We start from the raw sequence: 72,089 nt of genomic DNA, 5'->3' as shown, positions 1-72,089 counted from the left end.
CCTAGATAGATCTTGCGTGATCGTAGGAATTTTTTTTGAAATTGCATGCTACATTCCCCAATAGGTCTTGTCCATCACATCATTCTACTAATGACATGGTCCCGTTATAAAATGACAACTCATGTCTATGGTTACAAAACCTTAACCATCTTTGATCGATGAGCTAGTCTAGTAGAGGCTCACTAGGGACACGGTGTTTGTTTATGTATTCACACATGTATTAAGATTTCCGATCAATACAATTCTAGCATGAATAATAAACCTTTATCATGAATAAGGACATATAAAATAAAAACTTTATTGTTGCCTCTCGGGAATATTTCCTTCAGTTTGTAGTGTGGATTTGCACCTGTCTGCTACCTCTTTTAGCACTGCGTTGGTTTTCCCCGAAGAGGAAGGGGTGATGCAGCAAAGTAGCGTAAGTATTTCCCTTAGTTTTTGAGAACCAAGGTATCAATCCAGTAGGAGGCTACGCGCGAGTCCCTTGCACCTGCACAAAACAAATAAATCCTCACAACCAATGCAAATAGGGTTGTCAATCCCTATAGGGCCACTTACGAGAGTGAGATCTGTTAGATATGATAAGATAATATTTTTGGTATTTTTATGATAAAGATGCAAAGTAAAATAAAGGCAAAGTAAATAGCAAAGTAAATAACTAAGTAGTAAGAGATTGATATGATAAAGATAGACCCGGGGGCCATAGGTTTCACTAGTGGCTTCTCTCGAGAGCATAAGTATTCTACGGTGGGTGAACAAATTACTGTTGATCAATTGACAGAATTGAGCATAGTTATGAGAATATCTAGGTATGATCATGTATATAGGCATCACATCTGAGACAAATAGACCGACTCTTGCCTGCATCTACTACTATTACTCCACTCATCGACCGCTATCCAGCATGCATCTAGAGTATTAAGTTAAAAACAGAGTAACGCCTTAAGCAAGATGACATGATGTAGAGGGATACACTCATGCAATATGAAGAAAACCCCATCTTGTTATCCTCGATGGCAACAATACAATACGTGCCTTGCTGCCCTTACTGTCACCGGGAAAGGACACCGCAATATTGAACCCAAAGCTAAGCACTTCTCCCATTGCAAGAAAGATCAATCTAGTAGGCCAAACCAAACTGATAATTCGAAGAGACTTGCAAAGATAACCAATCATACATAAAAGAATTCAGAAAAGATTCAAATATTATTCATAGATAGACTTGATCATAAACCCATAATTCATCGGTCTCAACAAACACACCGCAAAAAGAAGATTACATCAAATAGATATCCACAAGAGAGGGGGAGAACATTGTATTGAGATCCAAAAAGAGAGAAGAAGCCATCTAGCTACTAACTATGGACCCGTAGGTCTGAGGTAAACTACTCACACTTCATCGGAGGGGCTATGATGTTGATGTAGAAGCCCTCCGTGATCGATGCCCCCCTCCGTCGGAGCTCCGAAACAGGCCCCAAGATGGGATCTCATGGATACAGAAATTTACGATGGTGGAATTAGGGTTTTGGCTCTGTTTCTGATCATTTGGGGGTACGTGGGTATATATAGGAGGAAGAAGTACGTCGGTGGAGCAACAGGGGGCCCACGAGGGTGGAGGGCGCGCCTGGGGGGGTAGGCGTGCCCCTACCTCGTGGCCTCCTGTTACGTGTCTTGACGTAGGGTCCAAGTCTCCTGAGTTGTATTCAATGAGAAAATCATGTTCCCGAAGGTTTCATTCCGTTTGGAGTCTGTTTTATATTCCTTTTCTTCGAAACCCTAAAACAAGCAAAAAACAGCAATTCTGGGCTGGGCCTCCGGTTAATAGGTTAGTCCCAAAAATAATATAAAAGTGGATAATAAAGCCCAATAATGTCCAAAACAGTAGATAATATAGCATGGAGCAATCAAAAATTATAGATACGTTGGAGACGTATCAAGCATCCCCAAGCTTAATTCTTGCTCGTCCTCGAGTAGGTAAATGATAAAAACAGAATTTTTGATGTGGAGTGCTAGTTGGCATAATTTTAATGTAATTCTTCTTAATTGTGGTATGAATATTCAGATCCGAAAGATTCAAGACAAAAGTTCATATTGACATAAAAATGATAATACTTCAAGCATACTAACTAGGAAATTATGTCTTCTCAAAATAACATGGCCAAAGAAAGTTCATCCCTACAAAATCATATGGTTTAGTCATGTTTCATTTTCGTCACACAAGAATGCTATCATCATGCGCAACCCCGATGACAAGCCAAGCAATTGTTTCATACTTTAGTAATCTCAAACCTATAAACTTTCACGCAATATATGAGCGCGAGCCATGGACATAGCACTATAGGTGGAATAGAATATAATGAGAGGGGTTATGTGGAGAAGACAAAAAAGGAGGAAGTCTCACATCAACGAGGCTAATCAATGGGCTATGGAGATGCCCACCGATTGATGTTAATGCAAGGAGTAGGGATTGCCATGCAACGGATGTACTAGAGCTATAAATGTATGAAAGCTCAACAAAAGAAACTAGTGGGTGTGCATCCAACTTGCTTGCTCACGAAGACCTAGGGCACTTGAGGAGGCCCATTGTTGGAATATACAAGCCAAGTTCTATAATTAAAAATTCCCACTAGTATATGAAAGTGATAACATGAGAGACTCTCTACTATAAAGATCATGGTGCTACTTTGAAGCACAAGTGTGGCAAAGGATAGTAACATTGTACCTTCTCTCTTTTTCTCTCAATTTTTTCTTTTCTGTTTTTTTGGGCCTTTTCTCTTTTTTTATGGCCTTTCTCTTTTTTTGGGCCTTCTCTTTTTTATGGCCTTTCTTTTTTTTATATTCCTCACTTGGGACAATGCTCTAGAAAATGATGATCATCACACTTCTATTTATTTACAACTCGATACTAGAACAAAGATGACTCGATATGAATGCCTCCGGCGGTGTGCCGGGATATGCAATGGACCAAGAGTGACATGTATGAAAGAATTATGAATGGTGGCTTTGCCACAAATACTATGTCAACTACATGACCATGCTAAGCAATATGACAATGATGAATGTATCATGATGAACAGAATGATGGAAAGTTGCATGGCAATATATCTCGGAATGGCTATGGAAATGCCATAATAGGTAGGTATGGTGGCTGTTTTGAGGAAGATATAAGGAGGTTTATGTGTGAAAGAGTGTATCATATCACGGGGTCTGGATGCACCGGCGAAGTTTGCGCCAACTCTCAATGTGAGAAAGGGCAATGCACGGTACCGAAGAGGCTAGCAAGGATGGAAGGGTGAGAGTGCGTATAATCCATGGACTCAACATTAGTCATAAAGAACTCACATACTTATTGCAAAAATCTACAAGTCATCAAAAGCCTCGGTACTACGCGCATGCTCCTAGGGGGATAGATTGGTAGGAAAAGACCATCGCTCGTCCCCGACCGCCACTCATAAGGAAGACAATCAAATAACACCTCATATTTCAAATTTGTTGCATAATGTTTACCATACGTGCATGCTACGGGAATTGCAAACCTCAACACAAGTATTTCTCAATTTCACAACTACTCAACTAGCACGACTTTGATATTATTACCTCCATGTCTCAAAACAATCATCAAGCATCAAACTTCTCTTAGTATTCAACACACTCATAAGAAAGTTTTATTATTAATCTTGCATACCAAGAATATTAGGATTTTAAGCAAATTATAATGCTATTAAGACTCTCAAAATAATCTAAGTGAAGCATGAGAGAACAATAGTTTCTATAAAACAAATCCACCACCGTGCTCTAAAAGATATAAGTGAAGCACTAGAGCAAAATTATATAACTCAAAAGATATAAGCGAAGCACATAGATTATTCTAACAAATTTCAAATCATGTATGGCTCTATCAAAAGGTGTGTACAGCAAGGATGATTGTGGTAAACTAACAAGCAAAGACTCAAATAATACAAGACGCTCCAAGCAAAACACATATCATGTGGCGAATAAAAATATAGCTCCAAGTAAAGTTACCGATAGAAGTAGACAAAAGAGGGGATGCCTTCCGGGGCATCCCCAAGCTTTGGCTTTTAGGTGTCCTTAGATTATCTTGGGGGTGCCATGGGCATCCCCAAGCTTAGACTCTTGCCACTCCTTTTTCCATAATCCATCAAATCTTTACCCAAAACTTGAAAACTTCACAACACAAAACTTAAAGTAGAAAATCTCGTGAGCTCCGTTAGCGAAAGAAAACAAAAGACCACTTCAAGGTACTGTAATGAACTCATTCTTTATTTATATGGGTGTTATACCTACTTTATTCCAACTTCTCTATGGTTTATAAACTATTTTACTAGCCATAGATTCATCAAAATAAGCAAACAACACACACAAAACAGAATCTGTCAAAAACAGAATAGTCTGTAGTAATCTGTAGCTAGCGCAAGATCTGGAACCCCAAAAATTCTAAAATAAATTTCTGGACGTGAGGACTTTATCTATTAATCATATGAAAAAAGAATTAAATAAATATCACTTTCCAAATAAAAATGACAGCAGTTCTCGTGAGCACTAAAGTTTCTGTTTTTTACAGCAAGTTCAACAAGACTTTCCCCAAGTCTTCCCAACGGTTCTACTTGGCACAAACACTAATTAAACACAAAAAACACAACCAAAACGGAGGCTAGATAATTTATTTATTACTAAACAGGAGAAAAAAGAAAGAAATAAAAATAAAATTGGGTTGCCTCCCAACAAGCGCTATCGTTTAACGCCCCTAGCTAGGCATAACAAGCAAGAATAGATCCAGGTATTGCCATCTTTGGTAGGCAATCCATAAGTGGCTCTCATAATAGATTCATAAGGTAATTTAATTTTCTTTCTAGGAAAGTGTTCCATGCCTTTCCTTAATGGAAATTTAAATCTAATATTTCCTTCCTTCATATCAATAATTGCACCAATCGTTCTAAGGAAAGGTCTACCAAGAATAATAGGACATGAAAGATTGCAATCTATGTCAAGAACAATAAAATCTACAGGCACATAATTCCTATCTGCAAAAATAAGAACATCATTAATTCTTCCCATAGGTTTCTTAATAATGGAATTTGCAAGGTGCAAGTTTAGAGAGCAATCATCAAAATCAGGGAAACCTAACAAATCACACAAAGTCTTTGGAATCGTGGAAACACTAGCACCCAAATCACATAAAGCATAGCATTCATGATCTTTAATTTTAATTTTAATAGTTGTTTACCACTCATCATAAAGTTTTCTAGGGATAGAAACTTCCAAATCAAGTTTTTCTTCATAAGATTGCATCAAGGCATCAACGATATGTTTAGTAAACGCTTTATTTTGACTATAAGCGTGAGGAGAATTTAGCATGGATTGCAACAAGGAAATACAATCAATCAAAGAGAAATTTTCATAGTTAAATTCCTTTAAATCCATAATAGTGGGTTTACCAACATCTAGGGTTTTAATTTCTTCAATCCCACTTTTATCAAATTTAGCATCAAGATCAAAAGATTCGGAATTCTTGGAACACCTTCTAGGTAAGGGTGGATCATATTCAGTCCCATCATTATCAAGATTCATATTGCAAAACAAAGATTTAATAGGGGACACATCAATAACTTTTAGATCTTCATCATTATTTTCATAGGAACTAGAAGAACACGCTTTTATAAAGGCATCTTTCTTAGCACGCATCCTAGCAGTTCTTTCTTTGCACTCATCAATGGAAATTCTCATGGCTTTGAGAAACTCATTGATATCATGCTTAGGTGGAATAGATCTAAGTTTCAAAGAATCAACATCAAGAGCAATTCTATCAACGTTCCTAGCCAAATCATCAATCTTAAGCAATTTTCCTTCAATCATAGCATTAAAATTCTTTTGCGAAGTAATAAATTCTTTAATATTAGATTCAAAATCAGAGGGCATCTTATTATAATTTCCATAAGAATTGTTGTAGGAATTACCATAATTATTAGAGGGATTACTAGGATAAGGCCTAGGGTTGAAATTTCCTCTATACGCGTTATTACCAAAATTGATCCTACCAACAAAATTCACATCCATAGATTCATTATTATTCTCAATCAAAGTAGACAAGGGCATATCATTAGGATCAGAAGAAAAAATCTTATTAGCAAATAATTTCATAAGTTCATCCATCTTTCCACTCAAAACATTAATTTCTTCTATCGCATGCACCTTTTTATTAGTAGATCTTTTAGTATGCCATTGAGAATAATTAACCATAATATTATCTAGGAATTCAGTAGCTTCTCCTAAAGTGATTTTCATAAAAGTGCCTCCCGCGGCCGAATCTAAAAGATTTCTAGAAGCAAAATTCAATCCGGCATAAAAATTTTGTATAATCATCCATAAATTTAAACCATGAGTAGGGGAATTACGTATCATTAATTTCATTCTCTCCCAAGCTTGTGCAACATGTTCATGATCAAGTTGCTTAAAGTTCATAATATCGTTTCTAAGAGAGATGACCTTAGCAGGAGGAAAATACTTAGAGATAAAAGCATCTTTGCACTTATTCCATTAATCAATACTATTTTTAGGCAAAGACGAAAACCAAGCTTTAGCACGATCTCTAAGCGAAAAAGGAAATAGCTTCAATTTAACAATATCATTATCCACATCTTTCTTCTTTTGCATGTCACACAAATCAACGAAGTTATTTAGATGGGTAGCGGCATCTTCACTAGGGAGGCCGGAGAACGGATCTTTCATAACAAGATTCAGCAAAGCAGCATTAATTTCACAAGATTCGGCATCGGTAAGAGGAGAAATCGGAGTGCTAATAAAATCATTGTTGTTGGTATTGGTGAAGTCACACGACTTAGTATTATCTTGAGCCATCGTGACAAGCAAGCAAACTAACACACAAGCAAACAAAAAGCAAGCGGGCAAAAAGAGGCAAATAGAGGGAGGATAGATAGAGAGGGCAAATAAAACGGCAAGGGTGAAGTGGGGGAGAGGAAAACGAGAGGCAAATGGCAAATAATGTAATGCGGGAGATAAGGGTATGTGATGGGTACTTGGTATGTTGACTTTTGCGTAGACCTCCCCGGCAATGGCGCCAGAAATCCTTCTTGCTACCTCTTTTAGCACTGCGTTGGTTTACCCCGAAGAGGAAGGGGTGATGCAGCAAAGTAGCGTAAGTATTTCCCTCAGGTTTTGAGAACCAAGGTATCAATCCAGTAGGAGGCAACGCGCGAGTCCCTCGCACCTGCACAAAACAAATAAATCCTCGCAACCAACGCAAATAGGGGTTGTCAATCCCTATAGGGCCACTTTACAAGAGTGGGATCTGTTAGATACGATAAGATAATATTTTTGGTATTTTTATGATAAAGATGCAAAGTAAAATAAAGGCAAAGTAAATAGCAAAGTAAATAACTAAGTAGTAAGAGATTGATATGATAAAGATAGACCCGGGGGCCATAGGTTTCACTAGTGGCTTCTCTCGAGAGCATAAGTATTCTACGGTGGGTGAACAAATTACTGTTGAGCAATTGACAGAATTGAGCATAGTTATGAGAATATCTAGGTATGATCATGTATATAGGCATCACGTCCGAGACCAGTAGACCGACTCCTGCCTGCATCTACTACTATTACTCCACTCATCGACCGCTATCCAGCATGCATCTAGAGTATTAAGTTAAAAACAGAGTAACGCCTTAAGCAAGATGACATGATGTAAAGGGATAGACTCATGCAATATGAAGAAAACCCCATCTTGTTATCCTCAATGGAAACAATACAATACGTGCCTTGCTGCCCTTACTGTCACCGGGAAAGGACACCGCAAGATTGAACCCAAAGCTAAGCACTTCTCCCATTGCAAGAAAGATCAATCTAGTAGGCCAAACCAAACTGATAATTCGAAGAGACTTGCAAAGATAACCAATCATACATAAAAGAATTCAGAGGAGACTCAAATATTATTCATAGATAGACTAGATCATAAACCCACAATTCATCGGTCTCAACAAACACACTGCAAAAAAAGATTACATCGAATAGATCTCCACAAGAGAGGGGGAGAACATTGTATTGAGATCCACAAAAGAGAGAAGAAGCCATCTAGCTACTAACTATGGACCCGTAGGTCTGAGGTAAACTACTCACACTTCATCGGAGGGGCTATGGTGTTGATGTAGAAGCCCTCCGTGATCGATGCCCCCCTCCAGCGGAGCTCCGGAACAGGCCCCAAGATGGAATATCGTGGATACAGAAAGTTACGGCAGTGGAATTAGGGTTTTGGCTCCGTTTCTGATCGTTTGGGGGTACGTGGGTATATATAGGAGGAAGAAGTACGTCGGTGGAGCAACAGGGGGCCCACGAGGGTGGAGGGCGCGCCTGGGGGGGTAGGCGCGCCCCCCTACCTTGTGGCCTCCTGTTACGTGTCTTGACGTAGGGTCCAAGTCTCCTGAGTTGTATTCGATGAGAAAATCACGTTCCCGAAGGTTTCATTCCGTTTGGACTCCGTTTGATATTCCTTTTCTTCGAAACCCTAAAACAGACAAAAGACAGCAATTCTGGGTTGGGCCTCCGGTTAGTAGGTTAGTCCCAAAAATAATATAAAAGTGGATAATAAAGCCCAATAATGTCCAAAACAGCAGATAATATAGCATGGAGCAATCAAAAATTATAGATACGTTGGAGACGTATCACTGTCCGCCGTTGAACTCCGATGAATTATGTTTCTTTTGCCCGACGATGAAATGTTGATCTGTTGAACTACGTGTTGATCTAATGTTTACATAGCGTTGCATGAGTTGCATAGTTTTGAGGTTTTGGATATGAAGGACGCAGCTATGGAAGGCAACATATGAGGCGTGCCCGTGTAATGCCCGCGAACGTTTGAGAGGCTGAATTGGCCTAGTATGACTGTAGATGCTCTAAGTCTCACCTCTCGAGTTTTTTATAAGGGCATCTCCAATATACTCCTTCCATTTATAAATGTAAGACCTTCTAGAGATTTCAATAGGGACTACATACGATGCAAAAAAATGAGTTGACACTCTAAAATACACCTATATACATCCTTATGTAGTCCATATTGAAATCTCTAAAAAGACTTATATTTAGAAACGGGGAGTAGTTGCAAAATTGTGTTGGTGTATTTTGACACATAATTTTTTGATGATGTGAAATATAATAAATGAAGAGAGAGGGGAGGATTGTATGTAGTCCCTCCGTTCCCATATGTAGTGCGTATTAGTTTTTTTGTTAGAATTCCACAATATGGTGCGCCTGAGCTGCTTTGGAAAGACATTACCTGAACTGTTCATGAGAGGTGCAGCCACATCCACATGCATATGTACAGAGTGTGTTCATGCGGGGTTACTATGGTCCAAAAGTACAGCTCCATGCCATGCCTTAGTTTTGGAGCTACAGACCATGTGCACTATATGTTAAACCAGAGGGAGTACATGAACCAACAACCTTTGCACAAACTCCAAAGTAAAACCAAGAGAGCAATCATATAAATGCTCTCATATTTCATTGGGCACTTCACATACAAATATTGAAGTAGTTGTATGATGTGTTATTGATTCATGAGGCAATAACTATTTTTACCACAGTAGTGAAGATGCCCTAAAGCGACAATGGGTGACTTCTAAATTTACCTTGTTCTTGTTTTTTTATGCACCGCCATGCCTGGCCCTCTCTTGCCTTCATGCCTTGACAAACAAGCATGCATGGAACCTAGCCCTATCTATCAGCCTAGGTAAGAGCAACTCTAAGAGAATCACTATAGTGGTTTGATCGGCATAATAATCGTCAATCTGACGATTTTGGCCGAAGATTCCACTCTAACAGAGTTGTCATCCATCTTCGAGTTTCTATAATTTATCGACCACACTTCTATTGGGAAACGTACTAGAAAACAAAAAATTCACCCTACGAACACTTAGGAACAATATGAATATGCATATAAGGTTCGGATCAACGATCATTACCGACTTCGGCATGCAGCAAAAGTAGACGAGTTGGTGTAGATCGTACTTGGAGTCCCTCGAACCATTGATGGCGACCCCGCGAACCGCTCCCGAACAGAAGACCGAAAACACGGCATCTCCACTTGCTTGCAAGTGTACGGTCTTCACGACCCGGCAGCGCATCGCCATCCAAAGCTAATCATCGTCAAAGAATTAGAGGGAGGAGATTAGAACCACACGTGGCTTCTAATTATGAGGATTCGAGGAACTAGATCAATCTCTAATTAGTCAACTAGGACCAACTAGAACTAGAAAAACTAGAGGAGGCTCCAAAACTTATGTGTAGAAAAAGGGCCAACACCTCATGTATATATATAGGTTAGAGGGGAGAGGGGCTGCCAAGGGGAGGGGAGGACTCTCGTCCCCTTGCGTCGGCCAAGTGGGGAAGGAGGAGCCCCCCTACTAGGATTCGACCTCCCCTAGAGGGAAAGGGGGTGTCTTTATGGCCCGTTTATATTTTAATTTATATAAAGGCCTTCTAATAATTACTAGACCCTTTTATATATAATTCAACATCACCGAAAATATTTTTTACCTATATATTAATTATCGAGAATACCCGGTATTGCCCGATAATCTCCGAAACCCTTTCGTTGTCCCCGAAACGCTTCCCGTTCCTCTCAGAAATATTTCGAATTTTAGTGAAACAATTCCATAAATAAATCCTCGATACTCTCATCCTACTAACACTCAGCAAATCTTGATTACTTTAAGCTTGTGACCCCTGATGACCCACAAGTATAGGGGATCTATCGTAGTCCTTTCGATAAGTAAGAGTGTCGAACCCAACGAGGAGCAGAAGGAAATGATAAGCGGTTTCCAGCAAGGTATTCTCTGCAAGTACTGAAACAAGTGGTAACATATAGTTTTGTGATAGGATAATTTGTAACGAGCAACAAGTAACAAAAGTAAATAAGGTGCAGCAAGGTGGCCCAATCCTTTTTGTAGCAAAGGACAAGCCTGGACAATTTCTTATATAGAGAAAAGCGCTCCCGAGGACACATGGGAATATCATCAAGCTAGTTTTCATCACGTTCATATGATTCACGTTCGATACTTGGATAATCTGATATGTGTGTGGACCAGTGCTTGGGTACTGTCCTTACTTGGACAAGCATCCCACTTATGATTAACCTCTATTGCAAGCATCCGCAACTACAACAAAAGTATTAAGGTAAACCTAACCATAGCATGAAACATATGGATCCAAATCAGCCCCTTACGAAGCAACGCATAAACTAGGGTTTAAGCTTCTGTCACTCTAGCAACCCATCATTCACTTATTACTCCCCAATGCCTTCCTCTAGGCCCAAATAATGGTGAAGTGTCATGTAGTCGACGTTCACATAACACCACTAGAGGAGAGACAACATACATCTCATCAAAATATCGAACGAATACCAAATTTACATGACTACTAATAGCAAGACTTCTCCCATGTCCTCAGGAACAAAAGTAACTACTCAAAAAGCATATGCATGTTCATAATCAGAGGGGTATTAATATGCATATAGGATCTGAACATATGATTCTTCCACCAATTAAACCAACTAGCATCAACTACAAGGAGTAATTAACACTACTAGCAACCTACTAGCACCAATCCCGGACTTGGAGATAAGAATTGGATACAAGAGATGAACTAGGGTTTTGAGAGGAGATGGTGCTGATGAAGATGTTGATAGAGATTGCCCTCTCCCGATAAGAGGAGCGTTGGTGATGACGATGGCGATGATTTCCCCCTCCGGGAGGGAAGTTTCCCCGGCAGAACAGCTCTACCGAAGCCCTAGATTGGATCCGCCAAGGTTCCGCCTCGTGGCGGCGGAGTTTCGTCCGAGAAGATGGCTTCTTATTTTTTCCATCGAAAGACGTCATATAGCAGAAGATGTCCACCGGAGGGCCACCAAGGGGCCCACGAGGTAGGGGGCGCGCCCAGGGGGGTAGGGCGCGGCCCCCACCCTCGTGGGCAAGGTGTGGCCCCCTGGTGAATCTCTTCCGCTGAGTATTTTTTATATATTCTAAAAACGTCTTCCGTGAAGTTTCAGGACTTTTAGAGCTGTGCAGAATAGGTCTCTAATATTTGCTCCTTTTCCATCCCAGAATCCCAGCTGTCGGCATTCTCCCTCTTCATGTAAACCTTGTAAAATAAGAGAGAATAGGCATAAGTATTGTGACATAATGTGTAATAACAGCCCATAATGCAATAAATATCGGTATAAAAGCATGATGCAAAATGGACGTATCAACTCCCCCAAGCTTAGACCTCGCTTGTCCTCAAGCGAAAAGCCGAAATCGAAAAATATGTCCACATGTTTAGAGATAGAGGTGTCGATAAAAATAAAATATGGACATGAGGGCATCATGATCATTCTTAGAACAACAACTTATATAATTCTTGTCATATGATTTCTTATGCTCGAGTAATAATCCAATCACAATTTCAAGTATGAATCGTAAACTTCATTGAAAACTAACAAACTGTAATCTCAGTCATTGGAGCAATTGCAATTTATCATAACATAGGAAAGAGTCAACATAAGAGCTTTTCAGCAAGTCCACATACTCAACTATCATATAGTCTTTCACAATTGCCGACAGTCACGCAATACTTATGGGTATGGAGTTTTAATCGAACACAGAGAAAGATAGGGGCTTATAGTTTTGCCTCCCAACGTTTTACCTCAAGGGTAATGTCAACGGTAATAGTTCATGAAAACTCACATCCAATTAGCCATATATACCAGGATCTTTCCAACATACTGTGCTTGCCAAAGGATAAAATATAAAAAGGAAGGGTGAAGATCACCATGACTCTTATGCAATGTAGGAGATAAAAGTAAAAGATAAGCCCTTCGCAGAGGGAATCAGAGGTTGTCATGCGCTTTTATGGTTGGATGCACAAAATCTTAATGCGAAAGAACGTCACTTTATATTGCCACTTGTGATATGGACCTTTATTATGTAGTCTGTCGCTTTTATTTCTTCCATATCACACGATCGTATAAAGTTTATTTTCTCCCACACTAATAAGTCATACATATTTAGAGAACAATTTTTTATTGCTTGCACCGATGACAACTTACTTAGAGGATCTTACTCAATCCATAAGTAGGTATGGTGGACTCTCATGGCAAAACTAGTTTAAGGGTATTTGGAAGCACAAGTAGTATCTCTACTTGGTGCGATGAATTTGGCTAGCATGAGGGGGAAAGGCAAGCTCAACCATGTTGGAAGATCCATGATAATATAATTTATCTCAGATGTAAGAAAACATAACCCATTATGTTGTCTTCCTTGTCCAACATCAACTCTTTAGCATGTCATATTTTAATGAGTGCTCACAATCATAAAAGATGTCCAACATAGTATATCTATATGTGAAGACCTCTCTTTCTTTATTACTTCCTATTAATTGCAACGATGACCAAAACTATGTTTGTCAACCCTCAACAACTTTTATTCATCATACTTTTTCTATGTGAGCTCATTACTCTCCATAAGACTCACATGATCTCTTTGCTTCTTTTTATTTCTTTCTCTTTTCTTTTATTCCCTTAGGATCATGGCAAAATAATCAAGCCCTTGACTCAACACTAATATTTATTATATAGCTCATGGACTCGATTACATAGAAGAATTATAAAGCAAAACTCACGACTAGATCATACTAAGAACTTTTATTCTACTAGATCAAGATATTACCAAAAGTATCGAACTAAGAAAAACGGTAAAGATAAAAGTGATGGTGATACGATACCGGGGCACTCCCCCAAGCTTGGCAGTTGCCAAGGGGAGTGCCCATACCCAGGTGATTATGTCTCTCTTTTCGTGGGTGGTGATGTGATGTTCTTGGCGATGATGCCCCTCAGGATACGGTTCTCCTCCTCGAGCTTATTGACTTGCTGCTTTAGGTCCATTATTTCCTTTCGGAGTTTTCCTATAACAGCCAAAGCTCCTTGCACCCAAGGGTGCTGCATAGCTGCGGGAGAACCAGTGACACTCTTTTTCATATTCTCGTAAGAAAGAAATCTAACATTGGAAGGGATAACCGAGTTTGGAATAGCCGAGCTCTGTAGTTCTCCCATTGTGATCCAGCTGGGAAGCGGGAAGTGACTTCTTGATCCTCTTCCATGGCATCTATCCTCTTAAATTTAGCCTCCATCTCTTCCTCCGTTGCTGGCCCAAAGAGGTCAGCATTGTTGTTTGTCATTGATCTCGGTGCCGGGTGAGACACCCGGCTCTCCCCGACTGACTCTTGCGAAGACATCTTGCGCTAATCTGCAGTAGCAACAGCTCGAAACACAAAACATAGGATAATTGCGTGATACGGGAGTGAAAACCTCCGGGAGATTATATAATGAATTTTACCGACCAAACTACATGTCGTGTACGAAAACGGAGTCCGGAGAGCACACGAGGTGCCCACGAGGTAGGGGGCGCGCCCAGGGGGTAGGGTGCACCCTCCACCCTCGTGGGGCCCTTGTGTCCTTCCCGGACTGCTTCTTATTTTTCTATTTTTCTAAATATTCCAAAACGAAGAAATATTGCCTTAAAAACTGTTTTGGAGTCGGTTTACTTACCGTACCACATACCTATTCCTTTTCGGAGTCTGAAACATTCTGAAAAGTGCCCCTTATGTATTCCTCTGGGGTTACGGTTTCAATAACATTGGTTTCAACATTTATAGGATTACCTGGGATATAATGTTTGATTCTTTGACCGTTCACCACCTTCGGATTTGTGCCTTCGAAGTTGTTGATTTTTATGGCACCGGAACGATAGATCTCCTCGATAACGTAAGGACCTTCCCATTTAGAGAGAAGTTTTCCTGCAAAAAGTCTTAAACAAGAGTTGTATAGCAATACATAATCACCTACATTAAACTCACGCTTTTGTATTCTTTTGTCATGCCATCTTTTAACTTTTTCTTTAAACAATTTGGCATTTTCATAGGCTTGGGTTCTCCATTCATCAAGTGAGCTAATATCAAATAGCCTCTTCTCACTGGCAAGTTTAAAATCATAATTGAGTTCTTTAATGGCCCAATATGCCTTGTGTTCTAGTTCGAGAGGTAAGTGGCATGCTTTTCCATAATAATATGCAGTTCTATAGGCCCATAATGCATCATGAAGTTTCTTGGACCAATTCTTTCTAGATCTATTAACAGTCTTTTGCAAAATTAATTTGAGCTCTCTATTACTCAATTCTACTTGACCACTAGATTGTGGGTGATAAGGAAATGCGATTCTATGATTAACATCATATTTAGCAAGCATTTTATGGAAAGCACCATGAATAAAAATGTGAACCACCATCAGCCATTAAATATCTAGGGACTCCAAACCTTGGAAAAATAACTTCTTTAAGCATTTTAATAGAAGTGTTATGATCAGCACTACTAGTTGGAATAGCTTCTACCCACTTAGTAACGTAATCAACAGCAACTAAAATATGTTTATATCCATTAGAGGAAGGAAAGGGTCCCATATAGTCAAAGCCCCAAACATCAAATGGTTCAATAACAAGTGAATAATTCATAGGCATTTCCTGATGTCTACTAATATTACCAATTCTTTGACATTCATCATAAGATAAGACAAACTTACGGGCATCCTTGCAGAGAGTAGGCCAATAAAAACCAAATTGCAATACCTTATGTGCAGTTCTATCTCCAGCATGGTGTCCTCCATAAGCTTCGGAGTGACACTTGCATAGGATCTGTTCCTGTTCATGCTCAGGCACACAATGTATAATAACACCATCTACTCCTTCTTTATAAAGATGTGGGTCATCCCAAAAGTAATGCCTCAAATCATAGAAGAACTTTCTCTTTTGTTGGTATGTGAAACTAGGTGGTATAAACTTAGCAACAATGTAAGTAGCATAATCAGCATACCATGGAGCAGTATGAGAAGCATTTATGACATTTAATTTCTCATCAGGAAAGCTATCATCAATAGGTAGTGGGTCATCAAGCACATTTTCTAACCTAGACAAGTTGTCTGCAACGGGGTTCTCAGCTCCCTTTCTATCAACAATATGTAAGTCAAATTCTTGTAGCAAGAGAACCCATCTAATAAGTCTAGGTTTAGCATCTTTCTTTTCCATAAGATATTTAATAGAAGCATGATCAGTGTGAATAGTTACTTTAGAATCAACAATATAAGGTCTGAACTTATCACAAGCAAATACAACTGCTAAGAATTCTTTTTCAGTAGTAGCATAATTTCTTTGAGCATTGTCTAGAGTTTTACTAGCATATTGAATAACATTTAATTTTCTTATCAACTCTTTGCCCTAGAACAGCACCTACAGCATAATCACTAGCATCACACATAATTTCAAAGGGTAAATTCCAATCAGGTGGTTGAACAATAGGTGCAGAGATCAATGCTTTCTTAAGTATTTCAAATCCTTCTACACAATCATCATCAAAGACAAATGGTATATCTTTTTGTAATAAATTAGTCAGAGGCCGGGAAATTTTTGAGAAGTCCTTAATGAACCTCCTATAAGATCCGGCATGGCCAAGGAAACTTCTTATACCTTTGATGTCCTTGGGACATCGCATCTTCTCAATAGCATCAACTTTGGCTTTATCAACCTCAATACCTCTTTCAGAAACTTTGTGCCCCAAGACAATACCTTCATTAACCATAAAGTGGCACTTTTCCCAATTCAAGACAAGATTAGTTTCTTCACATCTCTGCAAAACTCGATCAAGATTGCTCAAGCAATCATCAAAAGAAGATCCATACACGGAGAAATCGTCCATGAAAACCTCACAAATCTTTTCACAAAAGTCAGAGAATATAGCCATCATGCAACTTTGAAAGGTAGCAGGTGCATTACATAAACCAAGAGGCATACGTCTATAAGCAAAATTACCAAAAGGGCATGTAAAAGTAGTCTTTGATTGATCTTTGGCTGACACGGGTATTTGAGAGAAACCAGAATAACCATCTAGAAAGCAAAAATGTGTATGTTTGGATAATCTTTCTAGCATTTGATCGATAAAAGGTAAGGGGTAATGATCCTTTTTAGTGGCCTTATTTAATTTACGGAAATCAATTACCATCCTATAACCTGTAATAATTCTTTGAGGGGTCAATTCATCTTTATCATTAGGAACGACAGTAATACCTCCCTTCTTAGGGACACAATGGGCGGGACTTACCCACTGACTATCAGCAACGGGATAGATTATACCTGCCTTAAGGAGCTTTAGTATTTCCTTTCTTACCACTTCTTTCATTTTAGGATTCAGCCGGCGTTGATGGTCACGAACTGGTTTAGCATCTTCTTCCAAATTAATTTTATGTTGACATAGAGTGGGACTAATGCCCTTAAGATCATCAAGAGTATACCCAATAGCAGCACGATGCTTCTTCAGAGTTTTCAATAATCTCTCTTCCTCATGCTCTGAAAGGTTAGCACTAATAATAATAGGATATATCGTTTTCTCATCAAGATAAGCATATTTAAGAGTATCAGGTAACGGTTTAAGCTTAAACACGGGATCACCCCTGGGTGGAGGAGGATCCCCTAGGATTTCAACAGGTAAATTGTTTTTCAGAATAGGTTCCTGTTTAAAGAATACTTCATCTATTTCCCTTATTTCATTCATAAACATATCATTCTCATGGTCTAGCAAAAAATGTTCTAGAGGATCACTAGGAGGTACGACAATAGAAGCAAGACCAATAGTTTCATCCTTACTAGGTAATTCTTCTTCACGGTGTTGTCTACTAAATTTAGAGAAATTAAATTCATGAGACATATCATCTAAACCGATATTAACAACGTCCCTTTTGCAATCTATGGTAACATTAACAGTGTTCAGGAAGGGTCTACCAAATATAATGGGACAAAAGCTATCTTGTGGAGAACCAAGAACAAGGAAATCAGCAGGATATTTAGTTTTCCCACACAAGACTTCAACATCTCTAACAATTCCCATTGGTGAAATAGTATCTCTATTGGCAAGTTTAATTGTGACATCAATACTTTCTATCTCAGCAGGTGCAATATCATGCATAATTTCTTTGTATAAGGAATAAGGTATTGCACTAGCACTAGCACCCATATCACATAAGCCATGATAACAATGATCTCCTATTTTAACAGAAATAACAGGCATGCCTACCACATGTCTGTTTTTATCTTTAGCACAAGGTTTAGCAATTCTAGCAGTTTCATCAAGGAAATGAATAACATGCCCATCAATATTATCAGACAAGAGATCTTTAACAATAGCAATATTAGGTTCAACTTTAACTTGCTCAGGAGGTGTATAAGTTTTAATATTGCTTTTACGAACCACAGTTGAAGCTTTAGCATGATCCTTTATCCTAATAGGGAAAGGTGGTTTCTCAACATAAGAAGTAGGTACAATAGGATCATTATAAGTGACAATCTTTTCTTCAACTTTAATAGGTGCAGCTACTTTTACTTCTATGGGAGGATGATATTTAAACCACTTCTCCTTGGGGAGATCAACATAAGTAGCAAAAGATTCATAGAAAGAAGCTACTATCTCAGAGTCAAGTCCATATTTAGTGCTAAATTTACGAAAAATATCGGTATCCATAAAATATTTAACACAATCAAAACTAGGTGTCATACCTGGCTCCTTACCTTTGTCGAGGTCCCAGTCTTCAGAGTTGCGTTTAATTCTTTCCAATAAATCCCATTTGAATTCAATAGTCTTCATCATAAAAGAGCCAGTACAAGAAGTATCAAGCATGGTGCGATTGTTATCAGAAAGCCGAGCATAAAAATTTTGAATAATCATTTCTCTTGAGAGCTCATGATTGGGGCATGAATATAACATTGATTTAAGCCTCCCCCAAGCTTGAGCGATGCTTTCTCCTTTGCGAGGCCAAAAATTATATATATAATTGCGATCACGATGAACAAGATGCATAGGATAAAACTTCTGATGAAATTCCAATTTCAATTGTTTGTAATTCCAAGACCCCATATCATCACATAGCCTATACCATGTCGATGCATCTCCCTTCAAAGATAAAGGGAAGACCTTCTTCTTAACAACATCTCCTGGTACACCTGCAAGCTTAAATAATCCACAAATTTCATCCACATATATTATATGCTCATCAGGATGTTTTGTTCCATCTCCTAAAAAGGGATTAGCTAGCAGTTTTTCTTTCATACCCGAAGGAATTTCAAAGCAAACATTTTCATTTTCAGTAGGTTCAGTAGGTTGAGGAGCAACTCTTTGCTCTACTGGTCGGGGTGAATATACCCCAAACAAGCCCCTTAGAGGATTACTTTCCATAGTAACAAGTGACAGTAAATTTCAGCACACTATATAAATTTTTCCTTACCAAATTCCACATACCAAAGGCGCTTCACTCCCCGGCAACAGCGCCAGAAAAGAGTCTTGATGACCCACAAGTATAGGGGATCTATCGTAGTCCTTTCGCTAAGTAAGAGTGTCGAACCCAACGAGGAGCAGAAGGAAATGATAAACGGTTTCCAGCAAGGTATTCTCTACAAGTACTGAAACAAGTGGTAACATATAGTTTTGTGATAGGATAATTTGTAACGAGCAACAAGTAACAAAAGTAAATAAGGTGCAGCAAGGTGGACCAATCCTTTTTGTAGCAAAGAACAAGCCTGGACAATTTCTTATATAGAGAAAAGCGCTCCCGAGGACACATGGGAATATCATCAAGCTAGTTTTCATCACGTTCATATGATTCACGTTCGATACTTGGATAATCTGATATGTGTGTGGACCAGTGCTTGGGTACTGTCCTTACTTGGACAAGCATCCCACTTATGATTAACCTCTATTGCAAGCATCCGCAACTACAACAAAAGTATTAAGGTAAACCTAACCATAGCATGAAACATATGGATCCAAATCAGCCCCTTACGAAGCAACGCATAAACTAGGGTTTAAGCTTCTGTCACTCTAGCAACCCATCATTCACTTATTACTCCCCAATGCCTTCCTCTAGGCCCAAATAATGGTGAAGTGTCATGTAGTCGACGTTCACATAACACCACTAGAGGAGAGACAACATACATCTCATCAAAATATCGAACGAATACCAAATTTACATGACTACTAATAGCAAGACTTCTCCCATGTCCTCAGGAACAAACGTAACTACTCAAAAAGCATATGCATGTTCATAATCAGAGGGGTATTAATATGCATATAGGATCTGAACATATGATTCTTCCACCAATTAAACCAACTAGCATCAACTACAAGGAGTAATTAACACTACTAGCAACCTACTAGCACCAATCCCGGACTTGGAGATAAGAATTGGATACAAGAGATGAAATAGGGTTTTGAGAGGAGATGGTGCTGATGAAGATGTTGATGGAGATTGCCCTCTCCCGATAAGAGGAGCGTTGGTGATGACGATGGCGATGATTTCCCCCTCCGGGAGGGAAGTTTCCCCGGCAGAACAGCTCTACCGAAGCCCTAGATTGGATCCGCCAAGGTTCCGCCTCGTGGCGGCGGAGTTTCCTCTGAGAAGATGGCTTCTTATTTTTTCCATCGAAAGACGTCATATAGCAGAAGATGTCCACCGGAGGGCCACCAAGGGGCCCACGAGGTAGGGGGCGCGCCCAGGGGGGTAGGGCGCGGCCCCCACCCTCGTGGGCAAGGTGTGGCCCCCTGGTGAATCTCTTCCGCTGAGTATTTTTTATATATTCTAAAAACGTCTTCCGTGAAGTTTCAGGACTTTTAGAGCTGTGCAGAATAGGTCTCTAATATTTGCTCCTTTTCCATCCCAGAATCCCAGCTGTCGGCATTCTCCCTCTTCATGTAAACCTTGTAAAATAAGAGAGAATAGGCATAAGTATTGTGACATAATGTGTAATAACAGCCCATAATGCAATAAATATCGGTATAAAAGCATGATGCAAAATGGACGTATCAACTCCCCCAAGCTTAGACCTCGCTTGTCCTCAAGCGAAAAGCCGAAATCGAAAAATATGTCCACATGTTTAGAGATAGAGGTGTCGATAAAAATAAAATATGGACATGAGGGCATCATGATCATTCTTAGAACAACAACTTATATAATTCTTGTCATATGATTTCTTATGCTCGAGTAATAATCCAATCACAATTTCAAGTATGAATCGTAAACTTCATTGAAAACTAACAAACTGTAATCTCAGTCATTGGAGCAATTGCAATTTATCATAACATAGGAAAGAGTCAACATAAGAGCTTTTCAGCAAGTCCACATACTCAACTATCATATAGTCTTTCACAATTGCCGACAGTCACGCAATACTTATGGGTATGGAGTTTTAATCGAACACAGAGAAAGATAGGGGCTTATAGTTTTGCCTCCCAACGTTTTACCTCAAGGGTAATGTCAACGGTAATAGTTCATGAAAACTCACATCCAATTAGCCATATATACCAGGATCTTTCCAACATACTGTGCTTGCCAAAGGATAAAATATAAAAAGGAAGGGTGAAGATCACCATGACTCTTATGCAATGTAGGAGATAAAAGTAAAAGATAAGCCCTTCGCAGAGGGAATCAGAGGTTGTCATGCGCTTTTATGGTTGGATGCACAAAATCTTAATGCGAAAGAACGTCACTTTATATTGCCACTTGTGATATGGACCTTTATTATGTAGTCTGTCGCTTTTATTTCTTCCATATCACACGATCGTATAAAGTTTATTTTCTCCCACACTAATAAGTCATACATATTTAGAGAACAATTTTTTATTGCTTGCACCGATGACAACTTACTTAGAGGATCTTACTCAATCCATAAGTAGGTATGGTGGACTCTCATGGCAAAACTAGTTTAAGGGTATTTGGAAGCACAAGTAGTATCTCTACTTGGTGCGATGAATTTGGCTAGCATGAGGGGGAAAGGCAAGCTCAACCATGTTGGAAGATCCATGATAATATAATTTATCTCAGATGTAAGAAAACATAACCCATTATGTTGTCTTCCTTGTCCAACATCAACTCTTTAGCATGTCATATTTTAATGAGTGCTCACAATCATAAAAGATGTCCAACATAGTATATCTGTATGTGAAGACCTCTCTTTCTTTATTACTTCCTATTAATTGCAACGATGACCAAAACTATGTTTGTCAACCCTCAACAACTTTTATTCATCATACTTTTTCTATGTGAGCTCATTACTCTCCATAAGACTCACATGATCTCTTTGCTTCTTTTTATTTCTTTCTCTTTTCTTTTATTCCCTTAGGATCATGGCAAAATAATCAAGCCCTTGACTCAACACTAATATTTATTATATAGCTCATGGACTCGATTACATAGAAGAATTATAAAGCAAAACTCACGACTAGATCATACTAAGAACTTTTATTCTACTAGATCAAGATATTACCAAAAGTATCGAACTAAGAAAAACGGTAAAGATAAAAGTGATGGTGATACGATACCGGGGCACTCCCCCAAGCTTGGCAGTTGCCAAGGGGAGTGCCCATACCCAGGTGATTATGTCTCTCTTTTCGTGGGTGGTGATGTGATGTTCTTGGCGATGATGCCCCTCAGGATACGGTTCTCCTCCTCGAGCTTATTGACTTGCTGCTTTAGGTCCATTATTTCCTTTCGGAGTTTTCCTATAACAGCCAAAGCTCCTTGCACCCAAGGGTGCTGCATAGCTGCGGGAGAACCAGTGACACTCTTTTTCATATTCTCGTAAGAAAGAAATCTAACATTGGAAGGGATAACCGAGTTTGGAATAGCCGAGCTCTGTAGTTCTCCCATTGTGATCCAGCTGGGAAGCGGGAAGTGACTTCTTGATCCTCTTCCATGGCATCTATCCTCTTAAATTTAGCCTCCATCTCTTCCTCCGTTGCTGGCCCAAAGAGGTCAGCATTGTTGTTTGTCATTGATCTCGGTGCCGGGTGAGACACCCGGCTCTCCCCGACTGACTCTTGCGAAGACATCTTGCGCTAATCTGCAGTAGCAACAGCTCGAAACACAAAACATAGGATAATTGCGTGATACGGGAGTGAAAACCTCCGGGAGATTATATAATGAATTTTACCGACCAAACTACATGTCGTGTACGAAAACGGAGTCCGGAGAGCACACGAGGTGCCCACGAGGTAGGGGGCGCGCCCAGGGGGTAGGGTGCACCCTCCACCCTCGTGGGGCCCTTGTGTCCTTCCCGGACTGCTTCTTATTTTTCTATTTTTCTAAATATTCCAAAACGAAGAAATATTGCCTTAAAAACTGTTTTGGAGTCGGTTTACTTACCGTACCACATACCTATTCCTTTTCGGAGTCTGAAACTATGGGGAACGTAGCAAATTCAAAATTTTCCTACGTCACCAAGATCTATCTATGGAGTCAGCAACGAGGGGAAGGAGAGTGCATCTACATACCCTTGTAGATCGCTAAGCGGAAGCGTTCAAGTGAACGGGGTTGATGGAGTCGTACTCGTCGTGATTCAAATCACCGATGATCAAGTGCCGAACGCACGGCACCTCCGCGTTCAACACACGTACAGCCCGGTGACGTCTCCCATGCCTTGATCCAGCAAGGAGAGAGGGAGAGGTTGATGGAGATCCAGCAGCACGACGGCGTGGTGGAAGTAGCGGGATTCCAACAGGGCTTCGCTAAGCGCTGCGGGAGGAGGTAGATGTGTCACGGGAGGGAGAGGGAGGCGCCAGGCCTTAGATTGGTTTGCTCCTCCTTTTTCCCCACTATATATAGGGCCAAGGGAGAGGGGGAGGTGCAGACCTTGCCCCTTCCTCCAAGGAAGGGTGCGGCCAAGGGTGGGGAGGAGTCCATCCTCCCCAAGGCACCTCAGAGGTGCCTCCCCCTTTTAGGACTCTCCTCTTTTTCCCATCTCTTGGCGCATGGGCCTCTTGGGGCTGGTGCCCTTGGCCCATATAGGCCAAGGCACACCCCCTACAGCCCATGTGGCCCCCCGGGGCAGGTGGCCCCACCCGGTGGACCCCCGGGACCCTTCCGGTGGTCCCGGTACAATACCGGTGACCCCGAAACTTGTCCCGATGGCCGAAATAGCACTTCCTATATATAATTCTTTACCTCCGGACCATTCTGGAACTCCTCGTGATGTCCGGGATCTCATCCGGGACTCCGAACAACATTCGGGTTACCGCATACTAATATCTCTACAACCCTAGCGTCACCGAACCTTAAGTGTGTAGACCCTACGGGTTCGGGAGACATGCAGACATGACCGAGACGTTCTCCTGTCAATAACCAACAGCGGGATCTGGATACCCATGATGGCTCCCACATGTTCCACGATGATCTCATCGGATGAACCACGATGTCAAGGACTTAATCAATCCCGTATACAATTCCCTTTGTCTATCGGTATGTTACTTGCCCGAGATTCGATCGTCGGTATCCAATACCTAGTTCAATCTCGTTACCGGCAAGTCTCTTTACTCGTTCCGTAACACATCATCCCGTGATCCCCGGGTACCGAGCTCGAATTCGCCCTATAGTGAGTCGTATTACAATTCACTGGCCGTCGTTTTACAACGTCGTGACTGGGAAAACCCTGGCGTTACCCAACTTAACCTTGGTCACATTGCGCATATGATGATGTCCTACCGAGTGGGCCCAGAGATACCTCTCCGCTTACACGGAGTGACAAATCCCAGTCTCGATTCGTGCCAACCCAACAGACACTTTCGGAGATACCTGTAATGCACCTTTATAGTCACCCAGTTACGTTGTGACGTTTGATACACCCAAAGCACTCCTACGGTATCCGGGAGTTGCACAATCTCATGGTCTAAGGAAATGATACTTGACATTAGAAAAGCTATAGCATATGAACTACACGATCTAGTGCTATGCTTAGGATTGGGTCTTGTCCATCACATGATTCTCCTAATGATGTGATCCCATTATCAACGACATCCAATGTCCATGGTCAGGAAACCGTAACCATCTATTGATCAACGAGCTAGTCAACTAGAGCTTACTAGGACATGGTGTTGTCTATGTATCACACACATGTATCTGAGTTTCCTATCAATACAATTATAGCATGATAATAAACGATATCATGAACAAGGAAAATATAATAATTAACCATTTATTATTGCCTCTAGGGCATATTTCCAACAGTCTCCCACTTGCACTAGAGTCAATAATCTAGTTCACATCGCCATGTGATTACCACTCACAGGTCACATCGCCATGTGACTAACACCCAAGAGTTTACTAGAGTCAGTAGTCTAGTTCACATCACTATGTGATTAACACTCAATGAGTTTTGGGTTTGATCATGTTGCTTGTGAGAGAAGGTTTTAGTCAACGGGTCTGAACCTTTCAGATCCGTGTGTGTTTTACAAATCTTCTATGTCATCTCCTAGATGTAGCACCACGCTCTATTTGGAGCTAATCCAAATAACTGTTCTACTGGAGCCTATTCTAAATTGTTGCTCATTATATGCATCCGGTATCTCTACTCAGAGCTATCCGGATAGGTGTTAAGCTTGCATCGACGTAACTCTTTACGACGAAACTCTTTACCACTCCATAACCGAGAAATTCCTTAGTCCACTAGTTTACTAGGAATAACTTTGACGCTGTCTTGTGATCCATCTTGGAATCACTCTTGTACCCCTTGACTGACTCATGGCAAGGCACACCTTCAGGTGCGGTACACAGCATAGCATACACTGTGAAGCCTATGTCTTAAGCATAGGGGACGACCCTTCCGTCCTTTCTCTCTATTCTGCCGCGGTCGAGCTTTAAGTCTAACTTCCATAACCTTACAACTAGGCAAGAACTCCTTCTTTGACTGATCCATCTTGAACACCTTCAAGATCACGTCAAGGTATGTGCATTTGAAAGTACATTAAGCGTTTTGATCTATCCTTATAGATCTTGATGCTCAATGCCAAGTAGCTTAATCCAGTTTTCCATTGAAAAACACTTTCCAAATACCCCTATATGCTTTCCAGAAATTCTACATCATTTCTGATCACAATGTGTCAACAACATATATCTCATCAGAATTCTATAGTGCTCCACTCACTTTCTTTTGGAAATAAGTTTCTATAAACTTTGTATACACCCAAAATATTTGATCATCTCATCAAAGCATACATTCCAACTCCGAGATGCTACTCCAGTCCTCAGAAGGATTGCTGGAGCTTTGCATACTTATTAGCATCTTTCAGGATTGACAAAACTTCCGTTGTATCAACATACAACCCTTTCCTCAAGAAAATCGTCGAGGAAACAATGTTTTGACATCCTATCTGCAATTTTCATAAATAATGGCAGTAATCGCTAATATAATTCCAACAGACTTCTTAGCATCGCTACGAGTGAGAAAGTCTCACCGTAGTCAACTCCTTGAACTTGTCGGAAACTCTTAACGACAGTCGAGCTTTCTTAATGGTGCATTTTACATCATTGTCCGTCTTCCTTTAAAATCCATCTACTCTAACAGCTTACGACCATCAAGTTAGTTCTTCCAAAGTCTACACTTGTTTCATATATGGATCCTCTCTCGGATTATATGGCCTCGCCATTTATCGGATCCAGGCCACCATCGCTTCTCCATAGCTCGTAGGTCATTGTTGTCTAGCAACATGACTTCCAAGACAGGATTACGTACCATTCTGAGTAGTACGCATCCTTGTCATCCACGAGTTTGGGTAGTGACTTGATCTGAAGTTTCATGATCACTATCATAAGCTCCACTTCAATTTTGTAGGTGCAGGAACAACTTCCTGTGGCCCTGCCACACACTAGTTGAAGAGACGGTTCAATAACCTCATCAAGGCTCCACAGTCCTCCACTCAATTCTTTCGAGAGAAACTTTTCCTCGAGAAGGACCCGATTCTAGAACAATCCTATGCTTTCGGATCTGAGACAGGAGGTATACCCAACTGTTTTGGGTGTCCTATGAAGATGCATTTATCGCTTGGGGTTCGAGCTATCAGCCTGAAACTTTTTCACATAAGCGTCGCAGCCCCAAACTTTTAAGAAATGACAGCTTAGGTTTCTCTAAACCATAGTTCATACGGTGTCATATCATCGGAATTACGTGGTGCCCTATTTAAAGTGAATGTGGTTGTCTCTAATGCCTAACCCATAAACTATCGTGGTAATTCGATAAGAAACATCATGGTATGCATCATATCCAATAGGGTGCAGTTATGATGTTCGGACACACCATCACACTATGGTGTTCCAGGCTGTATTAGTTGTGAAACAATTTCCACAATGTCTTAATTCTGTGCCAAACTCGTAATTCAGATATTCATCTCTATGATCATATCATAGATATTTTATCCTCTTGTCACGACGATCTTTCAACTTCGCCCTGAAATTACTTGAACCTTTCAATAATTCAGACTCGTGATTCATCAAGTAAATATACTCAACATCTACTCAAATCATCTGTGAAGTAAGAACATAACAATATCCACTACATGCCTCAGCACTCATTGGACTGCACACATCAAAATGTATTACTTCCAACAATTTGCTTTCTTGTTCCATTTTACTGAAAACGAGGCTTTCAGTCATCTTGCCCATGTGGTATGATTTGCATGTCTCAAGTGATTCAAGATCAAGTGAGTTCAAACGGTCCATTTGCATGGAGTTTCTTCATGCATATACACCAATAGACATGGTTCGCATGTCTCAAACTTTTCAAAAAACGAGTGAGCCCAAAGATCCATCAACATGGAGCTTCTTCATGCGTTTTATACCGATATGACTTACGTGGCTGTGCCACAAGTAGGTGGTACTATCATTACTATCTTTTGGCATGAACATGTGTATCACTACGATCGAGATTCAATAAACCATTCATTTTAGGTGTAAGACCATTGAAGGTATTATTCAAATAAACAGAGTAACCATTATTCTCCTTAAATGAATAACCGTATTGCGATAGACATAATCCAATCATGCCTATGCTCAACGCAAACACCAAATAACAAATATTTAGGTTTAACACCAATATCGATGGTAGAGGGAGCGTGTGATGCTTGATCATATCAACATTGGAAACACTTCCAACACATATCGTCAGCTCACCTTTAGCTAGTCCCCGTTTATTCCATAGCTTTTATTTCGAGTTACTAACACTTAGCAACCGAACCGGTATCTAATACCCTGGTGCTACTAGGAGTACTAGTAAAGTACACATCAACACAATGTATATCCAATATACTTCTATCGACCTTGCCAGCCTTCTTATCTACCAAGTATCTAGGGTAATTATGCTCCAGTGGCTGTTCCCCTTATTACAGAAGCACTTAGTCTCGGGTTTGGGTTCAACCTTGGGTTTCTTCACTAGAGCAGCAGCTGAATTGCCGTTTCATGAAGTATCCCTTTGTTCCCTTGCCCTTCTTGAAACTAGTGGTTTTACCAACCATCAACAATTGATGCTCCTTCTTGATTTCTACTTTTGCGGTGTCAAACATCGCGAATATCTCAAGGATCATCATATATGTCCCTGATATATTATAGTTCATCACGAAGCTCTAGCAGCTTGGTGGTAATGACTTCGGAGAAACATCACTATCTTATTTGGAAGATTAACTCCCACTCGATTCAAATGATTGTTGTACTCAGACAATCTGAGCACAAGCTCAACAATTGAGCTTTTATCCTTAGTTTGTAGGCTAAGAAAATCGTCGGAGGTCTTATACCTCTTGACGTGGGCACGAGCCTGAAATCCCAATTTCAGCCCTCAAAACATCTCATATGTTTCGTGACGTTTCAAAACGTCTTTGGTGCCTCAACTCTATACCGTTTAACTGAACTATCATGTAGTTATCAAAACGTGTATGTCAGATGTTTGCAACATCCACAGACGACGTTCGAGGTTCAACACACCGAGCGGTGCATTAAGGACATAAGCCTTCTATGAAGCAATGAGGACAATCCTCAGTTTACGGACCTAGTCCGCATAATTGCTACTATCAACTTTCAACTAATTTTTCTCTAGGAACATATCTAAACAGTAGAACTATAGCGTGAGCTACGACATAATTTGCAAAATCCTTTTGACTATGTTCAGGATAATTAAGTTCATCTTATGAACTCCCACTTAGATAGACATCCCTCTAGTCATCTAAGAAATTACATGATCCGAGTCAACTAGGCCGTGTCCGATCATCACGTGAGACGAACTAGTCAACATCGGTGAACATCTTCATGTTGATCGTATCTTCTATACGACTCATGCTCGACCTTTCGGTCTTCTGTGTTCCGAGGCCATGTCTATACACATGCTAGGCTCGTCAAGTTAACTCTAAGTGTTTTGCATGTGTAAAACTGTCTTACACCCGTTGTATGTGAACGTAAGGATCCATCACACCCGATCATCACGGCGTGCTTAGAAACGACGAACTGTAGCAACGGTGCACAGTTAGGGGAGAACACTTCTTGAAATTTTAATGAGGGATCATCTTATTTACTACCGTCGTTCGAAGCAAATAAGATGTATAAACATGATAAACATCATATGCAATCAAATAATAGTGACATGATATGGCCAATATCATATAGCTCCTTTGATCTCCATCTTGGGGCTCCATGATCATCTTGTCACCGGCATGACACCATGATCTCCATCATCATGATCTCCATCATCGTGTCTTCTTGAAGTTGTCTCGTCATCGACATGCAAGTCGTGATTCCCTTGACAAGAACATGATCAATCTCATACATCACATATATCATTCATCACATCCTTTTGGCCATATCACATCACATAGCATACCCTGCAAAAACAAGTTAGACGTCCTCTAATTGTTGTTTGCATGTTTTACGTGGCTGCTATGGGTTTCTAGCAAGAACGTTTCTTACCTACGCAAAGACCACAACGTGATATGCCAATTGCTATTTACCCTTCATAAGGACCCTGTTCATCGAATCCGATCCGACTAAAGTAGGAGAGACAGACACCCGCTAGCCACCTTATGCAACTAGTGCATGTTTGTCGGTGGAACCGGTCTCACGTAAGAGTACGTGTAAGGTTGGTCCGGGCCGCTTCATCCCACGATGCCGCTGAATCAAGATAAGACTAGTAACGGCAAGCATATTGAACAAAATCAACGCCCACAACTACTTTGTGTTCTAGTCGTGCATAGAATCTACGCAATAGACCTAGCTCATGATGCCACTGTTGGGGAACGTAGCATAAATTCAAAATTTTCCTACGTGTCACCAAGATCAATCTATGGAGTCATCTAGCAACGAGGGAGGATTGGATCTACATACCCTTGTAGATCGCGCGCGGAAGCGTTCAAGAGAACGGGGTTGATGGAGTCGTACTCGTCGTGATTCAAATCACCGATGATCCTAGCGCCGAACGGACAGCACCTCCGCGTTCAACACACGTACGGAACGGAGACGTCTCCCACGCCTTGATCCAGCAAGGAGGAGGGAGAGGTTGATGGAGATCCAGCAGCACGACGGCGTGGTGGAAGTAGCGGGATTCCAACAGGGCTTCGTTAAGCGCTGCGGGAGGAGGGAGAGGTGTCACGGGAGGGAGAGGGAGGCGCCAGGCCTTAGATTGGTTTGCTCCTCCTTTTTCCCCACTATATATAGGGCCAAGGGAGAGGGGAGGCGCAGCCCTTGCCCCTTCCTCCAAGGAAGGGTGCGGCCAGGGGTGGGGAGGAGTCCATCCTCCCCAAGGCACCTCGGAGGTGCCTTCCCCCTTTAGGACTCTCCCCTTTTTCCTCTCTCTTGGCGCATGGGCCTCTTGGGGCTGGTGCCCTTGGCCCATATAGGCCAAGGCACACCCCCTACAGCCCATGTGGCCCCCCGGGGCAGGTGGCCCCACCCGGTGGACCCCTGGGACCCTTCCGGTGGTCCCGGTACAATACCGATGACCCCGAAACTTGTCCCGATGGCCGAAACAGGACTTCCTATATATAATTCTTTACCTCCGGACCATTCCGGAACTCCTCGTGACGTCCGGGATCTCATCTGGGACTCCGAACAACTTTCGGGTTACCGCATACTAATATCTCTATAACCCTAGCGTCACCGAACCTTAAGTGTGTAGACCCTACGGGTTCGGGAAGCATGCAGACATGACCGAGACGACTCTCCGGTCAATAACCAACAGCGGGATCTGGATACCCATGATGGCTCCCACATGTTCCACGATGATCTCATCGGATGAACCACGATGTCAAGGACTTAATCAATCCCGTATTCAATTCCCTTTGTCTAGCGGTATGTTACTTGCCCGAGATTCGATCGTCGGTATCCAATACCTAGTTCAATCTCGTTACCGGCAAGTCTCTTTACTCGTTCCGTAACACATCATCCCGTGATCAACTCCTTGGTCACATTGCGCATATGATGATGTCCTACCGAGTGGGCCCAGAGATACCTCTCCGCTTACACGGAGTGACAAATCCCAGTCTCGATTCGTGCCAACCCAACAGACACTTTCAGAGATACCTGTAATGCACATTTATAGTCACCCAGTTACGTTGTGACGTTTGATACACCCAAAGCATTCCTACGGTATCCGGGAGTTGCACAATCTCATGGTCTAAGGAAATGATACTTGACATTAGAAAAGCTTTAGCATACGAACTACACGATCTCTGTGCTAGGCTTAGGATTGGGTCTTGTCCATCACATCATTCTCCTAATGATGTGATCCCGTTATCAACGACATTCAATGTCCATGGTCAGGAAACCGTAACCATCTATTGATCAACGAGCTAGTCAACTAGAGGCTTACTAGGGACATGGTGTTGTCTATGTATCCACACATGTATCTGAGTTTCCTATCAATACAATTATAGCATGGATAATAAACGATTATCATGAACAAGGAAATATAATAATAACCAATTTATTATTGCCTCTAGGGCATATTTCCAACAATCTCATCAAAATATCGAACGAATACCAAATTCACATGACTACTAATAGCAAGACTTCTCCCATGTCCTCAGGAACAAACGTAACTACTCACAAAGCATAAACATGTTCATAATCAGAGGGGTATTAATATGCATATAGGATCTGAACATATGATCTTCCACCAATTAAACCAACTAGCATCAACTACAAGGAGTAATTAACACTACTAGCAACCTACTAGCACCAATCCTGGACTTGGAGACAAGAATTGGATACAAGAGATGAACTAGGGTTTTGAGAGGAGATGGTGCTGATGAACATGTTGATGGAGATCTCCACCTCCCGATGAGAGGAGCGTTGGTGATGATGATGGCGATGATTTCCCCCTCCGGGGGGGAAGTTTCCCCGGCAGAACAGCTCCGCCAGAGCCCTAGATTGGTTCCGCCAAGGTTCCGCCTCATGCCGGCGGAGTTTCGTCCGAGAAGATGGCTTATGATTTTTTTCCCATCAAAAGACTTCATATAGCAGAAGATGGCTACCGATGGGCCACCAGGGGCCCACGAGGTAGGGGACGCGCCCAGGGGGGTAGGGAGCGCCCCAACCCTCGTGGGCAGGGTGTGGCCCCCTGGTGAATTTCTTCCGCTGAGTATTTTTTATATATTCTGAAAACGTCTTCCGTGAAGTTTCAGGACTTTTGGAGCTATGCAGAATAAGTCTCTAATATTTGCTCCTTTTCCAGCCCAGAATCCCAGCTGCCGGCATTCTCCCTCTTTATGTAAACCTTGTAAAATAAGAGAGAATAGGCATAAGTATTGTGACATAATGTGTAATAACAGCCCATAATGCACTAAATATCGATATAAAAGCATGATGCAAAATGGACGTATCATACAGCACCTCCGTGTTCAACACACGTTCAGCATGATGGCGTCCCTCGAGCTCTTGATCCAGTTGAGGATGAGGGAGAGTTCCGTCAGCACGATCGCGTGGCGACGATGATGAGGAAGTTACCGACACAGGGCTTCGCCTAAGCACTACCATGATATGACTGAGGTGGTAAACTGTGGAAGGGGGCACCGCACACGGCTAAGACAATTGATCTTGTGTGTTCTAGGGTGCCCCCTGCCTCTGTATATAAAGGAGGAGAGGGGGAGGCCGGCCGACCCCTGTAGGGCGCGCTAGAGAGAGGAGTCCTACTAGGACTCCAAGTCCTAGTAGGATTCCACTTGGTGGAAGGGGGAAGAAGGAAGGGAGAGGGGAAGGAAAGGGGGGCGTCGCCCCATTCCCCTAGTCCAATTCAGACTGCCAAGCAGGGGGGAGGCCAGCCCCTTGTGGCCCTCCTCTCTCTCCATTAAGGCCCATGAAGGCCCATTAGTTCCCCCGGGGGGTTCTGATAACCCTCCGGCACTCCGATTGTTACCCGATACCTCTCAGAACTCATCCGGTGTCCGAATAACATCGTCCAATATATCATTCTTTATGTCTCGACCATTTCGAGACTCCTTGTCATGTCCGTGATCTTATCCGGGACTCCGAACAAACTCCGGTCATCAAATCACATAACTCAAAATACAAATCGTCATCGAACGTTAAGCGTGCGGACCCTACGGGTTCGAGAACTATGTAGACATGACCGAGACACATCTTCGTTCAATAACCAATAGCGGAACCTGGATGCTCATATTGGCTCCTACATATTCTATGAAGATCTTTATCGGTCAAACCGCATAACAACATACATTATTCCCTTTGTCATCAGTATGTTACTTGCCCGAGATTCGATTGTCGGTATCCTCATACCTAGTTCAATATCGTTACCGGCAAGTCTCTTTACTCGTTCTGTAATGCATCATCCTGCAACTAAGTCATTAGTCACATTATTGCTTGCAAGACTTATAGTGATGAGCATTACCGAGAGGGCCCAGAGATACCTCTCCGATACACGGAGTGACAAATCCTAATATCGGTCTATGCCAACTCAACAAACACCACAGGAGACACCTATAGAGCATCTTTATAATCACCCAGTTATGTTGTGACGTTTGATAGCACACAAGGTGTTCCTCTGGTATTCGGGAGTTGCATAATGTCATAGTCAGAGGAACATGTATAAGTCATGAAGAAAGCAATAGCAATAAAACTAAACGATCATTGTGCTAAGCTAACAGATGGGTCTTGTCCATCACATCATTCTCCAATGATGTGATCTCGTTCATCAAATGATAACACATGTCTATGGTTAGGAAACTTAACCATCTTTGATTAACGAGCTAGTCAAGTAGAGGCATACTAGGGACACTCTGTTTGTCTATGTATTCACACATGTACTAAGTTTCCGGTTAATACAATTCTAGCATGAATAATAAACATTTATCATGATATAAGGAAATATAAATAACAATTTATTATTGCTTCTAGGGAATATTTCCTTCAGTATCCCACTTGCACTAGAGTCAATAATCTAGATTACATAGTAATGATTCTAACACACATGGAGTCTTGGTGTTGATCATGTTTTGAACGTGAGAGAGGCTTAGTCAATGGGTCTGCAACATTCAGATCCGTATGTATTTTGCAAATCTCTATGTGTCCCTCCTTGACTTAATCGCGGATGGAATTGAAGCGTCTCTTGATGTGTTTGGTTCTTTTGTGATATCTGGATTCCTTCGCCAAGCCAATTGCTCCAGTATTGTCACAAAAGATTTTCATTGGACCCAATGCACTAGGTATTACACCTTGATCGGATATGAACTCCTACATCCAGACTCCTTCATTTGCTGCTTCCGAAGCAACTATGTACTCCGCTTCAGACGTAGATCCCGCCACGACGCTCTGCTTGGAACTGCACCAACTGACAGCTCCACCATTCAATATAAATACGTATTCGGTTTGTGATTTAGAGTCATCTGTATCAGTGTCAAAGCTTGCATCGACGTAACCATTTACGACGAGCTCTTTGTCACCTCCGTAAACGAGAAACATACCCTTAGTGCTTTTCAGGTATTTCAGGATGTTCTTGACCGATGTCCAGTGATCCACTCCTGGATTACTTTGGTACCTCCCTGCTAAACTAATAGCAAGGCGCACATCAGGTGTGGTACATAGCATTGCATACATGATAGAACCTGTGGCTGAGGTATAGGGAATGACTTTCATTTTCTTTCTATCTTCTGTAGTGGTCGGGCATTGAGTCTGACTCAACTTCACACCTTGTAACACAGGCAAGAATCCTTTCTTTGACTGACCCGTTGTCAGTGTACAAAAGTAGGGGCCTTTCTGTACCCCTTTACTTGTGCATGGGCAGTCATAGCCACACTTGCGGCCATGCTTGGCGGGTGGAGGAGAAAGATACAAGACTGCCAAGGCAGTACTCAAGCCAGAGGCGCGAAGAGCAAAAGGACAAGGTAGACTTCCCCCGGCAAGGCCCTTGCCGGGGCGGCCTACATAGCCCCGGCAAGAGCCTTGCCAGGGCGGCTTGCCCAATACTACCAAGGCCGCCTCCCTTGAGCCTGAGAGTTTTGACAACATCGAGAACGTCGAGACCAAGACGCAGGGGCGCCCGCGTGGTGGCATGCAGTATTTGTGAAGCACCAAAGGCCTGCAAGCCTAGATAAGGACCAGAAGACGAAGATCCCCGGCAAGATCCTTGCCAAGGACAGATGAAGACCCCCGGCAAGATCCTTGCCGGGGACGGCCATGAGGCCCTGGCAAGACCCTTGTCGGGGGCATCTGCGGGGCCACAGCTAGGCCTGCACCCACCAACGTTTCGCTGCCCCACGGCCATGCCGACGTGACAATCAGCCCGCCAACTAGGCAAGCGCCTGCGTGGAAACATGCAGCTTCTAGGAAAACTAGTCAAGCACCTGCGTGGTGGCATGCAGATCTTCGTGAAGACCCTGTCATCGCACCAGCACAGCAGCCAGCCAGCCAGATGGCACTGCATGCCTCGTCAGCTTGGACGCGCGTCGAAGCAAGGCGAGGCGGTGGCGGACGGGACAAGCTTCGTCGTCGTCCCCGATAAAGCAAGAGGGCACGTCGGCAGCGCATAAATGCATTTGTCCTACGGTGCAAGGTGATAAACTTGTACACTGTAGATACTTTCCACCTCCTGTGTGCCACTGTGGCGACCCCTTTGACATATAAAAGGAGGCCCGAGGCGTATTGTGGAAGGATTCGGACTTCTTTGGACTGGGCATGCACCAAAAATAGTTCAAGAACTCAAGAACACCAAATATACACAAAAGCAGGACTAGGGTTTTACGCATCGTTTGCGGCCCGAACCTGGGTAAAAATCCCCTCGCGCTGATCTCTTAGACTTGCTCTTTGCGTAGCTCCACACCCACCAACCGTAGAAAGGGATTCCTCGGGATCCCATAGGTGTCGTTTTCCCCCAACATCCTTGGTGCGCCAGGTAGGGGGGCGCAAGCTGTGAAAGTCAGGTCTAAAAGTTAGCGCTTCGACTTCTTCATCACCATGGCTCGAAAGAAGAGGGCGGCCCCAGCGGTCGGCTCGTCTGGAGCCGATCTGTCCATGCAAGTGCAGGCAGGCGACAGGGCAGACACTGACGGCGGAGGAGGTCAAAGTCATCTCCATCTCTCTGGCGCCATCAGCCAGGCGAGTGGTGTCATTTGTAGCCGCAACAACCATCTGCGTGGCGACGAAAAGCTAAGTCATGGAAAACCCTGCGCAATTTTCCTTTTTATAAGGTTATCTTCCTCGAAAGATCCTGCTCCTTGTATGGAAAACCTGCACGCAAGGGAACCCTTCCGCTATTGGAAACGCCCTTGTTCTATTTCGAGTCCGCTCAACAGTTCAAGCGGCTGCACCGAGAATGGCAAGGTGGCTTGCCCGGCAGCAAGCACCCCCCGGCAGGCTGCTAAGGATCTGTTCCTCAAAGCGCCACAGCACGGGTTTACGTGCCGACGAACCTATCCAGCTAAGCGTAGGGTGTGTACATACAAAGAAAGATCAAACAGGAAGATAGCACGCGCTATTTCAAAATACTGCAAAGTTATATTACATCAATGGTTGCCGCGGTTCTAACCTAAGATAAAATTGTCTTGGTCATGAACTCACAGCGGCAATGAGAAACGGGGTGGCTAGTCCCGGCGCTGGCCCTCCACCCTCTTGACTCCATCAACGCAGTTGATGATGGGCTCGATACGCTCTCCGGCAAGCTCTCAAGTGCATTGGCGAAGTCAACGATGGGGTTCCAGAATGCCACCTTGGTGAGCACCTTGGTCAGGGCACCCCGGCAAAGCCTCCGGGACTCATTGGCCAGATAGGTCGCTCGATTGGAGCGGAGCTACTCCAGGGCGTCGAGGACGCGCTCAAAGAACAAGGTCATCCTGGCATTGGGGCTTGTGTTCCCCTCCTGGGAGAACCTGACGTCTGGCATGCCTATGATGGCTAGTTGTGTGGTGAACTTCTCTGCAACGTCGATGAGACGGCCGATCCAGCGATTTACACTGCCCGCATAGTCCTTGTGGGTAGCGGCGTCATCCTTCCACAGCTGCCTCTCACTCTCGAGGGCCTTGGTCAGGGTCTCTGAGGGAGTCCTGGATTAGGGGTTCCTCGGACAGCCGGACTATATCTCATTTGGCCGGACTGTTGGACTATGAAGATACAAGATTGAAGACTTCGTCCCGTGTCCGGGTGGGACTCTCCTTGGCATGGAAGGCAAGCTTGGCGATTCGGATATGTAGATCTCCTCCCTTATAACCAACTCTGTGTAACCCTAGCCCCCTCCGGTGTCTATATAAACCGGAGGGTTTAGTCCGTAGGACGAGAACAATCATAATCATAGGCTAGCTTCTAGGGTTTACCCTCTACGATCTCGTGGTAGATCAACTCTTGTAATACTCATATCATCAAGATCAATCAAGCAGGACGTAGGGTATTACCTCCATCGAGAGGGCCCGAACCTGGGTAAACATTGTGTCCCCCGCCTCCTGTTACCATCCGCCTTAGACGCACAGTTCAGGACCCCCTACCCGAGATCCGCCGGTTTTGACATCGACATTGGTGCTTTCATTGAGAGTTCCACTGTGTCGCCATGATAAGGCTTGATGGCTCGTCTTGTTGTCAAGGACAACATTACCTCGGGGCGAGCCCTAGTTGTAGGACAAACTCTCCGACTAGGCGGCTTCGTCATGACCGCCCGTTCGGCCGTCGCGCCGACGATGACTTCTCGGGTCATCAAAAACAGCCTCCACGTCGGCTCAGGATTCGCCGAGCAGATGGATCCAATAGAGCTCTCTTCCCTGAATGAGCTCTTGGATCAAACCACCGCCCTAGGAGTCGCAACGGACTATGATCGGATCGGGCTTAAACCCGACCAAAGGGAGATTAACTCTTCGCCGGTCACCCATCAGATAGTGGTGGTGGAGGAGCAATGTAGCAATTCTTCCTCTATTTTTGAGGACAAACTATGTCCGGATTCCCGAGCTCTCCGAGCCGGATACCCGTCCACGGGAGGACATGGCCCAAGCTTCGAACCTAGAATCATGCAGCGGGCCAGAACTATTGGGCAACATCCCGGAGTCCGAACCGCCAAGCTCGGAAACTCCTCCGCCCCTGGGTCTCAGATCGGGTCAGGGTTTGGACCTAAATCTACCCACCCACCCAGACTCAAGTGATCTTTCCCACATTAGACAAGAGCCCCAAGAGACAGTACATCACTATTGGGCCAGATTCCTCCTTGTAATGAGCAAGGTCAAGGACTGTTGCGAGGAAGACGCAATTTCATTCTTTTGCAAAAATTGCACGGACAAGGGAATCCTCAAGGCCATAAGTCGCCATGACATAGCACACTTTGCTGACTTAGCGGCCATAGTACGGAAGTACTATGCGATGGAAAGCACCTGGAAAACCCAAACAAAATTTTGGCACCCTCCGGCTCTCACTAAACCCCCCCCCCCCCCCCGTCCGAACTAAAAGGGTGTACTCCCGTAAGTCACCCGATCCAATTACAAAGAAACAAAATCCCACTACAGGGTGTAGAACTGTATTGGAGGGATGGCTCAATGGGCCATGCAAAATTCACAGTATAGCAGATACCATGCCAACACACAGCCTTAGAGCATGTTGGATACTCCGGCCGGTGGCCAAGAGCGGCGAGGATATCCTCATAAACAATACAACAGAGCACCATCCCGTGGAAAATAACAATACAGTATTGACAGTCTTCGAGACCTTCGCCTCAAATAATAGGCGCAAGCGAACACTCCACAGCCTTGCCGAAGTCTTCCACGTTGCAGCAATAAATCCATGGAACGACACGGCCATAACCTTCAATGCCAGTGACGAACCTCAATTCCGAACAGCCCGAGCACCAGCTGCTTTGGTCCTTAGTCCAATTGTGGACGGCTTCCGGCTTACTAAAGTGCTCATGGACGGTGGCAGCGGATTAAACCTCATCTACGAGGAAACTCTTAGCAAAATGGAAATAGACAAGAGCCGCATTGAGCAAAGCAGCACGACATTCAGAGGAATCATCCCTAGTCGGGAGGCACGATGTGCGGGAAAAATCACACTAGATGTGGTATTCGGCACGCGGAGACTTATAGGTCCAAAGAAATCACATTCCAAGTGGCCCCATTCAGCAGCGGATACCACGCCCTTTTAGGGCGGGAGGCATTCACGATCTTCCAAGCTATACCCCATTACGGGTACATGAAGCTCAAAATGCCCGGGCCCAATGGAATCATCACTCTGGCTAGTGATCCGGACATAGCACTCCGCGCCAAAAATAAAACCGCCGCACTAGCCCTCGACGCGTTATCCGAAGCCCTTGTGGCCGAAGAACTAACTGCGCTGTGCTCCACGGTGGACAGGGACGACGTGATACTCGACAAAAGACCCAAGTCCACCTCTTTTAAACCAGCGGACGAAATAGTCAAATTCCAGGTCCACCCAACGGGCCCTACAAAAACAGCATCCATCGGGGCACAGCTGAACCCCACAACAGACGCCGCACTGCGGGAGTTCTTGCGCGAGAATTGGGACATCTTCGCCTAGCATCCTACAGACATGCCGGGAATCCCACGCAGGCTGGCCGAGCACAGCCTTAACATTCTAAAAGGGTTCAAGCCGGTCAAGCAGACTCTTCGGCGTTTTCTGAGCCTAAGCGACAAGCCATGGGAGAAGAGCTAGCCAAGTTACTCGAGGCCAGATTCATTAGAGAAATAAAACATCCGGACTGGGTAGCAAACCTGGTGATGGTACCAAAGAAGGACAAATCCTGGTGCCTATGTGTCGATTTCAAGGACCTTAACAAGGCTTGCCCCAAGGATCCCTTCCCCCTCCCCCGCATCGATCAAATTATCGATGCTACCATAGGACACGACTCATTGTGCTTCCTCGACGCATACTCTGGATACCATCAAATTAAGATGGCGGAGCCCGATCAAGCCGCAACAGCATTCATCACTCCATAAGGCCCCTTCTATTTTAATACCATGCCTTTCGGGCTCAAAAACGCTGGCGCAACCTATCAAGGCATGATTCAGACATGCCTAGAAACACAAATCGGCAAAACAGTGGAGGCATACGTAGACGATGTGGTCATTAAAACAAGACACGTCGAATCCTTAATAGACGACTTGAGGCTCACATTCGACATTCTCCGAACATATGACATCAAGCTCAATCCGGAAAAATGCGTTTTCGGCATGCCCGCCGAAAAGCTCTTGGGCTTCATCGTCTCCAATAGAGGAATTGAAGCAAATCCGGCTAAAATCCAAGCTTTTCCACAGTTGGCTATCCCAACAGACCTCAAGCAAATCCAGAACTTAACTGGATGTGTGGCTGCCTTAAGCCACTTTATCTCCGGATTAGGAGAAAAGGCACTACCTCTTTATCGCCTTCTTCGACGCACCAAACACTTCGAGTGGACGGATGCGGCCACGGCCGGATTGGAAGAAATAAAAGCCATATTGGCCACCAACCCAATCTTTGCCGTGCCAAATGTCGGCGAACATATGTTGTTACATATAGTGGTAACACACCAAGTTGTAAGCGCAGTGCTCGTCATCGAACGAGAGACGGACGGACATAAGTTCCCGCTTCAAAAGCCGGTATACTACGTATCCACCATCCTCACTCCATGCAAATCACGGTACCCACATTATCAAAAGATAGCATACGCTGTCTTCATGGCATCCCGGAAACTACGACACTACTTCCAAGAGTGTTCAATTACGGTGGCCTCTAAAGTACCACTCAACGACATAATGAATAAACGCGATGCCACGGGCCGGATTGCTAAATGGGCTCTCGAGCTCCTCCCATTCGACATAACATATAAACCACGGCGAGCCATCAAGTCGCAAGTACTGGCTTATTTCGTCGCCGAATGGACGGAAGCCGAACTCCCTAAAGAGTATGGTGCGTACTCCAATTGGATCATGCACTTTGATGGCTCTAAGATGCTGGCTGGTCTGGGGGCAGGCATCGTTCTGACATCCCCCACCGGAGATACTGTCCAATACATACTCCAAATATTATACACAGACTCCAACAATGCAGCAAAATATGAGGCCCTGTTGCATGGTCTTCGGATGGCAGTCTCCATGGGCATTCAACGCCTAGAGGTGCGGGGGGATTCGAACCTCGCAATATCTCAAATAAATGCGGACTTTGACATCAAGGACCCAAAAATGGCGGCTCAAGCGGTGGATATCCTCGCCCACATCGGCGCTAAGCGCGACCCTGTCCAACCTAATATCTTCTTGGAAAGGTTGTTTAAGCCATCCATGGTGTGGGAAGGGGAGACCGGCAAATACAGTCCGGATCCGGCCACAACACCAGACCCCGAACACTCTGATGTAATCGGAGGCTCTGCCACCGAAATAACATCTTCGGCCCACGTGATTATGGCCGTCATCGCCCCGTGGATAGAACCCTTCTTGGCCTACCTAACTAGGCAAGAACTCCCTGATGACCCAAACAAGGCATGTTGCATTGTGCGGCGGTCTAAAGCCTACAAGGTCCTGGCGATGCGCCATATCTCAGCTCTGCCCACTTGATATATTGACCCCTCCTGTGTATGGGGTACGAGGCAGAATAGCCTCTTCCATAGCTCAAAATGAGCTTCGCAGCCCAAAAACAGCTCGCAAAAGGCGACGTAGCTAGCGATGTGTAATATGGAGGCGGGAGTAAAGTTATGCAGCTGGAGGCCGTAGAACTCCAGGAGCTCGTGGAGGAACGGATGGATTGGAAATCCAAGCCCCTTAATAAGTAGTGGACAAGACATACCCGCTCCCCCATGGATGGGTTGGGAAAGCTCTCCGCCTGCTCCCCACCATTGTAAGTGGCAAGTCCGGCTCGAACAGGGACCATATATGCTGGAGGGAGAAACCCCTGGGTTTGTAACTCTACTAATTGGCTGTGGGGGACGGAACACTTCTTCCAATCGCTTGGCTTAGGGCTACGGGAGCGAGAGGAAGAGCTGCGATGGCCGGCCATGATGGGATGGACTTTTTCTGGGCGCGCTCCGATGGATACTCGCTGTGGGAGGATGGTGTGATCTGGATCTGAGGATCCCTATCTCTTTAAATAGACGATTTACTCACATGGTTAGGGTGGCAAGTGTAAAAATGCCCCGACTTCTCGCATTCTCTCAACACGTGGAGGATAGCCATTATTAGGCGCAGAAGCCAAGGAGTGCAACATTCATGGGAAGACGAACACTACTCGACAGGTATTCGGAATTTGGAGAAGAACCCGCCTTGATATGCCGAAGACAATCTGCGCACCGGACTTGTCGTCATTGAAACATGGTTCGGGGGCTACTGAGGGAGTCCTGGATTAGGGGGTCCTCGGACAACCAGACTATATCCTTTGGCCGGACTGTTAGACTATGAAGATACAAGATTGAAGACTTCGTCTCATGTCCGGGTGGGACTCTCCTTGGCGTGGAAGGCAAGCTTGGCGATTCGGATATGTAGATCTCCTCCCTTGTAATCGACTCTGTGTAACCCTAGCCCCCTCCGGTGTGTATATAAACCGGAGGGTTTAGTCCGTAGGACGAGAACAATCATAATCATAGGCTAGCTTCTAAGGTTTAGCCTCTACGATCTCGTGGTAGATAAACTCTTGTAATACTCATATCATCAAGATCAATCAAGCAGGACGTAGGGTATTACCTCCATCGAGAGGGCCCAAACCTGGGTAAACATTGTGTCCCCCGCCTCCTGTTACCATCTTCCTTAGACGCACAGTTCGGGACCCCCTACCCGAGATCCATCGGTTTTGACACCGACAGTCTCCTCGTGGGCCATGACCTCCGAAAGCGTCCCTTCCAAGGTGCCCAGTTTCAGCTTCAGATCATCAATGGAGCCGTTGGCCTCGGAGAGCATCTTGGTCTTGTAGGAGATGGCGACCTCCAATTCCGCCAGAGTGCGGTTGGCCGTGTCCCTTTCCTCCGTCATCCCCGAGATCTCCTTCTTCATCTCCTCCCGCTCCAGCTCCAGCTTCTCCACCTTGCCGGCTTGGTCCAAGGCCAGAGCATCAAGTGCGTCTTTGTGCTTCTGCTCCAGCTCCTGGGTCCGCTGCGTGACAATCTTCTTGATTTCCTCGTCCTTGTCGCAGAGCGTGGTGGCAAGCACCTGCTCACGCGCGATGAGGTCTTCCTCCTAGGTGTCCAGCAGATCTTGCTGTGGATGATGGGCAGCTTCGTCCTTGGCGTCATGTTCCTTCGCCGCCTCTTGGGCCTTCTCGATGTCGGCCTGCTTCAGGATGAGCTCTCTCTTGCGCTCATCCAGCTCACCCTGGGAGGTCCTCAGTTCCTCCCGGGCCTCGCCGAACCAGACTTGCGTCTGAGTGACGCGCTCCTGAAAATCCGCTTCCGCCTTGTCCACAACCACCATCCTGGAGTTCACCTTATCCTAGCGGGCACGGTGGAGTGCCTGAAGCTTCTGAAAGTTGGTGCTCATGGTCCGGAGGAGCTGCTCCTCTTGGGAACCACCACTGCTGGCGCTCGGTTCGTCAATGACCTAGAGCCCGCCGCGGTGAGGGCCTCGTCGTCAAAAATCTCCCCTTCGGTTGGCGCTCTGGTGCTTGCCGTCCCCGGGAGGCTGACGAACAGGTCATCACCCACCTTCAAGTACTTGCCCGAGGCGGGGGCTGCAGGGGAGGAAGGTTGGCAGTCGGCCACCCCCTCCCCGGCAGGCTCCTTGGTGGCCTCCTCGGTAGTGGCCTTTCGGCCTCCCCAGCAGGCTCCTTGATGGCACCCTTGCCGGCCTCCTCGGCAGCAGACTTGGTGGCTTCCTCAGCCGTGATCCTAGTGGCCTCAGCTTTGGCATCCTTGGCGACCTCCTCGAATGATGGCGTCGATGTCCACCTGGTCCATCGAAGGAGTGTATGGAAACCAGAAAGGAGAATGAAGCGGGACCAAAATCAAAGTTCAGAACAAAGAAAAGAGAGGACATTGCATGGAAGAGATAGCAACGGATGGGAGGCAGGCCGCTTACCTATGTCGAGTTGTGAAGAAGTGGTTCCTTCCCTGCCAACGTTCGTTGCCGGGATGGAGCCACCAATGCCCATTCTTGCCCCCTCGTCCTCCAGGCGCGTGGGCTCGGCGGTAGGTGCCCTTGCCGGGGACGCCCCTCTGGGTGGCGTGGTCGACGGGGGCGGCGTGTTAGGGGCGGCCCTCAGCGGCTCCTCCTGTTGCCGCTCTCCTCCTACAAACCCGGCAAGGTCAGCACCAAGGATTCACGTCCCAACGCCCGCCGGTGGGGAGAGAATAATGAACTCACGGTGGGGGCTGAAGCGGGGGTTGCACCGAGGGCTATTGTCTGGGCTAATCACCACCAACACCGGCGTGCGCGGAGTGCTCGCCGGGGGCTGGACACCCCTCGAAGCCTTGGCTCTCTTTGCCGCCTTCTGGGCCAGCGTCTCCGTGTCGCTGCAAAGATAAGATCAAGTCAGGAAAAGATGGTACGAGCAAAGGGTCAGGAAATGATGAGGGGCAAAATGCTTACTCATCCTCCTCCGCTGGCCTCCTCTTCCTCTTTGGGCTGAAGGACCCAAGGTCGAAGTTGGCCTCCGGGGCAGCGTCCGCAAGAGGGGAAGAAGGGGATGGGGTCCTGCGCCGCTTGGATGAGGAAGAGGCGGTGACCGTGGCTTTCTTTGCTGCCGCAGCCCTCGTCTGGCGCACGGGCTGCGCCTGGGCCTGTTGCTGCTACGTGGCCCTGCCTGGCCGGACCGGCTCGCTGGAGCCAACCCGCCGCAGGATGCGTTTCCTCCCTGGGGCCGGGGGTCATCCGCCTCGGTCTCCTCTTCGGCCGACTCCTCGACCGCTTCTTCAACAGGGGTACCCCAGTGCCGGTGGCGGCGGCTGAGAGGGGCTGAGGGATCAAGAGCAATGGGGCGCGGTGGCGGCGGGCAGAGGCGAAAGCTCCGGTTCACGCTTGGAGAAGAAGAAGGGGATGACGGTTCCAAGATTGGAAATGGCGCAGAGGGTAAATAAGCAGCGCCCCTGTGTTTCCTCTTTTTTTATGGGGAAGACGTGGGCCGCCTCTTTACTATTCACCACGAGGTGACGCAAGCGTGCTGGGACCGTTCCACGCATGACCCCCACGTCACGCACTCAAATGAGGGTCGTGGGGAAGTGCAACTGGCGAGTGAGTTACCGTGGTTGAAACTCTGCCATGCGTGCCCTCGCACCGTTCTGGGCCTAGCCCAACAACGCTTTGCGCTTATGTGTGGCCCAGGCCCGGGGGCTCCTGTCGGTGTACAAAAGTAGGGGCCTTTCTGTACCCCTTTACTTGTGCACGGGCAGTCATGGCCACACCTGCAGCCATGCTTGGCGGGGCGGAGGAAGGAAAGATACAAGACTGCCAAGGCAGTACTCAAGCCAAAAGCGCGAAGAGCAAAAGGACAAGGTAGACTTCCACCGGCAAGGCCCTTGTCAGGGCGGTCTACATAGCCCCGGCAAGAGCCTTGCCGGGGCGGCTTGCCCAATACCAGCAAGGCCGCCGCCCTTGAGCCTGAGAGTTTCGACACCATCGACAACGTCGAGACCAAGACTCGGGGGCGCCCGCGTGGTGGCATGCAGTATTTGTGAAGCACCAAAGGCCTGCAAGCCTAAATAAGGACCAGAAGACGAAGATCCCCGGCAAGATCCTTGCCGGGGACAGATGAAGACCCCCGGCAAGATCCTTGCCGAGGACGGCCACGAGGCCCGGGCAAGACCCTTGCCGGGGGCATCTGCAAGGCCACAGCTAGGCTCGCACCCACAATGTTTCACTGCCCCACGACTCAACAATCCCACTTCAAAACGTCGTTGAAGTCCCGGTTCTAAGCCATAAAGCATGGCACACTGAACTATCGTCAATATCCTCATACCTAGTTCAATCTCGTTACCGGCAAGTCTCTTTACTCGTTCCGTAGTGCATCATCCCGCAACTAACTCATTAGTCAAATTGCTTGCAAGGCTTATAGTGATGAGCATTACTGAGAGGGCCCAGAGATACCTCTCCGATACACGGAGTGACAAATCCTAATGTCGATCTATGCCAACTCAACAAACACCATCGGAGAAACCTGTCGAGCATCTTTACAATCACCCAGTTACATTGTGATGTTTGATAACACACAAGGTGTTCCTCCGGTATTCGGGGGTTGCATAATGTCATAGTCAGAGGAACATGTATAAGTCATGAAGAAAGCAATAGCAATAAAACTAAACGATTGTTATGCTAAGCTAATGGATGGGTCTTGTCCATCACATCATTCTCTAATGATGTGATCCCATTCATCAAATGACAACACATGTCTATGGTTAGGAAACTTAACCATCTTTGATTAACGAGCTAGTCAAGTAGAGGCATACTAGGGACACTCTGTTTGTCTATGTATTCACACATGTACTAAGTTTCCGGTTAATACAATTCTAGCATGAATAATAAACATTTATCATGATATAAGGAAATATAAATAACAACTTTATTGTTGCCTCAAGGGCATATTTCCTTCAGGTGGGAGGGGAGAGGAGGCAGCCTAGGGCATATTTCCCCTAACTTTATTATTGCCTCAAGGGGCTGGTCACCGGCCCTAGGGCTCCTGCCCTCCTACGCTCACCTTTTCCTTGTATGAAGAAGGGGGGAGGAAAGAGGAGGGAGAGGGAAGGTAGGGGGAGTCCTACTCGACACTTTCCTTTCCCTCCCCTCTCTCCTTCTTCTCCTCATAGGGACGGCCTCTATAGGGGTGCACCAACCCCTTGTGGGCTGGTGTTTTCCCTCTCTTGGCCTATATAAGGCCCATATCTTTGCCGGGGGTGCCCGAATCTCCTTTCCGGTGACCTGATATGTACCCGGTACCCTTCGAAACACTTCCAGTGTCTGAATAACATCGTCCTATATATCAACCTTTACTTCTCGACCATTTCGAGACTCGTCATCATGTCCGTGATCTCATCTGGGACTCCGAACAACATTCGGTCACCAAATCACATAACTCATACAACACTATATCGTCAACGAATGTTAAGTGTGCGAACCGTACGGGTTCGAGAACTATGTAGACATGACCGAGACACATCTCCGGTCAATAACCAATAGCGGAACCTGGATGCCCATATTGGCTCCTACATATTCTTAGAAGATCTTTATTGGTCAAACCGTTATGACAACATACGTAATTTCCTTTGTCCACTGGTATGTTACTTGCCCGAGATTCAATCATCGGTATCTCTATGCCTAGTTCAATCTCGTTACCGGCAAGTCTCTTTACTCGTTCCGTAAGACATCACCTCGCGACTAACTCCTTAGTCATTTGCTTGCAAGCTTATGATGTGTATTACCGAGAGGGGCCAGAGATATCTCTTCGATGCTCAGAGTGACAAATCCTAATTTCGATCTATGCCAACTTAACAAACACCTTCGGAGATACCTATAGAGCATCTTTATGATCACCAAGTTACGTTGTGACGTTCGATAGCACACAAGGTATTCCTCTGGTATCCGGCAGTTGCATAATCTCATAGTCGAAGGAATATGTATTTGACATGAAGAAATTATAGCAATAAACTGAACGATCAATATGCTAAGCTGACAGATGGGTCTTGTCCATCACATCATTCTCCTAATGATGTGATCCCATTATCAAATGATAACACATGTCTATGGTTACGAAACCTTAACCATCTTTGATCAACGAGCTAGTCTAGTAGAGGCTTACTAGGGACATGGTATTTGTTTATGTATTCACACATGTATTTAGGTTTCCGATCAATACAATTCTAGGATGAATAATAAACCTTTATCACAAATAAGGAAATATAAAATAACAACTTTATTATTGCCTCTAGGGCATATTTCCTTCACCTCCCCCTCCACCTATATATATGAGAGGAGGGGAGGGGGCGCCACACACCATGATTCCCAAGCCGAGTGTCGGCGCCCCCTCTCCCTCTAGTTCGTCCTCCGCTCTGAACCGTTGTGCTTGGCGAAGCCCTATGGAATAGTTTCACCACCACCGTCACCACACCGTCGTTATGCCGGAACTCATCTACAACTTCTCCTCTCTTGCTGGATCGAGAAGGTGAGAATGTCATCGAGTTGAGCGTGTGCTAAACACGGAGGTGTCGTGCGTTCGCTAGTTGATCCGTATAGATCGTGAAGTTGTACGACTACATCAACCGTGTTGATAAACGCTTCCGCTTAGTGATCTACAAGGATATGTAGATGCTCCCCCCTCTCGTAGCTATGCATCTCCATGGATAGATCTTGCGTGTGCGTAGATTTTTTTTTCTGTTTTCCATGCAACGTTCCCCGACAGGTTTGGCACCGAGGTACTCTTGATTTGATATATCTATGCAAGGAAGACTGAGCGTGTCATGCTTATCATAACTCTGTGTATAGAGGTTCCTTTTTTAGCTTCATTATTATGAAAGGTAATGACGAATTACATGCATGTTTTGTATTATTGTTTCAATATCAAATTGATAGACCATTGCCTTGAATTACTCGAATCCTAATATTCATGCCATGATTATATTTTTGATCAAGCTTGTGCTAGGTAGCATTCTGCATCAAAAATTATCTTTATTTCATCATTTACCTACTCGAGGCCGAGCAGGAATTAAGTTTGGGGATGTTGATACGTCTCCATCGTATCTATAATTTTTTTATTGTTTCATGCCATTATCCTATAACTTTCACATACTTTTGGCAATAATTTATATTATTTCTGGAACTAGCATATTGATCTAGTGCCGAGTGCCAGTTCCTGTTTTCTTGTGTGCTTGCTTTTGTATTTCGTAGAAAATCCATATCAAATGAAGTCCAAACACGATAAAAATTTATGGTGAGTTTTTTGGAATATATGTGATTTTTGGTAGAAAGAATCAACGCAAGATGGTACCCGAGGGCCCCACAAGGCACCAGGGCATGCCCTACCTGCCTTGTGGGAACCTCATAGGTGCCATCCTATGATGTATGAGTAGATTTCTTTTGTCCTGCGGGTTAATTGTGGTACAGTGTGATTGATGAGTTGTATGTTAATATGGTACTGTCCTATGGTGCCCTCCGTGCCACGCACACGTGTGGGATTCCCGTTGTAGTGTGTTGCAATATGTTCATGATTTGCTTATTGTCAGTTGCGGGAGTGACATAAGTCTAAACACGAATAAGTGGGTTGTGGTGTATGGAGTAAAGGGGCTTGTTATTTAATGCTATGGTTGGGTTTACCTTAATGAACTTTAGTAGTTACTGATGTTTGCTAGAGTTCCAATCATAAGTGCATATGATCCAAATACGAAAAGTATGTTAGCATATGCCTCTCCCTCATTGCATATGATAAGTATCTATCGTGTTATATTCAATTGCCTATGGACAATCTTTCTCATTGTCTACAAAAGCTCTCACTAAAAAAATAACTTCTATTACCTTGCAAAGTACTTCTAGTTTTATTCTCGCAAATCAGTTCTATACTTGTTCTAGGTAAAGCAAACGCTAGTGTGCGTAGAGTTGTATCAGTGGTCGATAGAACTTGAAGAGAATATGAATTCTACCTTTAGCTCCTCATTGTGTTTGACACTCTTATTTATCCAAAAAGCCACAATTGAACCCCTATACTTGTGAGTTATCAAGGAGGCCACCGGTTGTTGTGAAGTTTAGATCGGTGATGGGTCACCAAGCGCTGCCACACCGCGAGCCGTTGCCGCAGACGCATGCCCTTGTTGCGGAACGACAACCGCCTCGCTGATTTTTACGACCCACTTCTCAAGATCCGGTCGCCAAGCGACTAGATCATCGAGCCTGGCGGAGTTGGCCCGGATCGCGTTGGCGTTGCTATGCAGCTCGACGCAGAACTCCTTCATGGAGGATGTGATCTTGTCCAAATAGTCCTTGATGGAACGATCCATCGCCTCGAGTTGGAGATGACATTGCCGCAGTCTACGGGTCTCCATGAATTACGCTAGATCGATCTAGGAAAGGTTGGTGTATAGCCTTTGATACCATATGTGAGGTACCAGATGGAGTACTCCCGATCTATTACACTTGCTCGCAAAATTTGGGATTGAATATCTCAGTTACAGGTATGAACCAGGGACTGCAGAAATGTGGAATCGAAGTAGGTGAGAGAGGAGCAGCTGAGCCGTTGCCGTGTGACTCGATTCCTTTACCATCTTGTTTTTTAGGCAATCCTTTACCATCTTCTGGGGGATGGGGTAAGTAGGGGCAACCGATGGGCCGAGCCTCGCCTACACCCAGTCTGGCCCAACCACTGTCGTGTTGGGCTTGTGGAGACGTGTTGGATGTGGCGCTGGTGGTGAGCTGGGAGGGTCACCGTCAAGTGAGGCCACCATGTCAGGGATGCTTACATTAATTTGTGCTCCCACCGTAAAGAAATATAAGATCATTTAGATCGCTAATAAAGAAACATAAAATTGTTTAGATACAAAGGGAGTAGCTTAAAAAAAAAATCCACCTGGCATACTGCATGGCTTCTGTTAGAGTAAGCAAATCTTTGTTGATGGAGAGACTGAGACTGGGTGCCCTACAAATTAATCATGACACAGCGATACCCTACAAATTAATGATGACACAGCGATATGCTGCGTCTGGATTTATTTTTGACAGGCATATCATATCCGACTGAAGAAAAAAAATATCCCATGCATTCTTGTCTCTAGGTATTCAGGCAACAGTCGTACCAACCAACCACTGCCAGCTTTCATAGCCCATCTATCCAATCCACACTTGCAGATAGGCAGCTATTGATCCAGTTGACTTGTCATTTCTTGTAATTAGGATGGGCGTACCATCTGTGAGCTAGCACTACTTAATCATCACTAATTGGTTAACTTCAAATTGACCAAGTTGATGATTGTCTTTCTACCAAACCTACAGCCTACCTAATAATGTAATAACAAGATGACAAGTCCGGCATATGTATTGTCAGTAGTAAATGGTTTTGCATGAGAGCGTCGAAACAGCAGCCATTGGGTAGCAAAAACAACCAGCTGCCTGCACGATTTGAGCCATTGGGGGCAGCAGAGCAGACAGCACGTGCATCTTTCCCTCCATGTGTACTTGTATGAGCATAGTATCTTGCTTGTGCACTCAACAAAGTGGTGTGGGCAGCTTTATTCTCCCAAGCGAAAGAAAGAAAAATGATCAGAAAAGCCAAAGCGCTAATCACTAGCATTTGTTCCCTGATGAGAAAGAAGATGGCCTGCCTGCTTGCTTCCATGCCAAGCCACAGCCACAGCCACAGTGGATGAGAATACGTCGCTGAGCACCACTCGACAAGTCGATACTGTTCTGAACTCAAGCAAAAACTTTCTTATCCCAAAGTAGTAGGTGTGCTGTGCTGTAACAGTTGTATGAATGCAGTGCATGGGTGACGTGAAACCCTGAACCGAATGCCATTTGCAGTAGTGGGGACGTAGTCGATAATAGATTCGCCCAACCGCATCTCTGCTTGCTTGATCCCACGAGCAAACACGTTTTGCTCGAGATTATTATTCGGAAGCAGAGCAGTCAACAGAGGCACAGGACACCAGTGCCGGCCGACGTCTCCATCGGTATCTCTCTCTCTGTCGTCCCCGTCCAACTCGCATTTTCCCAGCACTAGTAGTACTTGTAAGCAGCGCCAGGAGTATTGTACGTACGAATCAATCAGAGGCGAGCGAGGCCGGTCCGCCCCCCTGCGCCTCCCCACGCCACTGATTTTTCCTCGCCGTCGAATCTTTCTCCTGCTCTTCACCGGTCAGGATCACGCCGTTTTTGTCACCTTGCTCCCCCCCGATCCTCCCTGCTCCGCCCTGGTTTCTCTGGAATTCTTCCCTCCATCCGTTCCATCGTATGGCTGGCCGATGGGGTGGAGTTGCTGCCTTGCTCCCTTCTCTTGATATCTCTCTCACTCTCAGGCCATAGCCGTACGCATAGTTCCTCATCAAGATTCAGGACGAGAGGCGAGGCGAGGCGAGATGGGCTGGGCTCTGCCTCTGCTCCGCGTCGTCTGCCTCTGCAGCCTTGTGGCGGTCGCTCGCCCGGCCAGGCCGGCCAACGTCTCCATCGGCGCCCTCTTCACCTTCGACTCCGTCATCGGGAGGTCCGCCAGGGCCGCCATCGACCTCGCCGTCGCCGACGTCAACCGCGACGCCAGAGTCCTCAGGGGGACGCACCTCAGCCTAGTCGCGCAGGACACCAAGTGCAGCGGCTTCGTCGGCACCATCCAAGGTACTGTAGTAGCTACTCTCGTCGTCGTCTTCTTCTTCTTCTTCTTCTTCTTGCCAAAACAAAAAATAATAATTCCTCCTACAGTTCTAATACCCCCAAAATATTTGCTGCGATCAGATTAGCAAATACTAGTCGTCACCACGAACTTTGATTCCTCAATTAGTTTTGTCGTTAGAGATTCCTAATATCCCTCCGCGAGTTGTTGTTGGCCTGTATGCATCCACTTTCTTTTTCCGAAATTTGGTTTGCTTCTCTCTCTCTCTCTCCTCATTCAGTTGACTCTCGTGGAGGTGGAGGTGGAGCCTGCCTACTGCCACATGAACTTTGCATGACGATCTTTTTGAAATAATAATCATAATCTGTTTTTTCTTGACAACGGATTAGTCGGAGAATACCCTGTTCCGTGCCATCGCCATTGAACATTTTTCTTGACAACGTGTATTGATTTTGGATTAAAGACCATTTCGCCTTTAGTATCTTGTTATAAATGACTACGTACAGTAGTACTGTAATTAATCAACCATGGTAGAAGAGCATAGCAGTTGAGTTGACACTGACCTGTGTTGGTGTTGGTGTTGGCGCTGCAGCGCTGCAGCTAATGGAGAAGAAGGTGGTGGCGGTGGTGGGGCCGCAATCGTCGGGGATCGCCCACGTGGTGTCGCACGTAGTCAACGAGCTCCACGTCCCGCTGCTCTCCTTCGCCGCCACCGACCCGGCGCTCGCCTCCGCCCAGTACCCCTACTTCGTCCGCGCAGCCCGCGGCGACGACTCCTCCCAGATGGCCGCCGTCGCCGACATCGTCACCTACTATGGCTGGAGGGAGGTCACCGTCATCTACGTCGACAACGACTACGGCCGCGGCGGCGTCGACGCCCTCGGCGACGCGCTCGAGGCCCAGCGCGCCAAGGTCTCCTTCAAGGCGCCCTTCCCTCCGGACGCCGACCAAGCCGCCATCGCCGACCTGCTCGTGCGGGTCACCATGATGGAGTCCCGCGTCTGCGTCGTCCACGTCAACCCGGACTCCGGCCTCGCCGTCTTCGCCGCCGCGCGCTCCCTCGGCATGATGGCCTCCGGCTACGTCTGGATCGCCACCGACTGGCTCGCCGCCGCCCTCGACTCCACGCGGCCGCCCAATCCCAGGGCGATGAGCCTCGTGCAGGGCGTGGTCACGCTCCGCCAGCACACCCCGGACTCCGGCGCCAAGACGTCGCTCACCTCCAGATTCGCCGCCGCCCAGCTGAACCGGACCGCCACCCTGAACGCCTTCGGGCTCGCCGCGTACGACGCCGTGTGGATGGCGGCCCGCGCCATCGACGAGTTCCTGGAGGACGGGGGGAACGTCACCTTCTCGGTCGACCCGAGGTTGCAGCAGGAGGTGAACGGGAGCAGCACGCTCCGGCTGGACACGCTCAGAGTGTTCGACCAGGGGGAGCAGCTGCTGCAGAAGGTGATGCTCGCCAACTTCACCGGCGTCACCGGCGGCGTGCGGTTCTCCGCGGACGGCAGGAGCCTGGCCGACCCCGCCTACGAGGTCCTCAACGTCGGTGGCACGGGCGTCCGGCGGGTCGGCTACTGGTCAAACCACTCGCATCTGTCCGTCGCCGCGCCCACTCCGCTCCGAATCAAAACTAACAGCAGCCAGCAGCAGCAGGAGCAGCGGCTGTACAGCGTGATCTGGCCTGGGGAGACGACATCGCCGCCGCGCGGGTGGGTGTTCCCGAACAACGGCCGTCCGCTGAGGATCGGCGTGCCGTACAGGACGACGCAGAAGCAGTTCGTGTCCAAGGACAGCGGCCCCGACGGCGCCAGCGGGTACTGCATCGACGTGTTCAAGGCCGCCGTGGCACTGCTCCCGTACCCTGTCCCCGTGTCCTTCATCCTCTTCGGCGACGGCGTCAAGAACCCCAGCTACAGCGACCTCGTGAACAAGGTGGCCAACAATGTGTTCGACGCGGCGGTGGGCGACGTGTCCATCGTGACGAACCGGACGCGGGTGGTGGACTTCACGCAGCCGTACGTGGAGTCCGGGCTGGTGATCGTGTCGCCGGTCAAGGAGAAGAGCTCCAACGCGTGGGCCTTCCTCAAGCCCTTCACGCTGGGCATGTGGGCCGTCACCGGCGCCTTCTTCCTCTTCGTCGGCGCCGTCGTCTGGATTCTCGAGCACCGCTTCAACCCGGAGTTCCGCGGATCCCCACGCGAGCAGCTCGTCACCATTTTCTGGTTCAGCTTCTCAACAATGTTCTTCGCGCACAGTAAGCTATATACTATCTGGCTTGTGCTTGTTCCTTCCCAAGAGATGAAGCTTGGATAAATCAATGGTGGTTCAATCATTTGCAGGGGAGAACACTGTGAGCTCTCTGGGTCGTTTCGTGCTCATCATCTGGCTGTTCGTGGTGCTCATCATCAACTCGAGCTACACGGCGAGCCTGACGTCCATCCTGACGGTGCAGCAGCTGTCGACGGGGATCCAGGGGCTGGACGGCCTCCTCGCCAGCGCCGACCCCATCGGCTACCAGGTTGGGTCCTTCGCCAAGAGCTACATGATGCAGGAGCTCAACGTGCCGGAGTCCCGGCTCAAGGAACTTGCCATCGACGACTACGCCGCCAGCCTCCAGCTCGGCCCGCGCAACGGCGGCGTCGCTGCGATCGTGGACGAGCTGCCCTACGTCGACCTCTTCCTCTCCACCAACTGCCAGTTCAAGACCGTGGGACAAGAATTCACCAAGAGCGGATGGGGATTCGTAAGATCCAAACTAAAATTCTGCATTTCTTCCCATTAATGGCTCTGTTTTGTTGCTGAATGGATGCATCATATCAGGCTTTCCAGCGGGACTCGCCTCTGGCGGTGGACCTGTCGACGGCGATCCTGACGCTGTCGGAGAACGGCGACCTGCAGCGGATCCACGACAAGTGGCTCAACCCGGGGCAGTGCGACTCGTCGCAGGGCGGCGACGTGGCGGCCGACAGGCTCAACCTCAGCAGCTTCTGGGGACTCTTCCTCATCTCCGGCGTCGCCTGCTTCATTGCATTGGTCATCTTCTTCACCAGGATACTGTGCCAGTACGGCAAGTACAACCAGGGCGATGACGAAGGTGGAACGCCGCCGGAGGACTGCCCGGTGCGGCGGCCGGAGCGGCTGAGGAGCATCAGGGATCTGATAACGTTCGTGGACATGAAGGAGGAGGAGGCCAAGAGGGCCATCAAAAGGAAGTCGAGCGACGACCGCCGGGACAGGTCCATCGCCAGCTCCGCCGGGGCATCCTCCTTCTCCGCATCCACGGTGTAGCCAGCTTCTTTCTTCTCTGGTCGGATGCATGGATGGATTTCTAACAGCATAGATCGATTGACGATGACGTCGATTTGACAAGCTGCACTCCACAGTAAGCTAAGCTTGGTGCAGCTGCTGAGATGACACTGTAATAGTGTAATTAGGCAATGATCAAATGATGATATACATACAACAGTACTACCAAGTTGGAGATGGCATAGGTAGATTAGATTAACTCCTACTACTACAATACTTTAATTTGTGGAGGAGAAGGGAGACATTTTTTCTATACAGAAAAAGGGCCACAGTTGAAGGTTTTTTTTTCTTTCTAATATGCAACTCAATAGGAATGGTAAAAAAAAGGCGATCAACAGTGCTTGAATTCAAGCGTAATGTGCTGAAACCAAACAAAAATTTAAGTTGATCTAGTGAAAAATTATCTGGAATCTCATGGTGCATGCATTTGTTTTACAAAGAAACTTGGTCATCTTTATAGAACTAGAAGGGATGGCGCGCTCCGTCGTGCCAGGAGATACGAGTGTAGTGATACATACTTCTTCCGTCCCAAAATATAAGAACGTTTTTGACACTAGTGTAGTGTTAAAAACGTTGTTATATTGTGGGACAGAGGGAGTATGTCTTATTGCGAGTCCTAACTCATGTTCACCCATGGTCGTGTTGTGTATGACCCAACAATGGGCGATTTTCATTCGTCGATTTAGGTGGTGTTTGGTTCTCTAGTCCTAGGATTTTTCTAGTCCCAACTAAAAAGTCCCTAGTCCCTAAAAAATCCCTCATTATTTGTTTTCAGAGACTAAAAAGTTCCTAATCCCTTCCTAGAGGTTATTAAATGACCATGTCGCCTCTAGTATATAGAAAAATAACAATCAAACAATACCATGGGGTGGCGGGCCAATGGGTGCATGGAGGAGCATTGTTGGAAAAGTCCCAAAAAGTCCCAAAAAGACTCTCCTTTAGAGTCTTCTTCATTTAGTCCCAAATGCCTAATTTAGTCCCTAAAAAGTCCCTCCTGTTTGGTAAAAAAGTCTCTAAGAGGGATTTTTTCTAGTCCCTACACAAAAAAGTCTGTGGAAACAAACACCCCCCTCATTGTTTTCGTTTTCTACTGTTTTCTTTCGGTCTATTTAGGGTCTAGAGTTTTTTTCACCTTTTTCTCTAATTTCATTTGCCCTTTTTTTTCTTTTTCCTTTGTGTGGTTTCCTTTTACATAATATAAACTCATTTTTAAAATATTTTCTTATTTATTTTTCTTTTCTACTTTATTTTCCTGTTCATCACTTATAAATATATTTCTATTTCTTAACATATACTCCCTCCGGTCCTTTTTATTCTGCATATTAGAATTCTCTGAAGTCAAACTTCACAAAGTTTGACCGTATTTATATGAAAAAATATGAACATCTGCCATGCTAAAGTTATACAATATAAAACTTTAAGTCATGACACATCTATTGGTATTGATTTTAGATTGTGAATGTTGATACTTTTTTCTATAAAGTTGGTCAAACTTTACGAGGCTTGACTTTAGTCAAATCTTGTATGCGAACTAAAAAGGACCGGAGGGAGTACATGGTTCTTTGTTTGTGTTTGTTGTGTTTAAAAAATGATCATTGCATATTTCAAGAATCTTCATAGTGTTCAAAAAGGAAAATGTTCATTGTGTATTTAAAAATATGTTTTGGGAATATTAAAAAAATAGTCTATCATTCATTTTCAACGATGTTTATTGTGTCTACAAAAAATGCTCATTATGTATTACAAAAAGATTCATCATACATAAAAAAAGTTCACTGACAATTTTAAAAAGATCATCTGGTATTTAAAAATATTCACTGTGTATTTAAAAACAACTCTAGCGAGCCAGACTCATTGTTACTTTGAGATTCATTCGGGCCAGGAATCAGATGCAGCCCAGACAACTAAATAGGCCAATTTTTTTAGAGTAACTAGGCCGAACTCCATCGTTTCAATAACTCACGATTGAGTTGAGACGATAGATTTGGGACACACCTAAGGATTGTTGTTGAGACACATGATGAAGTTGAATAAGTACATTCCCTAAAAAAAGAAGTTGAATAAGTACAATGAAAAATTACAATTGACACACATACTGAAGTTGAATAAGTACAATGAAAAATAACTATGCTTATTTTTTAGGGACATATGCATTTTTTTTATGATTCGTCAAAGTTTTATAGGGTAATATCATTCGTAAAAAAAGAGATAAATATCATTCGTCAATTGTGTTGTGTGTGCATACTGTTGGGCGGACTCGTGAGCACACCCAGGCTGCACCCAGGGACGGACTGCCCGGACGGATTCTTTCTACTCGCTTCAAAGGAAACCAGAGCCCAGAGGCAGGCAGGCTGTGCTTTCTTTCCCAAAAAAACAACCCAGGATGCGCTTTCCTCAAAAAAAGTTGGTAGCCTACCTTTTCTATTTGAACCCTATTATCTGGCGTCCCTCAGCCAGGAGAACGCCAGGAGGAGGTCCCGGGACGGACCCCATTGGGCCACAGGCCTAGTTTAACTTTTTTTTTCAGAGAAAAATGCCATCAACAAAAAAAAGACCCAAAAATTGCCATGAACTAACTTATGCAAAAAAATCAGGCTACTATAAAAAATGCAATCTCTCTAATTTATAAAATATACAAATGAGTATGATTAAAAAAGTTGAATTAACTAAATAAAAAATGCCATGATAAAAAAGTTCCCATCTCTTAGTAAACAAAAAATGCCATCTAAAAAAATTAAAAAAATTCTTAATAATAAAATTGCCATCTCCTAATAATAAAAATGCCATCTCTTAATAAAAAATGTCATCTCTTAATAATAATAAATGTCGTCTCTTAAATAAAAAACTTCATCTCGCAATAACAAAATGACATCTCTTATAATAATAAAAACAATGTCATATCTTAATATAAAAATGCCATTTCTTATAGCAATATAAAAATGCCAACTCTTAATAATAAATGCTATCTCTTAATATAAAAATGGCATCTCTTAAATAAATAAAAATGGCATCTCGCATAATAAATTAAAAATGCCATGTGACATCGTTTGAAAGTTTATAAAACTGTCATGCTGATTTTTTTTCCTAGAGAAAATGCTATCTGGTGAAAAAAGGAAGGGAGAGGTTGTGATTTGAACCCAGGCCTGCGCCAGGATTTAGTACTTTGAAATATGGTTCACTCGTGTTTTCTTTATGGCGAACAGGTTTGGGTATCAGACGTGGCTAGGATCATGCACTGGGATTCATGCAAACGAATCCGGCGGGAGATGGGAGGATCGCTGCTAAATCCCAGATAGCTGACATTCACCAATTATGATTTCCGTTTTGGGGAGGGAGGGGGAGGGTTGTGAATCAACCAACCGGCTATGGCCTGTGCCGGTCGTGTGCGCACTACGATCGTGCGTTTCGCAGGCCTATGTGTTGGACACATGCCCAGTGGGTCTCATGTACGCGGCTCCCTCCCGCCTTATTTGGCCCTTTTTTAAATTTTACTTCCTTTTTGGCCTAAAAAACTTCTTTCTTTTTTTTTAACACTTAAACTTCATTTTATTTCTTACGGGACACTTTCATTCATTTTTCCATCCAGCGTTAAATAGCATGTACAAAGACAATTTTACCTTTGGCGTTGCAGCTTGATCCGCGGGAGCCCGCCATGACATGCATCCGGTTTCAGAGTCCTGACACTAGCCTCTTTCTCCTCCTCTGCTCCTCACCACGCCTGCGACCTGCAGTTGGCTTTTAAAACGCTAGACCAAATCATCCAGTTGCTCACGCACGTACTTGCAAAGCTAGCACAAGAAGCACGCTAGCTAGCACCTCCGTTGATTTTGCCTGGAACAGTGCACTGTGCACGCACGTCTAGCCGGTGCGTCACGAGTGCATACGCGACCGGTAGAAGCTAACTCTTAATCGATCGGATCGATTCGATTTTACTCTCGTAACTATCCTATTGATTCGTGTGTGTGTATGGGTAGTGATGGAGACATTGTTTTGGAACGACTTGATGGAGACAGAAGTACTTGTACTCCTGCTTCTCGCAAATTGCAATCAGTTATTCTGTAACACACGTCACAATGCTATTCTCGTCAAACACACGTGGCATAAAACGTGTGCAGCAAATTGAGGTGCAAACTTAGCTCAGTCTAATTTATCAACCATAAAAAAATTACGGGAAATCATCCATAAGATTAATCTGAACAAATTTATACACTACAGTAGAGGCTGAATGGGTCATCCTTGTTCCATTCATCATATTATTATTAGTCCCCCGCAATATTTTTTTGAGTAGTCATATAACTTTTTTTCATTTATTAATAACCTGGTCACAATCAACACTAGGGGTAAAATAATCTTTTTAGGCCAGACTTAACGCCATTACTAGCCAAAACTAACGAAAGTGTCACGTAGGGAACAAAATAAAGTTGATGTGTCAAAAAGGAAAGAAATAAGTTTTTTGGGTCTAAAAGGGAAGCAAATTTTAAGAAAGGGCCAAATAAGGAATTCTCTCCCCGCTTATCCCTTCGCTGGAGAACGTCATCCACACGCGAATCATAGCGAACTTTCCCTTTCTCTCACGCGCTACCGCCCACTGCATACCACCGCGCCAAGGCAGCCGCTGCTGGGAACCTCGACGATCCCACGTGTGAGGCCTGCCGGCGACCGCCGCGCTGCAAGAGAGGATATGAGCTGCCGTGACTCTGAGGTGTGTGACGGTCATGACAATATGAGCTCGATGAACATGGCTGATGAGCGTTGCGATCTCGGGGCAACGGGTTTTGCATACTACGACTGTGGTGGTCGTGTGCTGGAAGCAGCGCCGTGGAGTGCTAGAAGCAGCATCATGGCATGCTGGAATCAGTCACCAAAAAGCTATGACTGTGGTGGCCGCGTGCTGGAATCGGCCACGAATGAAGTTCAGACCTTGGAGGCTGCGTGCTGGCATCGTCACCGACGAAGCTGCCACAATGGTGGCCGCGTGTTGTAACCAGCGTCACGACGTGTTGGAATCGCCACCGGCGAAGCTGCAACAGTGATGGCAGTGTATTGTAACCAGCGTCGCGATGTGCTGGAATCAACCACCTACGAAACTAGGACCTTGGTGGCTGCGTGGTGGAATCGGCCTCCGATGAAGCTATGACAATGGTGGTCGCATGTTGGAATGGGCCATCGGCGAAACTGCACTGCCCAGGGAGGATGTTGAAAGCGTACAACGAGGATGTTGCAACCCCCCGACGGTGATGGGCGCCCTAGCCGACGATGCTACGATGACGACATCCGAATGCTGCAACCAGCCACCAGCGTGCTACGACTGACACCACCAGAGCTGCAACCAGCCACCAGGGGTGCTACGACCCACGTCGACTGATGGCACAACAAGGGCGTCGAGAAGGTACAATCGGCCACTGGCGTGCTACGAGGAGCTGTAACCAGCCACCGTGGCGTGCTACGACTCGCGACAGGATGCTACGACAGCGATGTCGGGTGGTGCAATCAGGATGTTGGGGGAGGGCGGAGCTACAAGCTCAGCGATGCGGTGCTTTGAGCTCGATGGCGGCGGGGATGGGGATGGAGGCTGCCGCGAAGCACAGTGTTGTACATGGCGAGCGTGAAGCACGGGGCGAGATTGGATGGCTACCTTTGGCCTATCATGTGGTGCTGAAGGCCACCGATCGAGTCCTTACGTCGGTCAACCGACGCAAAGCATTGCCTTTTTTTAGTTGGTACTCCTAGCTTTTTCTGTCAACTATGTGTTTTCCAACTAGTAAACTTTACTGGCTATGGCGCTTAGTAGATGAAGATGACGAGTTAGTATAGCATGCACGTGTGCCAGATTTTTGTTCCTTCCATTTGTCTAGTACCCCGTATATCTCCATGACTCCATGGGTTTTGATTCGGGTCCAACTCCAACAGGCTTTCTGCTGCATGGCTACATGTTTCACGGAAAAAAAGTTACCGCTCTTTTGCTTAAGGGCCTGTTTAGTTTTAATAAGTCACCTGATTTATAAGTCAAGACTTAAAATCAGTGACTTATAAGTCACGCCTGTTTGATTATCACCTGACTTATAAGTCACCTGAGCACACCTTTCTATCTTGTTTTTTTATATAAAGGTGATGTGACCCATACAAAAAGGGTGATTTATAAGTTTTAAGTTGGGGTGAAGCAACTTATGACTTATAAGTTGGGGTGACTTATAAATTGAGTCCTTTATTTAGAACCAAACAGGGCCTAACTTATCTTTCCTCCCATCCCATCCCGTCCATCCATGGATGGAACCCCCCCTCGTACGCGTGTCTTGAGTCCAGTTGAGTGCACGGCCTGCAAATAAGTGCCCATGTGCGCATCATCCATCCGGCGTTGATGTCAACGACACTTCACTGTAACCCCTCCGCCGCTCCACGTCCCGGTGCGCCTACCCTCTCCTCTCTCCGCCATTATGTAACACCATCACCAACCGCGCTCCCCCGGCCCGGCGGACCTCCATGCCATATTTCTTACTCCAACCCATTCTGCAACACTGCAATCTTCTTCTTCTTCTTCTTCTTCTTCTTCTTCTTCTAGCTAGCCACCTTACGCGCAGCTACCTGGCTGGCTAACTTAGCTTCAAGTTCATAGTCCACACACACATACGTACGTTCGTCAAATGGAGGAATCCATCAGCTCGTCTAGGACCCCGGGTGCTTCAGCTTCAGTCTTGGACGGCGACGTCGACTGCTGCGCATCCGGGTCTGCGACCGCCGTGGCTTCCGACGACAGCGGCTGGACGGCCTACTTCATCGACGGCGACGACACCTGCCTGCAGTTGCACAACTCCCAAGAGGTGCCAGCGAAGAAGCCCCACGGCGCCCGCGCCTCCACATCCACCTTGTCCACCGCCAGCAAGACCAAGGCCAAGGCGAAGAAGGCAGCAGGCACCGAGGAGAACACCAGGAAGAAGATGCCTCGTTTGGAACCAGCTGATGAAGACCCTCTCCAAGACACAGCCTGCTCCCCTGCAAACGCTAGCTATGCAACTCGTCAACTTCACCTGCAGGTAGCTTACTCCATTTATTTCTGCACTGCACTCACAAGTTAGGTTAATCCAATCGATCACTGATCAGGGTGTCCTCTCCCATGAACAAATCAATGTTGATGGTCTCTCTCAAATATTCATCAGTATGCTTTCATGGGCATGCAGGATGGCTGGCAAATTGCTGGCTGCGAGTGTGAGCAGAGATCATCGTCAGCGGCACCAGCAGCGCCGCAGTGGGTTGAGTACTGCAGGAGACGCCAATGGGATTCTTCTCGGGAGGGGCCGGATGCAGAAATTAAAGAGGTGTTGGCTTAGTCCTTGTTAAACTGTTGGTGGACGAGGGCAGACCAAAGACCAAACTGCTCACCACTGAATTGTGTACTTCTTCTACCTTAGTGCGTGTTTAATTGTTTATCCGCATGTTCTGCGACACTAATCTCATGCGTGCGTTGGGCCCAAAACCCCTGTTGTCATGTCCAATAACTAATAGTTATATATAGTTGCTGCTGTAGCTTGTACTACCAGTTTGACAAAGTTTGCTCTTATATTACGAGACGAAGAGAGTAGCGTCGATGAAAACTTTTTTTTAAGAAACTTTCAATTTATTTATCAACTGTCATGGTAGTATAGAAACCACTAAGTAAAATTTACATCCAGGTACGTAGACCACCTAGCGATGACTTCAAGCACTGGAGCGAGCAGAAGGAGCGTCGCCGTCATCGCCCCTCCCTCTTTGGAGCCGGGCAAACATTGTTATAGTAGACAGTCGAAAAATCATTGTGCTAAGATCTCATAGGACCAAGGCACCAGAATAGCTACCACAACTGATGAATAAAATGATAGATCGAAATGATCCAACCTACAGACATACTAATGTAGACGAAAGAAGACCGGATCTAGACGATCCACCAAAGACAAACGCCGACCAGATCGCACGAGATCTGTCGGAGACAAACCTCCACACGTCTTCACGATGCTTCAAACATCATCGTGACTGGCACTAGACGGGGAGAACATTATTTCATCTTCAAGAGGCCCCCGCCGACTCGTCTTCTTGAGTATGGCACAAACCTTAACAAAACTTAGAAAAACACCTAAAAACGGAATCCTTTCACCGGCAAGGGCAGGTATCATCGCGCCTCCATGGTCCAATGACAATAGGAGATGAGGCGGACCGCTGACGGCACTGGTGAGAGGCAGGGAATCTCTAAACAAGAGGCAGGGAAACCCTAGATGAGAGTTTGATGGATTTACCTGACAATCTCTTGCTAACTGATTGCACAGCTAGCAAATTAAACTTGGTAAAATGATAGATTCAATTCAATTTCTAGCATCGGCCTATGCAGACCCAACCACAGGGCAATGCGAGCTCATTAGACATATTATGCAATTCAACCGGGGATCACTAAACGGGCGGCACCAAATGTTCATGAACAAGTCCGATCGTTTTGCGGACAGTGGGCATGGTGTTGGTCATTCAACTATAGCCATTAAATTTAGATGATAGGCTATGACCGACGATGGGCCAGATGTATCAATGTGGTCCAATTAAGGGTGGGCCAGTCGAACGTTCATATTCTCTCAATTCTTCTAAAATTTATGCTGATTTAGGGGATCTCATACGTCTGTATCGGTCTCCGGGCATTTGATGACTCCCATTAGAAGACTTAAAGCTTTGAACTGTTCGGTCCAAACATTTACGGACAATGTGATGGTTCGCATTGGAGTTGCCTTAAGGTGTCCCCCTGAACAACTAGTACGAAAATGATGCCACATTCAACCTTATAAAATCATGTTTTCTGGTAACTTGTTCATCAAGCAAAAGCTATGAACCAATCAGTGGTTGGATGGTTAGGAGGACAGTGGTGTCCCCAGCCCACCAGAATTCAAGTCCTAGGCATGACACTGATGCCCGTATTTTTTTGAATTTGTTTCTTTTCCTTTTTTGCAGGTGATAAATTGTGTTACTCAAATCGTAGTGTTTATACAATCAGCGAGAGCTAGCTCAACAGCAACATCCGGACCAAAACCAACCCGAGTCATGGTTTGTCTTCTAATGTACTGCAACTAGTTAAGCTATTGCACCGACTTCAGGCCTTTCGGCGATATACGTTCAGTGTGAGAAGATGTTCTTGTTAAATACAAAGACGTCTATGGCGGCTTTATCAATCTTAAAATGATGTGTTGGCTCGATCTTTCAGAGATGCTCACATTGTAGGATGTGCGTCCGTACATTTTATATGGATTCGTACGTATGTATTGTGTTGAAACATCTAAAAGCTGTTTGGACGTGGCATCAACCCGACACCCGTACTAAACGATTCCAAGACGCGTGGACCGTGGGGAATGCCAACACCTACTAACTTGGACACGTCAATATGGCCAGGGGTACTTTTATATATTTTGCAGAAAATTCAGGACTCCATCAATGATGTTACGTTCAGAAGCGATCTTGATCACCTTACATCGGTTAATTTAATTTTTGCGAGGTAAAAGGAAGTTTTATAGGCTCATCAGTTACTGTTAGAAACATTTTGAGGAGATCTGATTTATAGACTCGTCGGTTTGAAGAAGCGAGTGATAATGTCTCCGCCTCCTTTCCTCCTACGGGACTTGAAGTACCCCCGCAGGTTGAATGTGGGATCATTGTCATCCTAGTCGTTCAGGAGTACATACATTTCTGTGAAGTACGTTTCTAAATTCTCGGTAATATAAAAATTCCTAGGTTTGAAGAGATTAGGATTATCATTATAAGGGACTGAAGTACGTACGTTTTGTGTTATTGGTGCACACATTATGCATATGATGCATGGTACTGAGCGGCTGCCCATACAAAAGGACAAGTAGGGCAGCTAAGCTAATTACTAGCACTAGATAGCTGCAAGATTGATCGTGATCCATACACGATGCATGAGGGCATAGCCATAGGCCATAGCTATACAGAAGTAGCTCCTGGCTAAGCAAAGCATGCAATGTATAAGTAGCTCATAGCTAGGTTAAAGCATCTCCAACGGCCGCATAAAAATTTGACGCCCAATAAAAGTTATAACGCGTCACTTTAGCATTTTTAGTGTGTCGGGACCAATATCGCTTTGCAGATGCCCAAAAACACACGCATAAAAAGCACACAGTGCAAATTGTGAAGCGCGTGCAATCCGAAGCCCAAAATATGCTGCGCGCGATAGGGTTTTTCAGCGCGCGCAATCCGAAGCCAAAAATATGCTACACGCGATAGCGTTTTTCAGCGCGCGCCCAAAAACTTGTAACGCTACAACATCTGCTGGAGCTGTGCGGCGCCAAAAAAACAAAATTTTAATACACGGAGCTTTTTTTAGACGCTTATTGAAGATGCTCTTAGTACAGTACTGGATCTGTCTGGAGTCGGCATAGACATTAGCTGCATGGACGATCCATATAAGATACACGTACGTAGTACGTACGTGCATACGTGTTCCGGCGAGCGGAGCTCATCTCATCGTAGACAGACATATATACTGATTCCCTCCGTTCTCAAATATATCTCTTTTTCAGAGATTTCAACAAATGATTATATACAAAGCAAAATAAATAAATCATATTATAGTTCATTTATAAAATATCTAAAAAATAAAAAAAATAGGAACGAAGAGAGTAAGTAGTACATATATATGCATGCACGCATGGATGCGATGGCAAGTGGAGTCGTGGACCACCAAACCAAACCCTCCTCTCAGTCGTGCGTTGATTCCGAAAAGAAATCCGTTTACAATACAGTGTGTCCATGTTTTTTGAGATTCAATTTGTTCGTAAATTTAACCAATAAGACCGACTACAACGAGAGTAAAAATTATATCAGTGAATTCATATTTTCGATATGAATTTAGTGATATAATTTTTTGCTCCCGCTGCAATCGGTCTTGTTGGTTAAATTTACTGTTAAACTTCAATATTAAAAAGTACGAACGCATTATATTATATCCTCTCCGTCCCAAAATATAAGATATTTTTTGACATTATCATAATATAAAAAACGTCTTACATTTCGTCTAGACGGAGGGAGTAGAATGGAGGAAGTAATAAGTGCCGCGCACGCACACCGTACGCAATACGAATGTGTGCCTATATATGTGTACGTGTACATAAACCTATGATGCGCGCATGCATGCATTGAATGCCTGCGCACGTGCTGCGCCAACATGCAATTGCAATCATATGTACATCCACCATCGTCCATGCCACACCAGCTCACACAGACACGGTACTCCGCCGAGGCTCAAGGGACTGACTACATGTGACATTCAAGGCTACACTATGCTATGCTTCCTGATTTTTAAGGCTCACACTTAACATCAAGTGATTTTTAAGGCTCACAGTTAATATTAAGGTCTTTAATTCAGAATTGGATCATTCGATGTTGTTTCGACAATTTCTTAAGGACTTTCTATTTAATTATTTTAATTCATCATACTTCCTAATTTTAAAACTCAACCATTTGGTTGAGGTATGCAATATTGGAATTGGTTCATATTTTGACCGGGTCAACAATTTTTTAAATTAATAAGCAGCAACCGGCCTATAAAAACATGTCAATCTCACACACTCTCTCATCACGTAATAAAAAGAAGCGCCAACATTTGATACTATAGAACCAATATAGCACATATGTAGAAAATTTTGCACAGAAAACATAGAATCGCACCGCGAAAGGCCCATCAAAACCATTATAAATAAAAAGAAAATATGCTCCATCATCTCCCCCACTCGCCAAATTAAATATTCACTCAGTTCTAAAGTATAAGGTGTATTAGTTTTTTGAAAAGTCAAATTTTTTAGCTTTGAGGAAGCTCAAAGCCAGAAAATATCGACATCCACCGTACTAACTAAATAAAATATGAAACTTCATTTCATAACAAATCTAATGATACCGATTTGATATTATGGATATTGGTTTATTTCTCTACATATTTGGCCAAACTTAAAGAGGTTTGACTTTTCAATAAACTAATCCCCGTAAATTTTGAAATAGTGGGAGTATTTTTCTAAAAGAAAACCCAACAACATCAACGGCGCAGCAAAGCACGCCCAACCCTTATAGTACATATGGTAGAGAAACTCTAGCCCATTCGCCGTATCAGCTATCGCCGAAATATATATAGTGTGTGCTCTATATGGATATAGACACTGTCGTGATAACACGCAAATTCAAAGTCGCCATAATGGCTGCCTCCAAATCATGGCAGGCGGCGGGAAGACGTGGCATGAGACGAGGAGGGAGCTGAAACCTCCCTCCTGAGAGTGGTTAGTCGATCATGCGTGCTTCATATCGAGGTCCCAGGCCTTCACATATGTAGTCTTGTGGGTTGTAATATGAAGCTATTGGAAATATGCCCTAGAGGCAATAATATTGTATTATTATATTTCCATTTTCATAATTGAAAGTTTATATTTCATGCTATAACTGCTGTGATACTAGAATATGTGATTAAGTGGAAAAGTCATATGCAAGTGTGAAATGATAAATGGTAAAAGAATAGGTTCCCGGTCTTGCCTCTAGACTGGCTCAAGTGTTATTAATAATCATGTTTTTCGGATCTTAGGATATCGTTGAATGTAAGGATAGTCCTGAAATAACATTGAGAGCATGACATTAGAATAACGATCATATTGAATCAACCCAATCTTGTTTGTTATACTTTAAGATAATATCATCTGTAATCAGTTGTTGTAACATAGTGTTAGTATGTGTTTTCGTTTCTTAGACCATGAGGGTATCGTAGTCACTTCCTACCGTACGGTGGATTTTGGGGTTGCTCAAATGTCATCAGTAACACGGTGATATTAACGACAACTTACAGGCCGGAAGGTTTGACAAAGGACTAGATAGCTCAAGAGTGGGGTTTGCTCCTCCGACGATGGCGAGATATTCTTAGGGCCGTCTCGGTGTGACGATGCTACCTCTTGAGCACTGCATTGGTTTTCCCTTGAAGAGGAAAGAGTGATGCAGCAAAGTAGCGTAAGTATTTTTCTTAGTTTTTGAGAAGGTATCAATCCAGTAGGAGATCACGCTCAAGTCCCACGCACCTACACAAACAAATAAGAACCTCGCAACCAACGCGATAAAGGGGTTGTCAAGCCCTTCACGGTCACTTACGAGAGTGAGATATGATAGATATGATAAGATAATATTTTTGGTATTTTTATGATAAAGAGTAATAAAGATGCAAAGTAAAATAAACGACAAAGGAAATAACTAAGTGTTGGAAGATTAATATGATGGAAGATAGACCCGGGGGCCATAGGTTTCACTAGTGGCTTCTCTCAAGAGCATAAGTATTACGGTGGGTAAACGAATTACTGTCGAGCAATTGATAGAATTAAGCATAGTTATGAGAATATCTAGGTATGATCATGTATATAGGCATCACGTCCGCGACAAGTAGACCGAAACGATTCTGCATCTACTACTATTAGTCCACACACCGACCGCTATCCAGCATGCATCTAGAGTATCAAGTTCATAAGAACAGAGTAATGCTTTAAGGAAGATGACATGATGTAGAGGGATAAACTCATGAAATATGATATAAACCCCATCTTTTTATCCTTGATGGCAACAATACAATACGTGCCTTGCTGCCCCTGCTGTCACTGGGAAAGGACACCGCAAGATTGAACCCAAAGCTAAGCACTTCTCCCATTGCAAGAAAGATCAATCTAGTAGGCCAAACCAAACTGATAATCCGAAGAAACTTGCAAAGATAAACCAATCATACATAAAAGAATTCAGAGGAGAATCAAATATTGTTCATAGATAAACTTGATCATAAACCCACAATTCATCGGATATCGACAAACACACCGCAAAAGAAGATTACATCGAATAGATATCCAAGAAGATCGAGGAGAACTTTGTATTGAGATCCAAAGAGAGAGAAGAAGCCATCTAGCTAATAACTATGGACCAGAAGGTCTGAATTAAACTACTCACACATCACCGGAGAGGCCATGGAGTTGATGTAGAGGCCCTCCATGATCAATGCCCCCTCCAGCGGAGCTCCGGAAAAGGCCCCGAGATGGGATCTCTCAGGTACAGAAGGTTGCGGTGGTGGAATTAGGTTTTCGTGTTGCTCCTGGATGTTTGGAGGGGGGGGTACGTGGATATATATAGGAGGAAGAAGTATGTCGGTGGAGCAACGGGGGGCCCACGAGGGTGGAGGGCGCGCCCAGGGGGGTAGGCGCGCCCCCTGCCTCGTGGCTTCCTTCGTTGTTTCTTGACGCCCACTCCAAGTCTCCTGGATCATGTTTGTTGAGAAAATCACATTCCCGAAGGTTTCATTCCGTTTGGACTCCATTTAATATTCCTTTTCTTCGAAACCCTAAAATAGGAAAAAAAACAGCAATTTGAGCCGGGCCTCCGGTTAGTAGGTTAGTCCCAAAAATGATATAAAAGTGTAAAGTAAAGCCCATTGACATCCGAAATAGATAATATAATAACATGGAGCAATAAAAAATTATAGATACGTTGGAGACGTATCAGGCATCCCTACTAACATGGAGCAATAAAGTTGCGCGATACTAGAGAGGCTAGCAATGGTGGAAGGGTGAGAGTGCGTATAATCCATGAACTCAATATTAGTCATAAAGAACTCACATACTTATTGAAAAAATCTATTAGTTATCGAAACAAAGTATTACGCGCATGCTCCTAGGGGGATAGATTGGTAGGAAAAGGCCATCGCTTGTCCCCGACCGTCACTCATAAGAAAGACAATAAATAAATAAATCATGCTCCGACTTCATCACATAACGGTTCACCATACGTGCATGCTACGGGAATCACAAACTTCAATACAAGTATTTCTCAAATTCACAACTACTCAACTAGCATGACTCTAATATCACCATCTCCATATCTCAAAACAATTATCAAGTATCAAATTTCTCATAGTATTCAATGCACTTGTATGAAAGTTTTTATTATTGCCATGTTGTTCTAAAGGACTCTCAAAATAATATAAGTGAATCATGTGAGAACAATAGTTTCTATAAAACAAATCCACCACCGTGCTCTAAAAGATATAAGTGAAGCACTAGAGCAAAAACTATATAGCTCAAAAGATATAAGTGAAGCACATAGAGTATTCTAATAAATTTCAAATCATGTGAGTCTCTCTCAAAAGGTGTGTACAGCAAGGATTATTGTGGTAAACTAAAAAGCAAGGACTCAAATCATACAAGACGCTCCAAGCAAAACACATATCATGTGGTGAATAAAAATATAGCTCCAAGTAAAGTTACCGATAGACGAAGACGAAAGAGGGGATGCCTTCCGGGGCATCCCCAAGCTTAGGATTTTTGGTGTCCTTGAATTTTACCTTGGGGTGCCATGGGCATCCCCAAGCTTAGGCTCTTGCCACTCTTTGTTCAATAATCCATCAAATTTTTACCCAAAACTTGAAAACTTCACAACACAAAACTCAAAATAGAAAATCTCGTGAGCTCCGTTAGCGAAAGAAAAGAAAACACCACTTCAAGGTACTGTAATGAACTCATTCTTTATTTATATTGGTGTTAAAAATACTGTATTTCAACTTCTCTATGGTTTATAAACTCTTTTACTAGCCATAGATTCATCAAAATATGCAAACAACACACGAAAAACAGAATCTGTCAAAAACATAACAGTCTGTAGTAATCTATAGCTAAAGCAAACTTCTGGAACCCCAAAAAATCTAAAATAAATTGCTGTATGTGAGGAATTTATCTATTAATCATATTCAGAAAGAATTAGATACATAGAACCTTCCAAATAAAAATGGCAGCGATTCTCGTGAGCGCTAAAGTTTCTGTTTTTTACAGCAAGATCAAAAAGACTTTCCCCAAGTCTTCCCAACGGTTCTACTTGGCACAAACACTAATTAAACACAAAAAACACAACCAAAAAATAGGCTAGATAAATTAATTATTTCTAAACAGTATCAAAAGGCAAGGAATAAAAATAAAATTGGGTTGCCTCCCAACAAGCGCTATCGTTTAACGCCCCTAGCTAGGCATAAAAGCAAGGATAGATCTAGGTATTGCCATCTTTGGTAGGTAATTCTTCAATGAGACACCTATAACTCTTAGGAGTTTCTTTCTTTTTATTAATTATCAAACTCCTAGGCACAAAATCAAGAAAATCATTTGTAGCAAACGGTTCCTTAATGATAGCAAAAAGA

At 44.7% G+C, this 72,089-nt stretch overlaps 2 protein-coding genes across 3 annotated transcripts; both read left to right on the top strand.

Moving 5' to 3' along the window:
- Positions 1-51,977: 51,977 nt before the first annotated feature.
- LOC125537620 (glutamate receptor 3.5-like) lies at positions 51,978-56,164 on the top strand. Of its 2 annotated transcripts, XM_048700947.1 has the most exons (5): positions 51,984-52,104; positions 52,266-52,578; positions 53,166-54,830; positions 54,916-55,319; positions 55,397-56,164. In XM_048700947.1, the coding sequence occupies exons 2-5, from the start codon at positions 52,326-52,328 to the stop codon at positions 55,862-55,864; spliced, it is 2,790 nt and encodes a 929-aa protein (XP_048556904.1). In that variant the 5' UTR covers positions 51,984-52,104; positions 52,266-52,325; the 3' UTR covers positions 55,865-56,164. The 2 variants fall into 2 exon arrangements, with proteins under 2 accessions (XP_048556903.1, XP_048556904.1); XM_048700946.1 differs by having other exon boundaries at positions 51,978-52,578.
- Positions 56,165-62,247: 6,083 nt separating this feature from the next.
- On the top strand, positions 62,248-63,458 carry LOC125541610. The gene is made up of 2 exons (XM_048704974.1): positions 62,248-62,913; positions 63,058-63,458. The coding sequence occupies exons 1-2, from the start codon at positions 62,524-62,526 to the stop codon at positions 63,205-63,207; spliced, it is 540 nt and encodes a 179-aa protein (XP_048560931.1). The 5' UTR covers positions 62,248-62,523; the 3' UTR covers positions 63,208-63,458.
- The last annotated feature ends 8,631 nt before the right edge of the window (positions 63,459-72,089 follow it).

Source organism: Triticum urartu, chromosome 2, assembly GCF_003073215.2.
Source record: "Triticum urartu cultivar G1812 chromosome 2, Tu2.1, whole genome shotgun sequence".
In the NCBI taxonomy this organism is placed as follows: domain Eukaryota; kingdom Viridiplantae; phylum Streptophyta; class Magnoliopsida; order Poales; family Poaceae; genus Triticum; species Triticum urartu.
This window is presented reverse-complemented; position numbering and strand designations above follow the sequence as displayed.

Excerpts from the sequence above, each read along its gene's own strand:
- LOC125537620 (XM_048700946.1), top strand. The coding sequence starts at position 52,326 with ATGGGCTGGGCTCTGCCTCTGCTCCGCGTCGTCTGCCTCTGCAGCCTT. Across the intron at positions 54,831-54,915 it reads AACAATGTTCTTCGCGCACA|GGGAGAACACTGTGAGCTCT; the intron begins GTAAGCTATATA and ends AATCATTTGCAG. Across the intron at positions 55,320-55,396 it reads CCAAGAGCGGATGGGGATTC|GCTTTCCAGCGGGACTCGCC; the intron begins GTAAGATCCAAA and ends GCATCATATCAG.
- LOC125541610 (XM_048704974.1), top strand. The coding sequence starts at position 62,524 with ATGGAGGAATCCATCAGCTCGTCTAGGACCCCGGGTGCTTCAGCTTCA. Across the intron at positions 62,914-63,057 it reads CTCGTCAACTTCACCTGCAG|GATGGCTGGCAAATTGCTGG; the intron begins GTAGCTTACTCC and ends ATGGGCATGCAG.